Below are 72,089 nucleotides of genomic sequence, written 5' to 3' on the forward strand. Positions count from 1 at the left end.
ACAGTGAGAAATGGCACCGCTTGTCTTGGTGTTTACTTTCTAAAGAGATGGCTTCTTGGCCTCCAAGAATGATATTCCTGAGAGGCAAAACTGCAAGAGGCTTATTTAACTTTGAAAAAGAAGTATGTACATTTGAAAGATGCAGAACTAGCATTCATAATGTTAAATTTTCTGAAGGAAATGCTAAAAGAAAAGGGGGAGGGAAATTCTCGACATTTTTGCACTAGGGAAATTTTTAAATGAATTTTTAAAGATTTTTATTTACCCTTATGCTGGCAAAGAAAAGTCAAGGTCACAGCCCTAGAGGGCCTATGCTACATAATGTATTACTTGGATAGGGACTCACAGACAGGATGAAGAAAAGGCCTTTGTAACTGGATCTAGAGTATGAGGTGAGCACTGGCTCTCAGGTGTTAAAAATAGGACAACCGAATGGAGTCACTTATGCTAAGCTTCATGTCGCCAAACCAAGACTTAACTTAGTTACAGTCTTGGCTCTCCCAGAAATGGAAACTTAAACTAGCCAATTGCGAATAGCCTTATCAGCACTAGTTGTTAGATAGAACCCTGCCATCTCTTAAAAGAAAATAATCTTGCAATAGTCAGTGTTTTTGCCCAGTATAACTTCCTTGTTCCTCTTCCCTTCTGTCTCAGTTTTTAAAGCTCCTTGGAGCTTCTTTCTATCTGCTAGATTGGATGCTGTCCTATTTGAGCTGATTTTTACTCAAACGAACTGTTAAAATTTTAAATATGTCTCATTTTATCTTTTAACACAACGAAGAGGCAGTGCCCATTATAACAAGGGCTTAAGTTCAGGGTTGGAGTAGCAAAAGTGATTTGATACTGGGTTTGACAGATTTGGTCTAGAGCTGCTTAAATACTTCTGGTTTGTATAGTTTCTAGAATCTAGGGCAGAGCTAGGCTAGGCAGGCAGATAGTTTGAGTCACAGAGCTTCAGCTATAATAAAGATACAAGAACATTAAAAGTTACAGAGAGATTTGTGTACAAAGGCCTTTTTATTTTTTACAACCATATTGAAATTTACTCCTTTTACCAAGGTTAACAAAATATATGACAAGAAAAACTAAGCATTGAGTTTAACTAAAACACTTTTGAAAGTAGGACACAACTTTTTTTTAGTAAATAATATTATAAATGGTCACATCTGGTTTAATTTACCACACTAGAGGAACAAAAACAATAGGGGATAGCTATGCTCAACGGAGCCACTTATTTGCACTAAAGCTACTTGAAATCATTCCCAAGATTAAGGTTTAAAATCATTTTAAGAGGCAATATTTTATGTGTTTTATAGCCACCCTTGCAAGAGGTGCTTTTCTTCTCCCAGAGGTCAAAACTTAATTAGAAGGGTGACAATACTTACTTTTGTTCCCCCTCATCATACCTCATGTTCGAAATACTGTTATCATTGGTAATATGGTTTATATTTTGTCTGATTTGGATGATAGAGTCTAAGAAGTGAGGTTTGAGAAGTAAACCCTACATTCATGAAGGAAAGGATGGCTCTCTGGATATAGGCCACATACCATGACTCACTTCTCATTATAAAAGGAAGGCTCATAGTTCCTTGATCTTCAGTGAATTGGGGTAAGTAGTGAGAATTACAATGGTGAGAGGATGTGTATTTACAGGTGAACTACCCTGTTGAGATGGGGCAGGTTCTGAAGGAGGATATTTCATATAAGGTGGCATCTGAGTAATAATATGTCTACAGAGAAAGTGGTGGAATAGAAGTTATTGGTGGACCCGAGGCTTGTCTATGACTCAAGTGAGAAGCACCTCTAGCCTGGAAAGAATATGGTATTTGATGGCTTATTGGCAGTGGAGGGGGTACTGTGGAACAGCATGTTGCTGTGGAGATATGCTGAGCGTTCAGTACTGCTGGTTGATATTCATGGTGATGGTAATCAGGTGCAGAGGCAGGAGGTGGTTGTTCTTACCTGAATTTGAGTCATTTTGAATAGGAATAGCTATTAAATTGCTGTTTTCTTGTTCAAATATGAAGGTTTCCTGACTCACAGAAGAAGGTAGAGGTGAAACTAAGAACAATTAATTCTGCTGGAGAAGCATGACTATCTTCTTGTGGCTGAATATATGGCTTCTGCTGCACATCTTGCAAAGGAGGTGGTGGTATTATAATGTACTGCTTTGGTGGAATAGTTCATATGATGCTTGTCAGTCAGAATTATAAAACTATCAGAGATTTAAATCGGTGGTGGGGCCATATGCAGGAGGAATGTTTTCAAGTTAAGTATAGACAACAAGGTTTTCACCTCTCTTGTGGTGATTGTTATGAGCCTCTAAGACTCTTTGAGATAAACATGTTCTCTTGCATTCTTGAACACTGCTACACACATGAAATGAGTTCCTGTGCATGCTTCTCAATTCATTTCACAGGATTACGACAGCCTAGACACACCTTATCACCTTCTTTTCCATGTAAAATAGCACAGGCATAGCAAAAAGCTTACATGGAATAATCTGCATAAAGATTTTAATTGGTAATTCGCACTTTTCACAGAAATAAACTGGGGTATCACCCTTTTTACCTAAGATGTTTATCGGAAAGTCTCCCCCCAAAACATCTTCAGTAGAGCTTTGCTCATATGTAAACAATTTGCCCCCAATAGAGTCATACAGCTCTTCCTCACTGTAATGAAGTCCTTCAAAGTGCTCTTTGATTTGGCTTACAGGGCATAACAGGAGTGGAACTGAAACTTGCTGGCAGAAGGAGCCCCATGGGTCCTACCCTAACAAGCCCAGGAAGCAGAAGTGCGATCCTGTTGCCCCAGCTTTAATGTCTTCTTACCTACTTGCATTCCAGTGAGTACATCAGGCAGAAGGAAAAAAACAAGGAAATGAAGAGTTTCAGTGTTGAGATTACTTAGGCTTCTCTTCTGAAGGCTCCAAGAAAAAGTAGCCTTTAACTGAAAAGAAATGAATCTGGAATGGGGGAGGGAGAGAAGAGAGAGCATGCAGGTACAATAGCAGCTAAAGGCATAAACTCTAGGCAGGTAAGACAGTCATTCTGCCCTTGAAGGTTTTTTGAATAATGTGGTACTTTGCTTTTTTGAGGAGAAAGCCTACCCCTTATATGAAATGTTCATATAGAGACTGGATAGAGTGTTGTCAGAGATGCTGTAGATTTCAAACTTTTCTGCCAAAGTATCTCAATGGTAGAGAAGCGTGAACTTCACTATCACTGTGAGGTGGAGGGGGAAAATGTTCTTAGTACTTCTGAAAGCAGGATATTTCTTTGAATAGTTGTCCTTTACTTTAAAATTGTATCAATAAACTTCTTGCTTCAGAACATTAATTTTTACAAAAAGTATTGTTTTTAATTACTTAGTTAAATTACTTGAATCTCTGCCTGCCTCTAAAAATCTTTGAGTAACTGTGAAACCCCAGGAAGCTATGCCAGGATATGTGCCAAATCCTATAGCACACTGCTGTATCTTTCCTCAGTGTTGGTATAATGGTTTGTGATGCACTGCATAGAGTATCTCCTTCACTTAGTACAATGTCATTCAGTAGGACTTGGAAATACTTTTTATATAGAATCTTTTGTAATGGTATTTGGCTATAAGGGTTCTTATCTGTGAATAAACGTTTTAAGTTCAAAGTCTCAACAAATTAGGGAGGAGACTAGTCAAATTATGGAATATTTTCCCATATTCCCAAATTTCTCATTTTGATTTTTTAAATATTATATTTTCTTGGTATATTTGGTGTATGTTTATAGAGCTTTAATAACTTGGAGGAAAGATCTAAGTAAAATAAAAATTAAAGGTCAAACAATCAGTTATGATCACTCAAAGATGAATATGAAACATATTAAAAATTATCATATTCATTTATGGAAAGATAAAGCTAGATTTACAGAAATATATTTGTACCCACCTTTTGGTAGCCTCTTGTCTACCATTAAGTGAGGCTCACTTTTTCTCTAATAGCTTTATTCCTCACTGTTCAGAATAAGTGCTCTTATTCTCATTGACAAAGCAACTTTGCAAAGGAACTGATGAACTACCATGACCAAATGTGCCAAATATATGATTAAAAAATAATTAAAGGATTGGTCAGAGCAAGAAATTGCCCTTATTAAGCAGATTATCCATCTCTGCTGAAATGCAAAGGCACAGTCAAAGCTGACCTTTGCCAAACAAAAAGACAAAGTCAGCAGGGATGTTGTCCCAGATTGAAAATGCTACGGAGAAAAGAAAAATAAATGAAAAGACATAAAAAAACCAGTTTTTAAATAATGTTTTCCATTTTTATCCTGGAATTGCTGAAGCATATAGCTAGATCAGAATATTTTTGCAATAATACTCCATGATTGATGCTGGGGATTTGGAGAGACTCCGAAATAATGAGTTGATAAAATTTCACATTTGTTGATATGCATTATAAAAGAAATATATATATATATCAAAATGAGACATTTTATCAGAATGAGTGAGCAGCAAAGGTAGAGTTTAAAAGAATAAGATGTTGGAAATGATTATGAAGCGTTACAGGTGTTGAAAGAGGGAACCAAGAGTAGAGGCTTAAAGAAAAATTACTTCTTTTCATCCATTTTATTGTCGATGAGTTTTTGAAAAGTTGCATGTAAGTAGATACCAATTTTCTCATCCTGACCTATAATATTATTTCATAACTATTTTGTCTTTGTTTTGAATTTGTCATCTGTGGGCAATGGCTACTGGTCCTTACACTTTTGAATTCTTTGACCTTTTGCTAAATAGCTAATGCCATACTAATGTATAAGTGTACAAGGGAACCTTTTGACTCACTGTGCATCCTTTGTTCTGCAAAATAATCCTGCTTGAAATGAAGTGGTTTTCAAATCTTCTTTATATTCAGAAGGGTGTAGCTGCTCTGAATGAAGTCTGAGTGGGGGAGCCCAGAGTCTTACCTACCCAACACTTTCACAGCTCTGGCACCACTTTCACTCCTTCCTACAGTGGTCTTTTAGGCAGCTCAGTGGATCACAGTTTGAATACAACTCCTTAAATATAAATTTTTGAAGCTGATGTATAAAATGTTTACAATGAACTATGTCATATATCCAAAATAATAATAGATGAGGACCTACATATATTCCATGTATCCACCACTCATATATGTAACAGCTTAAAAATTAAGAGCATTATCATTTCATTTGAATACTCATTATCACCATCACTAGAGAAAAGCATAATACTAAATTGTGTGTTCATCATCGTCTAGCAGTTTTCAGTTTTAAAAATCACATATGAATATATCTTTATGCCAAATATTAGTGACTTTTGCATGTTTTTCACTATATTTTTGGGGGGGACATGGCAATGATATTTATTTATTTTCCAATTAGAGTTGGCATTCAATATTATCTTATATTAGTTTCAGGTGTACAGCATAGTGGTTAGACATTTATAATATATAAAGTGATACCCCCTGATTATTCTAGTACCCATCTGGCACGATACATAGTTATTACAATAATTATTGACTATATTCCCAATGCTATATTTCACATCCCCATGACTATTTTGTAACTAACAATTTGTATTTCCTAATCCCTTCCCCCTTTTTACCCAGCCTCTCAAACCTTCCTGCCATCTGGCATTCACCAGTTTGTTCTTTAAATCTATGAATCTGTTCTGTTTTGTTTGTTCACTTTGTTCCTTAAATTCCACATATAAATGAAATCACATGGTATTTGTCGTTCCCTGTCTGAATTATTTTACTTAGCATAATACCCTCTAGGTCCATCCACATCATCGAAAATGGTAAGACTTCATTTTTCATATCTGAGTAATATTCCATTGTATATATATATAGACTACCTCTTCTTTATTCAATCATGTATTGATGGGCACATAGGTTACTTTCATATCTTGGCTATTGTAAATGACACCACAATGAACATAGAGGTGCATATATCTTTTTGCATTGTGTTTTAGATTTGTCCAGATAAATTACCAGAAGTGGAATTGCTGAGTTATAACATAGTTACATTTTTAATTTTTTTGAGGAAGCTCCAAACTGTTTTCAGTAGTGGCAGTACCAATTTGCATTCCCACCGACAATATATGAGGGTTCTCATTCTCCACATCCTTGCCAACACTTGTTGGTTGATTTACTGATGATAGCCATATCTCATTGTGGTTTTAATTCACATTTCTCTGACGATTACTGACACTGAACATCACTTTATATGACTATTGACCATCTATATGTCCTCTTTGGAGAAATGTCTATTCAGCTCCTTTACCCATTTTATAACTGGATTGTTACTTTTTTTCATGTTGAGTTGCATGAGTTCTTTACAAATTTTGGATATTAACTATTTATCAGATGTACCATTAGTGAATATCTTCTCCCATTTGGCATGTCGTCTTTTTGTTTTGTTGATAGCTTCCTTTGCTGTTCAAACACTGTTTAGTTTGTTGTAGTCCCATTTGTTTACTATTTATTTATTTATTTATTTATTTATTTATGCTCAAAGGCATATATCAGAAACAAAATGACTAACATCAAAGTCAGAGAGTTTACTGTATATGTTTTCTTCTAAGATTTAGGTTTGGATTTTACATTTAAATCTAATTCATTTTGAGTTTTTTCTTGTACGTGGTGTAAAAAGGTAGTTCAGTTTCATATTTCTTGTATATATATACCAGTTTTCCCAATACAACTTATTGAACAGACTGTCTTTACCTCACTGTATATTCTTGTCTCCTTTGTCATAGATTATTTGACTATATAGATGTGAGTTCATTTCCAGGTTCTGTATTCTGTTCCCTTGATCTATGTGTCTGTGTGTGTTTTTTTATGCTAGTACTATGCTGTTTTGATAACTATGAGCTTGTAGTAGTTCGATATCAGTTAGTGTGACAACTCCACTTTGTTTTTCTTTCTCAAGATGGTTGTGACTATTCTGAATCTTTTGTTGTTTCAGGTAAATTTTAAGATTATTTATTCTAGTTCTCTGAAAAATGCCATTGGTATTTTGATAGGGATTACATTGAATCTATAAATTGCTTTGAAAACTATGGACATTTTATGATGTTAATTCTTTCTATCAATGAGGACGGTATATGCATCCAGTTATTTGTGTCTTCTTCAGTTTCTTTTTAATATCTTTTTATTTTCTGAGTACATGTCTTTTACCTCCTTGGTTAAATTTATTCCTAGGTATTTTTTTAAATGTAATTATAAATGTTCTCTTAATTGTTCTCTTAATTTCTCTTTCTGATAATTTGCTATTGGTATATAAAAATGCAACTGATTTCTGAATATTAATTTTGTATCCTACTACTTTACTGAATTCATTTATCAGTTCTAACAGTTTGTTGGTGGAATGTTGAGGGTTCTCTATTATTAGTATTATGTCATCTACAAATAATGACAGTTTTACATCTTCCTTTCGAATTTGGATGCCTTTTATTTCTCTTTCTTGTATGATTGCTCTGACTAGGACTTACCATACTATGTTGAATAAAAGTGATAAAAGTGGAATGCTTGCCTTATTCCTGATCTTCATGAAAAAGCATTTAGCTTTTCACTGTGTGTATAATGATAGCTGTAAGTTTGTTATATATGGGCTTTATTATGTTGGTTTATATTCCCTTTATTCCTGCTCTGCTGAGAGATTTTATCATAGATGGATGCCATATTTTGTAATGTCTTTTCTGCATCTATTGACATGATCATATAATTAAAAAATTGTTATACTTACATATTTTCAATTATAGTTGACATATACTATTATATTACTTTCACATTTACAACACAGTGATTAGATATTTATATAACTTAGGAAATGATCATCCCGGTAAATACAGTACCCCTCTTTCATTATATATAGTTATTACAATACTACTGACTGTATTTCCAATTCTATACTCTATATCCCTATGACTACTTTGTAACTACCAATTTGTACCTCTTAATTCCCTCTACCCTTCATCTATCCCCCATCCCCAATCTGACAACCATTAAAATGTTCTCTGTATCTATGAGCTTATTTCAATTATTCATTTATTTATTCTGTTGTCTAGATTCCAAATATAGCATTTGTCTTTATCTGACTTTACCACTCAGCATAATAACCTCTATTTCCATCATAATTTTTTTCATCTCTTTACTTTCAGTCTGTATGTGTCTTTTAATCTGAAGTGAGTCTCTTGTAGGCAGTCCATGTAAGGATCTTGTTTTCTTATCCATTCAGCCACTCTATCTTTTGATTGGAGCATTTAATTCTTTTTTACTTGAATTGCTTGTTAATAGATATGTAGTTATTGCCATTATTCATATTTTGGGTCCATATATTTTTCTTCCTGAAAAATGTCCCTCGAACATTTCCTATAATACTGACTTGGTGGTGATAAATTCCTTTAGCTTTTTCTTGTCTGAAAAACTCTTCATCTCTCCTGTGATTCTAAATGATAGCTTTTCTGGGTAAAGTAATCTTGGTTGCAGATCCTTGCTTTTCATTACCAAATATATTTTGCCAAGCCATTCTGTCCTGCAAGGTTTACATTGAGAAATTGGCTGACAGTTTCATGGGAGCTCCTATGTAGGTAACTAACCGCTTTTCCCTTGCTGCTTTTAAGATTCTCTCTTTGTATTTAACCTTTGGCATTTTAATTACGACATGTCTTGGTGTGAGCCTCTTTGGATTCTCATCTGGTTTGTGACTCTCTGAACTACCTGGGGTTGTATGTCTATTTCCTTCACTAGGTTAAAGAAATTTTCTGACATTATGTCTTGAAATAGGTTTTCAACTTCTTGCTCTCTCTCTTCTCCTTCTGGTACCACTATAATGTGAATGTTGTTGCACTTGATATCCTAGAGGCTCCATAAACTATTTTCATTTGGGGGAGTCATTTTATCTTGTTGTTTTGATGGGCTGTCCTCTGCTACCCCATCCTCTAAATTTGATTCTCCACTTCATCCACTCTGTAGATTTCCTCTAATGTACACTTCATCTCAGATGTTGTATTCTTCATTTACGACTAGTTTCCTTTTTGTTTTCCATCTCCATTTATATGTTTTCTATCTCTTTGTTGAAGTTCTCACTGAGTTCATCTACTCTTCCCCAAGTTCATGGAGCATCCTTATAACCAGTGTTTTGAACTCTGCATCTGCTAGATTGCCTGTCTCCATTTTGTTTAGTTATTTTTCTGGATCTTTCTTCTTTTCTTTCATTTGAGACATGTTTCTTTGTCTCTCCATTTTGGCTGCTTCTCTGTGTCTATTTCTATGTAGGGCTCCTACGTCTCCTAGTCTTAGTAAAGTGACTTTATATAATAGATGCCCTGTGGGGCCCAGTGGAAGTCTTCTTTAGTCCCCTGAGCAAGGTGCTCAATATGTATCCCTTGCATGGGTTGTGTATGCCTTCCTGTTATATAATTTGAGTGTTAGTTGCTGTTTGCATGCTGATGGGAATGATTAATCCTCAGGCTGATTGGTTGTGATGACTGGCCATGACAAGTGGAGGAGCTGTTGTGCAAGGGCTGACCCTATAGCACAAGTTTTGCTTTAATAGGGCTCTGGTGCTTGTCCAGTCTGTCTGCTGTGTGTGTCATCCTCAGATATGCCCCTGGGTTGTGCTCTGGCTCAGATCAAGGCTGGCCACTGGACATGCAGGCTGGGGCCTCCTGAGGGGTCCTGCTACAGGCCAAATTCAGCAACAGTCTGTGCCTTGTCCAGGGCTGCCTGGCATGAGCCACTAAGCAATTCACAGATGGCTGCCACCCACGTTGGGCTTGGATGTGGCTTGAAAGGCTAAGCCCCAAACTGAGGCTGGCTGCCGCTAATGCCAGGTTTGGAGATGCTCAGCAAGAAGTACAGGACACACTGAGGCCAGATACTGCTTGTTTAGATTTTGTGAACCTTTGCAAGATTTTAGGAAAATCTTGAGCCAATGGGCCATTTGTATGGAAAATCATCTGTAAGCAGATTGGGTAGGCCCACTTGTTTGGAGGGGTGCTGTCTGAGGAAATCACCAGGGTTTGGCAACCAGTATTAGTTACATTAATGGAGACTCAGATATGGTACATGCCTGGGTCTGCAAGCTGGATGGTTGGGGCTAAACAAAGGAACAATACCCTCTGCCAGTATTCTGTCTGAGACAATGTTCCCCTCCAGGCCTCCCCTTGAAGCCAGACAACTCGGTTCCTCCTGATATGTTCCTGATACCTTTTGAACTGCTGCCTTAGATCTGGAGCTCAGAGCAAGTGAGTTCATCACTGAGTAAGTCCGCAGAGAGTCCCATAAGAACAATGTCTGCAACTCCCTCAGCCCTCTGTCTCACTCAGCCACAATCTCTGCTCATTTTCACAACCAGAAGTGGTGAGGATTTCTCTTCCCAGAACTGGAACCCTGGACTGGGAGCCTGGTGTGAGGCTAGGACCCCTCACTCTTCCAGGGGAGCATCTGCAGCTGAGATGTTTCTACTGATTTTAAACCACCACGCATGGGTGTAGGACCAGCCTGTTTTGTGTCTCTGCTCCTCCTACTAGTGTTGAGGTGGCCTCTTCTGTGTGTCCCCAGTTTTAGGACTTCTGTTTAGCTAGACATAGGTGACTCTCAATGATAGCGGTTCTGTAGCTTAGTTTTAATTTTGGTGAGGCAAGCGCAGCATTACCTACTCCACCATCTGGACTAGAAGCTCAATCATATGATATTTTTCCTTTATTTTGTTTATGTGGTATATCTCATTAATTTGTGGATATTGAATAAATCTTGCATTCTAGGACTAAATCCCACTTGTTAATGGTATATGATCTTTTCTAAATTACTGCTGAATTTTGTTGAGGATTTTTGCTTCTATGTTTCTCAGGGATATTGGCCCATGATTTTCTTTTTTTGTAATGCTTTTGTCTGGTTTTAAAATCAGGATAATGTTGGTCTGGTAAATAATCTTGGGAGCCTTCCATCCTCTTGAATTTCTTGGAATAGTTTGAAAATGATAGATGTTAATTCTTCTTTGAATGTTTATAAAATTTACCTGTAAAGCCATCTGGTCCAGACATGTTTTTAATTTGTATGAATTGGATAAATACTGTGATTTTTTTTTATTTCCTTAAGATTATATCTCTAACCAACTTTTATGTTAATGCATATATTTTATTCATTTTCAATACTGTATTCCATTTTATGTATATATATAATAATTTAAATTCTTCTGTTGATGAATATTTGGTTTGTTTCAGGTTTTGAAATTACAAGTGCTATTATGAAACATTCTTGGACATATTTCTTGTGCATGTTCCAGAATTTCTCTAGAAGATGTATGTAGGTGTAGTAGTACTGGATCACAGAGAATGAGCATATTCAACTTTCTCAAGTGTTCATACTAATTTATCAACAGAGCATAAAAGTTTTTGTTGCTACTCATCTTTGCCAACATTTATTAACAGACTCTTAATTTATTACATGTTTGGTGGTTGTAAAACTCATATCATTATGTTTTTATTTTTTATTTTTCAGACTGTGAGGTTGAGCAGCCTTTTATGTTTTATAGGCCATTTATTATTTGTTTTATGAAATAACTATTCATATCTTTGGATTATTTTTTTTGTTGTTGAACAACTTGTAATTTCTTATTGATTTGTAGGAGTTCTTTATATATCCCTGATGCTATTTTTTTGCCAGTTGTATGGCTTGCTACTGTCTTCTCTAAGGTTATAAGTTGCCTTTTAATTTATTTATGGTGCCTTGTGATAAACAGAAGTTCTAAATTTTGATAGATCAGCTTTATCAATCTGTTTGTCACTGTTGCTTTTCTGATATGCTAAAAATGTTTTCCCTAACCTGAGACCATAAAGGATATTATCCTTTACATTTTTTTTAAATGGAGTCATTTTTAATTGATCTGCAACTGATTTTATGTGGTATAATGCAAGAATACCATTTTTCTTTCATATAAAGTCATTATCCCAGAACCATTTGTTAAATAACACGTTCTGATCTTCAGTGACTACCTCTGTCATATATCGGGCTTTTATATATGAACGTGTATGTTTCCAGATTCTCTGTTTAATTATGTTGGTTAATTGTCCTATCCCACATTAATTACTGTGGCTTTATAAAGATTTAAGATCTTGGAATGTGAAGCAAGTTTTCCTAACATATTTTTCAGGATCATATTGGTTCTTCTTTACCATTTGCTTTGTCAAGATATTTTAGGTTGGTAGGAAATTGGAGATAGAGATGAAGGAATTATGAGTAAAAATAAGGGGAGAGAAGAAGATTTAGAAATATACATTTGCTCACATTAAAGTTATTCTAGAAGTCAATAGTGCTTTTGAAGTCAGGCATTTTTAAAGATCAGAAAAGCTGCCTGCTTATATTTACTGTCATATTGTCTTTACTCTGTGAGATGAGGCACAGAGTTAACATAATTTTTGTTTCCTTTACTTTCAAAACTAATTCTTTGGAATCTTACCTTCTACTGTGATAGGCAGTGTAGCATTGTTATGAAAAGTGTGGTGGAGGGAAAATTTTCCAGTTTTTCCTCTTTTAGTTCTTCTGACTGGTCTAATAATCAAATTGACATGAGACAGATCAACAGAAGAACATAACTAAACTTATTACATATGTACATGTTAGGTCCTATAAGAATATGGGGCCTGAGGATAAATTGGGCAGTTGAGGCTTATATGCCATCTTGAGCTAAGAAGTGTGTGTGTGAGGGGGTAGTGGTTTATACTTCAAATGGAAGGTAGGCAGTTTACCGGAACAGACATATGGTAAATAAATTCTTGCCAGTCTATCAAGACACTGAGGAGAGTCTATAAAACAGATTTTTATAGACTATAAAACAGATTCTTCCTTGTTTGCCAGACTTCAATTATATTATGATGCTAATTATATTATGATCCCCCTTCCTGGATCAGGTTTTTCTACCTGAATTCTTTTAGGCTGGTAAAGTGGAGGTAAAGGGATTTTTGAGTTTTTTCTTCTTAAAAATAACCAGATTAAAATAATAAATATCCCCAAATGACATATTTTAGGGTGGCAAAATATTTTCCCCCTCAAAAAGTGTAGCTTCTGCTGTCAGGCATACTTATGTTTAAATTTATGCTTTGCTACTTATTACCTGTGTGACCTTAGGCATCCTACTTAATATTCTGAAACTTATTTTCTTTTTAGTTTGTAAATTGTGATAATAATAATAATATTAAATGATAATAATTATTATTTGCCTACTGTGTTAGTTTTCTGTTGCTACCTCAATGAATTTCCACAAATGAAGTGCCTTAAAACAACACAAATTTATCATCTTACAGTTCTGTAGATCATAAGTTAGACAAGGGTCTCACTAGACTAAAATCAAGTTTTCAGCAGGGCTGCATTCCTTTCTGGATGCTCTAGTGGAGATTCCAATTTCTTGCTTATTCAGAGTGTTGGCAGAATCCGAGTCCTTACAGCTATAAGCCTAAAATCCCCCTTTCATTGTTGGCTATTGTCTGAGGGCCAATCCCTGCTTATATAGGTCACTTGCATTCCTTTGCTCCTTCCTCCATCTTCAAAGCCAACAATGGTGGGTTGAGTCCCCCTCACCCTTCAAATATTTCTTGCATCTTTTTCTATCATATTACTCTGTGTCTGTCTGTCACTCTGTCTCCCTCTCTTCTCTCTTACTCCAGCTTGGAAAAGTTCACCACTTTTAAGGGTTCATGTGATTAGATTAGGCCCACTCATATAATCTAGAATAATCTCCCCATTTTAAGGCCCACAACTTTAATCCCATATGTATGTGGTCCTTTGCTATGTAAACTAACATATTCATAGGTTTTGGGGATTCACATATAGACAACTTTTGGGTTGGAGGGAAGATTGCATTATTATTCTATTCTCTCTACCACACCTGCCTTATATGACTGTTGTGAGGAATGCATGAGCTAATGTATATAAAATGTTCAGTATAGATTTGACATGTAGGAAACACTCTATATGGGTTCATTAATATTTGTACTATTTATGACTGGCAAGATGTGGATGTTCCTCTCTGTTTTTTAAAAAATTATTTATTTAAATTAGTTTCAAATACACAGTATATTGGTTAGACCTCTATATAGTTCATAAAACAATCCCTCCAATTGTTCCTTCCCTCCATTGACCATCCACCCAGCCAACGTATTAATGCTAACTGCCTTCCTTATGTTGTGTTCCTCATCCCTGTGATCATCCATAAGCTGCTAATTTGTACTTCTTTAACCCTTCACCACATTCCACAGCCCCCAAATGCCCCTACCCTCTGTCAACAAATTGTTCACTGTTTTTGATTAATTTGTTCTTTTTATTCCTTAGATTCCATATATGAGTGAAATCATATAGTGTTTAGCTTTCTCTGTCTGACTTAAATACCTTCTAGATTCATCAAAGCAATATCTTTTTCCATCTCTTCCCTTTTAGTCTCTGTGTGTCTTTTAACCTGAAGTGAGTCTCCTGTAGGCAGCATATGTAGTCTTATTTTCTTATCCTTTCAACCACCCTATCTTTTAGTTGGAACACCTAATTCTTTTCCCTTTGAGATAAATGTTGATATGCTATTATTACTATACATTATTTATGTTTTTGATACATGGTTTTTCTTCTTAAAGAAGTCCCTCTAACATTTTCTGTAATACTGGCTTGGTGGTGATAAATTCCTTTAGCTTATTTTTGTTGGGGAAGCTCTTTATCTGTCCTTCAACTATAAATGATAGCTTTGCTAGATAAAGTATCCTTGGTTGTAGATCCTGGGTCTTCATCAAGTCGAGTATTTTTTGCCAAGCCCTTCCGTCCTGAATAATTTCTTTTAAGAAAACAGCTGCCAGTTTTATGGGTGCTCCCTTATAGATAACTCTGTTTTTCTCTTGCTGCATTTAATAGTCCTTTTCATTTAACCTTTGTCATTTTAATTATGATGTGTCTCGGTATGGACCTCTTTGGATCCTTGTATTGTGGGATTCTCTGAGCTTCCTGGGGTTTTATGTCCATTTCCTTCACCAGGTTAAGGAAGTTTTCTATCATTATTTCTTCAAATAGCTGTTCAACATCTTGATTTTCTTTGGTTACACCAATCAGATAGATAGTTGAACTCTTAATAGAGTCCCATATGCTCTTTAAATTATTTTTATAATCTTGGCATCTTATTTATAGCCATTCTGATTGAGTGTCCTTGACTTTCCCATCGTTTAGACAGGGCATTTGATCCTCTTCTTTATTTACTTTGTTTATTCTTTTGTTTATTCCATTTAATATATTTTTCATCTCAGATAATGTGTTCTTCATTTTGGACTGGTTCTCTTTTATATTTTCTATTTCCATCTTTATGTTTTTTTTATATGTTTGTGGAAGTTCTCACTGAATTTATCTACACTTCCCCAAAATTTATTGAGCATCTTTAAAACCAGTGTTTTGAACTCTGCATCTGATAGATTACCTGATTCCATTATATCTGGATCTCTGTTCTATTCTCTCCTATGGTTTCTGCTTCTTTGTATTCCCACTTTGGCTGCCTTTCCATGTCTGTTTCTATGTACTAAGCAAATCTCCTATGTCTCCCAGTCTTATTAGTGTGGATTTGTGAAGCAGGTATTTTGTGGCACAGTCCTGAGAGGAGTCTAGCTGTAGTCCAAATTTAGCCCAAGCCTCTGCCCCTACAGGGCCACCTGTTAAGATTCAGCAAGCAATCCACAGACACTGTGCTCATAGTTGCCTCAAAAGGCCACACCAGAAACTGAGGCCAGCTGTCTCTAGTGTGAGTCTAGGCGTTGCTCAGCAAGGAGCCCCTGACTTGCTGAGGCTATACTTGGATGTGGCTTGGGTGGGGGTGCGAGTTGGGGGAGGCAAGGTTTCAGGGAATCCTCTGGGCGGAGTGGCCTCTGTTATCCAGTCTATGACATTGCTGCGTCTGCCCACTGGGAGCGGGGAGGGCTCTACAGGGAACATTGGATTCTGCCAGCACTTCTGTACCAAGCAAGTCTTGCGTTGGCCCTCATTACAACAATGTCTCCCTGGGGCTCCCTAAATGCAGCCGAACCAGCACTGGTGCTCAAAGCAAGCAGGTCCATCACCACAAAAATCCACTTGTGGATGCGGCCGCTTTAAAAAGTTTCTGCCACTGTTGCCGGCTCTGTCTTATTCAGCAGTTTGAGACTGGGCAGCCCTGCATGTTTTCCCTGTCCTACCTTCTGCCATTGCAGGGTGATTTCTTGGATTTCTCCTTAGTTGTATGGCTTGTTCATCTAGATCCTGGGAGATTTTTCTTTACTGCTGGCTCCTTATTTCCTTCATAATTTTGATTTGGTCACCAGAAGGATGAACAGAGCCTCTATCATCTATGCCATTTTTTTTCTTTCTTTCCTTTGTTTTTTTGGGGGCATATTTATGTGACCTAATTTTATCTTCTACTTATATAAGTCCCCTTTTTAAAATTTTAAACTATGAAATGTTTCAAACATACAGACTTATATAATTTTTGAGAAAACTAGTGCCCTACATAGTTGTAGTGGGTTGAATTGTGTTCCCACCAAAAAAGACCAAGTCCTAACCCGTGGTACCTCTGACTGTAACCTTATTTGGAATAGGGTCTTAACAGATATGACACTGTTAAGATGAGATCATACTGAGTTAGATTAGGTCCTAAATCCAATGACAGTTATCTTTATGAGAGAAAAGAGAGGGATATTTGAAACAGAGACACAGAAGAAAAACACAGGGAAACTGTAAAAAAGCTTTGTGATGATAGAGGCAGAGAGTGGAATTATGAATCCAATAATGCAAAGGACTGCAGGCAACCACCAGAAGCTAGAAAGAAGCAGGGAAAGATTCTTTCCTAAAGCATTCAGAAGGAGCATGGCCCTGCCGACACCTTGATTTGGGGCATCTAGCCTCCAGAACTATGAGATTAAATTTCTGTCGTCTAAGCACCTAGTTTGTGGTATTTTGTTATAGCAGCTTCAGAAATGATTACAACAGATTACTATGTTTTCCCAAATTGTTTTTTTTGAAGTAGCATATTAAAATGGTTTTGTTAATTTCCAGCATATAAGACACCTACATTAAAATATGTTCTAAGATATGGGTAATACCCTAAGAAAGACTTGTTTAGTGTAGCCCCGAACAATAGAATTGAGATTTATTAGTAAGGGTAAAGGGGATCAAATATATGGTGAAGGAAGGAGATTTGACTTTAGGTGGCGAACACACAATGCAATTGAAATGGTGTACTATTAAATTGTAACTTGAAACATATATATATATATATATGTGTGTGTGTATATATATATATATATATATATATGTAATCGTTTTAACCAAAATCACCCAATAAATTTAATAAAAAGATTGATGAGCAAAAGTTATAAAGACACTGATTTTAGTTCAATATGTAAAATAGAGCTTTCAAACAATCACAATAGTATATGGCAGTAAGAGCTACTCTAATAGACCCTAGGCCTTTGTTTGAGGTAGTGGAACTAATTTTTCATGAATGTTTTGGATAAAAATTCATTTAAAAGAGAATTAGATATTATCATGGTAAACCAGAAAGAATACTTTTTTACATTGTAACATAAAAGTCTAAACTGGGCTTGCCTACTTAGATGTTTGTAAGAAAAATACAGAAAATTTTCGGTATTGGTTGATCGAAAACAAAATTTAGTTAAATGATTATCTAGCCAATATCATAAGGCTATATCTAAATCACTTGGTAGATTTTTTTGAAAGTAATAATCATCCAGTGTTTATCGAGTGTTCCCTGTATGATATAAGAGATGTATATGATGCTATCACTTCCCTAGTGGATTTTACTATATTCTTGCTGGACAGCGTATTGGACATTTTCTGAGCACTTTTCTGGGATCCATTCTCTTCCTAACAATATTTAGATTTTCCTTCTGGTATCTACTCCTTTCCTTTACTGTCCACTTGCTGCAGGCTTCCTAATCAGGGGATAGTTTTAGTGCTGTTGTTTGTATGCTGATAAGAAGTTCTGGGTGTCCCTCTGGATATTAATAAGAAAAAATGCAGTCCTGATTGTAGCTGGCAGCTATATTATTTTCAGGAGAGGAACCAGTTTAGGATAAAGTTGACATTGAGGAAAGCAGAGCAGAAAGATGTAAAGAAATTGAATCCTTGAAGATATCATTGAATTACTTGATAAGCCAATATCTGGATGATCCAGTTGAGTGAGAAAATACTCTTTTCGTTTGCCAGTTTTCACTGGGTTTTGTGTTCTTTTCAGCATAAATTTTATCTGATATGTTCATAAGTCAACCAAAGAACAAAAAACAACAATATATAATCAAACTTTAGCTTGCATCAGAATCCCCTGATTCAAGACCTAACCCAGACTTCCTGACTCAAAAACTCTGCTGATGGGGCCCAGTAGTCTTTGTAAGGCTGGTGGGACCCAAAGTCAGGGGATTCTGATGTGCAATAGAATTTGAAAACTACTACCCTATATAAGTGAAATCATATGGTATTTATCTTTTTCTGTCTGACTTATTTCACTTGGCATAGTACTCTCTAGGTTCATCTATGTTGTCACAAGGAGTAAGATTTCATTTCATTCTATTTTATAGCTGACTAATGGTCCATTGCATATTTGTACCACCTTTTATTATCCAATTATCTATTGATGAACACTTAGGTTACTTCCACATTTTGGCTATTATAAACAATACTGCAATGAACATAAGGGTGAATATATCTTTTCAAATTAGTGTTTTGTATTTCTTTGGATAAATGCCAAAAGTGGGATAGCTGGGACATATAGTAGTTTTATTTTTAATTTTTGAGGAAGCACCATATTATTTTCTGTAGTGTCTGCACCAATTTGCTATCCCACCAGCAGTGCATGAGGGTTGTCTTGTATGCACATCCTCACCAACACTTGTTGATTTATTGATTGCAGCTGTTCTGACAGGTGTGTTATAATCTCACATGTGGAATCTAAAAAACAAAATAAATGAACAGAACAGTTTTTATATGGGTATTGATTAGCTGGGTGAAAAATGTGAAGGGATTAATAAGTACAAATTGGCAGTTACAAATTAGTTATGGGGATGTGAAGTACAACATAGAAAATATAGTCAATAATATTGTAATAACTATGTGTTTTTCTAGGTGAGTACCAGACTTATTGGGAGAACCACTTCATAAATTATGTAACTATCTAACTACTATGCTGTATACCTGAAACTAATATAATATTGAATGTGAACTATAATTAAAAAATAATAAATAAGAAATAATAAAAACAAAGCAAAACAAAAAGTCCCCCCAAAACTTCTACTCCAGAAGTTCAGGAAAGGAAGACTTCATGGAAAAGATGAGGTGAACTAAATATGGGAGCAAGATGAATTTCTGGAAAAAAAGGTTTAGGAAGTAGAATGACAGAGGTAGGAAAGAATGTTACTTATTGTATTAAAGTCACTATTAGCCAGATAATGCTAATAGTGACTTTAATACAATAGTGAAGGATTAAAATTGCATGAATAGTAGGTAGCAGAGAGTTGGTGACTGAGATTTAGTTTTTATCTTTCTGTATGGTTGTTTCACCTGAACTTATGGAAAAGCTGAACAATAGAATGCAATATTGGTATTCTCTATTGTGAGCAATATATGTTGAAATCAGCCTCTTTGGACTATACCCATAGAATATTAAGAGTATCAAGTCATAGAAGGTGAATGGCCTAGTTTTACTGGTGTATTGGCATCATGTAGACAGAAAATTCTCCTTCCTGGACTTTGAAAATTTGTTTTCAAGGAGTTACTTTTATCTTGCTGTCAAAATCTGAGGCTAGTAGGGTGACCATCAGCAGTGAGAATTTAACCTGCCTTGGCATTATGAAATATTGGGCATAATTTCTTGTTTTCTTCCTTCTTCTTTTACAAATTTTATGGGAGAAGTATCCATTTTACATACCGATGTCTTATCCAAGGTTGTATATTACCTACTCACAGTGCCTGCTCTATTTGCTAGTGTGTGCATGGATGGAACTGTTTACATTTTACCCTTTTCCACAAAGTGCTATAAGCCATGTGTAATGATACAGCCTGTGGAATTACGGAGTGGAGCTGACTTTGGCTCAGAGAGAATGCTGGAAAATGAGAGACAAGCATTTTAAAGCGAAAATGCTAATGGATGCAAAACAAACGAACAAAAAAGCACTAGACTTTAAAGTCTTACTCTTTTCCAAACTTGTCTAGACCTAGGTTTATGGTGGTGGTAGGTGGGTATATAAGTAACAGTGGGGTTTAGGGAGGATAAGAAGGATTTTAACATGATGATCCAAATAATATTTCCTATTGACAACTAGCTTTTTGCTAAGGAGTGCCAGAATAGTAAATAAACATTTCTAAAGCAAAGGTACTGTTTAGCGTATTTACTCATTATTTAATTAGTTTTGATAATAGAGCCTCATTTTAGAATTCAATTTAATGGTCTTGATATTGAATGACCTTAGCATGGCAAAGATGCTTGTCTCTGTGTGTATGTGTGTGTATGAAATACAAATAATGATAGTGGCTTTGGAGTTGGGCCAGAAAATTCTCAGCACCAAGCTAAGGTTACTTTAAATCTGCTTGCTTTACAGGTCAGATTGAAGGAGACCTGAGACAAGCAATAAATTATTCTCCTCTGCCACTTTGAGAGGACAAATCAGCCAATGAATCATCTTTTTTTTTAGATAGACTTACCCATCATTTGATTTCTTTTGAGGGTCTAAAGTTTATTTTTTTTCCTTTCTTTGGGGATAAGGGAGTGACTGTAAGAAGAAAATATTCAAATCATGGGACACTAGTGAGTTGTAGGTCTAGAGAAGTCATTTTGACTTTACACTTTACTTAGAGGAGCAACTTTGAGATATTCTAGCTTGTTTTCTGGTGGGACAATTTCTGCAGGCATAATGGTTTCCATGGGTGCAGTCTGGATTTCTAATGCTTTCTTCGAAAAGGTGGTGATTTGATAACCTTAACACAGGACTGATAATTACTGCACATTATCCTATAATCTCTAATCAGTTTTTGCTAGCTCTTGGCTGTGAGGCTTTGGCCATTTGGGGAATTAATATGTGTGTTTCTTCTCTTCTTTACTGTGGAGGTTTCATGCTCTGGGATGTTTTTAGTAGACCCTGTTAGATGTTTCACTTCTAGGTTTATTTTTGACCATAAAATGTATCTCTGGCCTTCGGTGTGATTTGTTTGAAGCCAAAGGAAGATATATAGTCTGACAAACCCTGCGGTGTCTGTACTTAAGTATTTAACATGAGATAAGGCTCTGCTGCAGTCAACATGTCCCTGAGACAACTGACAGGTATACTTTGCACGTCTACTAAGTAATAGACACTGTGAGATAAAAGTAAAGCTACAAAGATGTTAAACATCTAGATTATGTCTGTATACAACTGGTTTACTGACTTTATCATGTTTCTTTTACGAATGTACTGGGTTTTTTTTGTTGTTGATTTATCTATTGGTGAACAAAAACTACTTTTATATTGCAGTTCTGCCTCAATACTTTCTGTACAATGTACCTTTGGATAAGTCTTACTCTCTCAATCTCAGTTTATTCAGCTGTAAGATAGAGATAACCCTTTATCGTCCTTTCTCATAGGGTTATCGTAAGTGTAGCTAATGGTCCTGTTTTGAGTCTAAGCTGGTATTACCCTACTAATGGACATGCCTGGGCTATATGTAAAGGCTATGAGGCAGGTTTGTCAGGAGTCAGTTATAAAGGACCACAGATTCCCTTGGAAGAGAACTCCTAAGCAAAAATGGATTCAGGCACATGAACTTTCTACAGGTATAATACTAGGAGGCCATATGAAAAGAAATAGTTTAGTCTTGTTAAAGATAATTAAAGTCCAAAGCAAGAAGATAGTTGGAGAATTTTAGTCTAAGCAACAGATCTGAATAGCCTATATTGGAGTTTTAGGGAAATGTAGGAATTGGAAGTCAACTTTGGGATGGATAAGCAAAGAGCTATGGCAAGAGAGGAAATGACAGGAACTGGAGGACTGAGTTTCAGGGTCAGAGGTAGTGTCCCTTATTTATTCTTGGATTATAGGATTTACCCACCGAATGGTATACTAGTTTCCAATTTTCTCTTAAAAGTGTAGATGGTAATTCAGATACCTAGATATAGGTAAGTTTTGGCCAAAACAAACAAACAAACAAACAAACCCCAACTGATAGATATGTACAAGTTCCTAAAGTAAATGGACTTTAAAGTCCATTGCTTTTCCAGAGGTTGTGTTCAGAGTGTAGAGACAGAATGGTGACTTGGCCAATAAGGGCTAAGCTGAACTCTGTGGTTATGGAGCAGAAAGAAGTGGAGACAATAGAGATTCCACCTATATTTAGCTATTCTCTGTACTTTGGTTTTCTAAAAGTATGCATATGACCAAGGAACTCACTGGCTTAATCCACAGGCTGTGACCTCAGTGTCCTGAATTAGATAGCCTCATCTTTTGTCCTTGAACCAGAATGACCTATAAGAAGGTGGTGATTTTACTTTAGTCTTATTAGTGTCGTGGGGCTGGGAACTGGAGCTAATCAGCTAGGAGTCTTGAGTGTGGCATATGGAATATGGGCAGGATCTTCTCTGTAGGAAAGAAGTTATCTTTTACTCTTAGGATAGCTGAGGTACCTGGGGACAGGTTATTGTTTCATAGACTAGGATAAATGTGAGGAGGCAGGTAGGTATGAACCTGTAGTTCTGGTGTAATCATTAAGGACATCTCTTTTCACTCCTCATATTCTCCTGGTTTGGATGGTAATTTATATGGCAAGGGGCTTGGGTAAGATTTTTGTTTTTTTGAATTCCCATGCTGCTCTGCTGGTTGACCCTTCAGATGGCAATCACTTCACTTTGTCTCAGGCACCCAGAGATCTTCCATACTCCCCTTCTGTTAGGTCCCTCTTATTCCATCTGCTTCTTTATCCTCTTCCCTTTTCCCATCTGAGGCTCTTGAGAAATTATTTGTTTGTGGCTCTTTTATCAACATGAGGATTGTGTAACCTGAGTTTGGCTTTGTACCAAGCCGCAATGGCCCTGATGCTTGATTTATTTTTGTCCTTTTGCCATTTTTGCATTTGATGCCCAAATGCACAAATAAGAGGAATTACCACTCTGTTCTATTGCAGAGTCATCCGCCCTATACATCAGTTACATAATGTCCATAGAGCCAAGGCTTTGCAAAATTTAGTACTGTCCACCTGCTAGGATGGTCCTGGTCTGAGGGATGGTTAACCTTCACTACAGCAAATATTGATAGCAGTTTTCCCCAAAACAATGTGTACCACTGTACCTGAAGAAAATGTAAGAAAATAAAAATAGAAAATAAAAGTTCTTTGGTGATCAACAGGAAAGCCCAATCATCTTATATGAACTTCTGCTGATAGAGCCCAATCAGCTAATGTCAGGTTTTGGCCCACCCACACTTCCAGCATAAGACATTAAAACCAATAATCTTATGAAAGCTATAGATTTCCTATTTATCTTGATATCATTCAGTTTTTATACTTCTAAGGTGTGAAGATAGTTAAACACAAGAGCAATTTTCTAGGTTTATTAGGACACTGATGTCATTTGGTGGTAGCATACTTCACTTACAAATCATATATGAAAAACAGAATCAGACATAAATCACAAAGAAATGAAGTTAATATTTTATGAGTTCATAAATCTGGGGCTGTGACTAACACTGGGACCTCAAAGGAAACCCCAAGCTTTATAATTCAGCAGCTCTAAGGATTAATTTTATCACACAGAGTTTGGGCTGGGAGCTAAACTACATTTACATGTACAACCAGACCATGGAGAATACATGAAAACATTTCTTCATGGAGACTTATGAATGTGTATGGGTGAAATAATCATATAAGGGGCCTTTGAGTTGTTTTTTGCTAGTTGTGCACACAATTTGCAGTATCCAGGAAAGTAAACCTTCTGTTTAAATCAATCCTCAGAGTTTAATTATAAGAGAACTAGTGCTATAAAATTTTACTGTGATTGACAGCCATTATCATTATGATCATATAAACTTGTCTTTTTATTTTATAGATGAGAACATTGAGAGTAAGCCACATTAAATAAATTGCTCAAGGTCGTGTTCCCATGAAGTTGCAGAATTGAGCTTTCTGACTCTATGGCTAATTCTCTTCCTATAACATCACACTGTCTATAACAAGAATCCAGTAAAACTCACCCACTTTTGTTCTTGCAAGCATAGGGGCTTCATGGATTGTAACATTCACACCAGGTAAGATACAGGAATGAGAATGGTTGTGAGAGGAGGTCCCCATGTAATACATGTCACATAGAATTTTCTTTAAAATTTTTTTCCAATTGGAGTTGACATTCTATATTATTTTATCTTAGTTTCAAATGTACAGTGTAGTAGACATTTATTTAATTTACAAAGTGATCCCCCTGATTTGTCTAGTATACACTTGCACTAACATAGTTATTATGATACTGTTGACTATATTCCCTATGCTGTACTTCACATCCCCATGACTATTTTGTAACAACCAATTTGTACTTTTTAATCCCTTCATCTTTTTACCAAGGCCCCCAACCCTTCTTATCTGACAATCAATAGTATGTTCTCTTTATCTATGAGTTTGTATTTGTTTTGTTTGTTTGTTTTATTTTGTTCATTAGATTCTGCCCATAAGTGAAACAACTATATGGTATTTACCTTTTTCTTTCTGACTTATTTCACTTAGCATAATACTTCCTAGATCCATCCATGTCATTGCAAATAGCGAGATTTCATTGTTTTAATGGCTGAGTAATATTCTATTGTATATATGTACTATAACTTCTTTATCCAATCACCTATTGATGGACACTAAGGTTGCTTCCATATCTTTGTAATGCGAATAGCACTGCAGTGAACATAAAGGTACATATATATTTTTCCATTAGTGTTTTGGTTTTCTTCAGCTAGATATTCAGAAGTGCAATTGCTGGGTCATTTTTTTTTTTTAATTTTTAACTTTTTGAGGAACCTCCAAACCGTTTTTCACAGTGGCCATACCAGTGTGCAATCCCACCGACAGTGCATGAGGGTTCCCTTTTCTTGACATTCACACCAAAACTTGTTATTTCTTGATTTATTGATGATAGTCATTCTGACAGGTGTGAGAAGATATCTCATTGTGGTTTTAATTTTCATTTCTCTGATGATTAATGACATTGAACATCAGTTGACCATCTGTATGTCATCTATGGGGAAATATCTATTCAGGGCCTCTGCCTATTTTTCAATTGAATTGTGTTTTTTTTGGGGGGGAGGGGATTCAAACTGTATGAGTTTTTTATAAATATTGGATATTAACCTTTTATCAGAAATTCAAATTAAAATCACAATGAGATAGCATCTCACACCTGTTAAAATAGCTATTATCAACAGGACAAGTAATAAATGTTGGAGAGAATGCAGAGAAAAAAGAACCCTCGTACACTGCTGGTGGGACTGCAAATTGGTACAGCCACTATGGAAAACAGGATGGAGGTTCCTCACAAAACTAAGAATTTATCTCCCATATGATCCAGCAATCTGTCTACTGGGTATTTACCCCAAAGTCTCGAAAACCCATATCCAAAAAGATGTTTGCACACCGATGTTCATAGCAGCATTATTCACAGTGGCCAGGACATGGAAGCAACCGAAATGTCCTATGACAGATGATTGGCTAAGGAAGCTGTGGCACATATATACAATGGAATATTATTCAGCCGTAAAAAGAGTTGAAATATTGTCATTTGTGACAACATGGATGGACTTCGAGATAATCATGCTAAGCGAAATAAGCCAGACTGAAAAAGTAGAAAATCACATGATATCACTTATGTGTGGGTTATAAACCTAAAAGAAACAAATGAATAGGACAAACAGAGACTCAGGGACATGGACAATGGAATAAGAAGGTAGGCGTTGAGGGAGGAGGGGAGAGGTAGTAGGGGTAATGGGGTTCAAATATAGAGGTGTACGGGGAGGGCGAAGTGGGTAAAGGGGATCAAATATATGGAAGCTGAAGGAAAATGGACTTTGAGAATAATCACCCAATAGAATATATAGATGTCAAATTATAATGTACACCTGAAAATTATATAATTGTATTAACCAATGTTACTGCAATAAAATTAATTTTAAAAACCCTTATCTGATGTGTCATTGGCAAATATCTTCTATTCAGTAGGTGATCTTTTCATTTTGCTGATAGGAAAAAGGAAAAACTTTTTAGTTTGATGTAGTCCTATTTATTTATTTTGTTTTCCTTGCCCAAGGAGATATATCAGAAAAATATTACTAAGTGCAGTGTAAGAGAGATTATCACTTATGTTTTCTTCTAGGAGATTTATGGTTTTGTGTCTTATATTTAAGTCTTTAATTCATTTTGAGTTTATTCTTGTATATGATTTAAGGATGTGGTTCGGTTTCATTTTTTTGCAAATATCTGTCCAGTTTTTCCAACACCATTTCTTGAAGAGACTTTATTTACCCCTACTGTATATGCTTGCCTCTTTTGTCATAGATTAAATGACCATATAGGCAAAGATTTGTTTCTGGGCTCTCTAACTGTTCCATTGATCTCTGTGTCTATTTTTATGTCAGTACCATGCTGTTTTGATTACTATAGCCTTGTAGCATAGTTTGACACCAGGAAGTGTAATAACCCCAAATGTGTTGTTCATTCTCAATTAGCCATGGCTATTCAGGGACTTTTATGGTTTTATATAAATTTTAGGATTATTTGTTCAAATTCTCTGAAAAATTCCATTGGTATCTTGATAGGGATTGCATCAAATCTACAGATTGCTTTTGGTACTATGGACATTTTAACAATGTTTTTCCTATCCATGAGCACAGTATATGCTTCTCTTTCTGATAATTAGCTATTGGTGAATAAAGATACAAAAGACTCATTTTGTATCTTGCTACTTTACTGCATTTATTTATCAGTTCTAACAGATTTTTAGTGGTATCTTTAGGGTTCTTTATTTATAGTATCATGTCATCTGCAAAGTGACAGTTTTACTTCTTCCTTTTCAATTCGTATGTATGATTGCTGTGGCTAGGACTTCCAACACTATGTTGAATAAAAGCGATGAAAGTGGATATCCTTTTCTTGTTCCCGATCTTAAGAAAAATGCTTTAGGCTTTTCCCTATTGAATATGATGTTAGCTGTGAATCTGTCATATATGGCTCTTATTGTGTTGAGGTATATTCTCTCTATTGCCACTTTGCTGAGAGTTTTTATTATAAATAGATGCTGGATTTTATCAAACACTTTTTTTCTGCATTTATTTATATGATCATATGATTTTTTATGTTTCAAATTGTTAATATGGTATATCACATTAACTGACTTGCAGATATCAAACCAAACTTGCATCCTAGGAATAAATCCCACTCAATCACAGTTTATGATATTTTTAATGAATTGCAAAATTCGGTTTGCTATTATTTTGTTGAAGATTTTGCATCAATGTTTATCAGGGATATGGGCCTATAATTATTTTTTCTAATGTCTTTGTCTGATTTGGGAATCAGTCATGGCTACTTCGTGAAATGAGCCTGGGTGTCTTCCCTTCACTTGAATTTTTTTGCGATAGTTTGAGAAGAATAGGTATTAATTTTTTAAAAAAATATTTGGTAAAATTTACGTATGAAGCTATCCAGTCTAGGACTTTTGTTTGTTAGGAGTTATTTGATAGTTGCTTCATTTTTATTAGTAGTAATCAGTCAGTTCAGATTTTCTGTTTCTTCTTGACTCAGTCTTGGGAGATTGTATGTTTTTAGAAATTTATCCATTTCTTCCAGATTGTACAATTATTGGCATAAAGTTGCTCATAGTATTTTCTTATAATCCTTTGTATTTCTGTGGAATCTGTTGTCACTTCATCTTCATTTCTGATTTTAATTATTTGGGTCTCTCCTCCTTTTTTTAATGAGTCTGATTTAAGTTTTATAATTGTGTTTATCCTTGCAAAGAACAAGCTCTTTGTTTCACTGATTTTTTTTCGTATTGTTTTTAGACTCTATTTCATTTGTAATGATTATTATTCCCTTTCTTCTACTTACATTGAACTTTGTTTGCTGTTTTTTATCCTAGTTCTTGTAAGTGTAAGGTTAGATTGTTTATTTAAGATTATTATTTTTTCTTTTTGTTTGCAGTAGGCCTGTATTGTTATGAACTTCCCTTCTAGGACTGCATTTGTTGTGTCCCATAGATTTTTGGTCATTGTGTTTTCCTTAAAATTTTAAAAAATTTTAAATTATTTTTAAGTTGAATGGAGTAACATTGGTTGATACAATTATATAATTTTCAGATGTACATTATAATTTGACATCTATATATTCTATTGTGTGTTTACCACCCAGAGTCCAGTTTCCTTCAGCAACCATATATTTGATCCCCTTTACCCACTTCACCCTCCTCCAACTCTCTTACATTTGACCTCCTTTACTCTGTCTAAGTCTTCCCTCCACCCCCAACCTCTACCCTCTGGTAAACAGTAGTCCATTGTCCATGTCCCTTAGTCTCTGTTTGTCCTGTTAATTTGTTGCTTTTAGGTTTATATCCCACATATATGTGGTATCATGTGATTTTCAACTTTTTCTGTCTTGCTTACTTCGCTAGGCATGATTATCTCGAGGTCCGTCCATGTCATCGCAAATGGCAATATTTCATCTCTTCTTGCTGAGTAATATTCCATTGTATGTATGTACCACAGCTTCTTTAGTCAATCATCTAACGTGGGATGCTTTGGTTGCTTGCATGTCCTGACCTCTGTGAATAATGCTGCTATGAACATCGATGTGCAAATATTTCTTCGGATATGAGTTTTCAGTTCTTTGGGGTAAATACCCAGTAGACAGATTGCTGGATCATATGGGAGATAAATTCTTAGTTTTGTGAGGAACCTCCATCCTGTTTTCCATAGTGGCTGTACCAATTTGCAGTCCCACCAGCAGTGTATGAAGGTTCCTTTTTCTCCACGTCCTCTCCAACATTTATTACTTGTCCTGTTGATAATAGCTATTTTAACAGGTGTGAGATGCTATCTCATTGTGTTTTCGATTTGCATTTGCCTAATAGCTAGTGATGTTGAGCATCTGTTCATATATTTGTTGCTCATTCGTGTGTCCTCTAGGGTGAAGTGTCCTTTCAGGTCCTCTGCCAATTTTTTGATTGGATCATTTGTTGTTGTTGTTGTTGTTGTTGTTGTTGTTGTTGTTGTTTGGCCATATCGGTTCTTTCTATATTTTGGATATTAGGCCCTTATCAGAAGTGTTGCTTTCAAATGTATCTTCCTATTTGGATAGTTGTCTCTTTACCTTGTTGAAAATTTCTTTTGCTGAGCAGAAGCTTTTAGTTTCATTTATTTTTGATTTTACTTTCCTTGCCTTTGAGATCGAATTAATAAAATCCTCTTTAAGTCCAAGGTCCTTGAGTTTAGTTCCTATTTTTTCTACTATGCATTTTATTGATTCTGGTCCTATATTCAGTTCCTTAATCCATTTTGATTAATTTTGGTGTATGGTGATAGACAACAGTCTAGTTTCATTCTTTTGCAGGTAGCCTACCAATTTTCTCAGAAACATTTATTGAAGAGGCTTTACGTTCTCCACTGTATGTTTTTGGATTTTTTGTTGAAAATTATTTTCCATATAAATATGAGTTTACTTCTGGACCATGTGTCTGTTTTTCTTCCACTGGTCCATGTGTCTGTTTTTCTGCCAATGCCATGCTATTATGTAGAATATTTGAAGTCAGGAAGAGTGTGCCTCCAGCCTCATTCTTTTTTCTCAGGATGGCTTTGGCAATTCAGGTTCTTTTGTGCTTCCATACAAATCTGAAGATTTTTTGTTCTATTTCTTTAAAACATGCCAATGGGATTCTGATGGGGATTGTATTAAATCTGTATAATACTTTAGGTAATATGGTCATTTTAACTATGTTGATTCTTCTAATCCAAGAACATGGAATATCTTTCCATTTCTTTGTTATCTCCTTCGGGTTCTTTTAATTATAGTTTTCATTATGTAGGTCTTTCGCTTGTTTCATTAAATTTATTCCTAGGTATTTTATTCTTTTTGTAGCAATTGCAAAAGAAATTACTTTTTCCACTTCTTTTCTGATACTTCATAATTAGAGTATAGGAACGCTTTGGTTTTTTGATCATTGATTTTGTATCCGGAGACTTTACCGTATTTGCTTATTGTGTCTAGTAGTGTTCTTGTGGAGTCTTTAGGGGTTTCTATATAGAGAATCATGTCATCCACAAATAGTGACAGTTTGACTTCTTCGTTTTCTATTTGGATGCCTTTTATATCTTTCTCTAGCCTAATTGCACTTGCTAGGACCTCCAATATTATATTGAATAACAATGATGATAGTGGAAAGCCTTGCCTTGTTCCTGATCTTAGAGGGAAGGTTTTTAGTATTTCACCATTAAGTATAATGTTGGCTGAGGGTTTGTCATATATGGCCTTTATTATGCTAAGGTACTTTCTTTCTATACTGATTTTGTGAAGTTTTTTTTTTTATCATAAACAGATGCAGTATCTTGTCTAAGGCTTTTTCTGCATCTATTGATAGGATCATATGATTCTTATTTTTTAATTTGTTTATGTAGTGTACACATTCATTGATTTGCATATGTTGAACCATCCTTGTGCCCCTGGGATGAAGCGCATTTAATTGTGGCGTATAATCTTTTTAAATATGTTCCTGTATTTGGTTTGCTAATATCTTATTTAGGATTTTTGCATCTGCATTCATGATAGAAATTGGTCCGTAGTTTTATTTTTTGTGTTATCTTTACCAGGTTTTGGTATCAGAGTAATATTAGCCTCATAAATGAATTGGGAAATGTTGTCTCCTCTTTGATTATTTGGAAGAGTTTGAGAAGAATAGGTATTAAATCTTCCTTGAGTGTTTTTTGGACTTCACTGGTGAAGTCATCTGGTCCTGGACTTTAACTTTTTGGAAGGTTTTGATAATTGTTTCAATTTTGATACTGCTGATTGTTCTATTTAGATTGTCCAGGTCTTCTTGATTCAGTCCAGGAAGATTGTATTTTTCTAAGTACTGGTCCATTTCTTGTAGATTATAAAATTTGTTATTATATACTTTTTCATAGTATTGCATGATCCTTTGTATTCCTGCAATGTCAGTCATAATTTTCCTTCTTTCATCCCTGATTTTGTTTATTTGTATCCTTCCTCTTTTTTTTGTAGTGGGTCTAGCCAGGGGTTTGTCAATTTTATCTATCTTCTCAAAGAACCAGCTTTCTTTGTATTATTTTTCCTATTTATTTATTTTTTTAATTTCATTTTTTTCTGCTCTAATTTTGATGATTTCTTTCCCTCTGCTTACTTAGGACTTCTTTTGTCTTTTTTTCCCTAGTTTTTTTTTTTTAAGATGAAGCATAAAGTTGTTTATTTGGGCTAATTCTTCTTTTTGGAGACAGTCTTGTAATGATATGAATTTTCCTCTTATGACTGCTTTTGCCATGTCCTAAAAATTTTGATATGTTGTACTATCATCATCATTTGTTTCTATATATCTCTTGACATCTTTTTTAAATTTCTTCTGTGACCCAGCTATTCTTCAATAACACGTCGTTTAATCTCCATGTATTTGTGGTTCTTTCTGCTTTCTTTTTACAGTTGATCTCTAGTTTCAACCTTATGATCAGAGAATATGGTTGGTATGATTTCTTCCCGCTTATATTTGTTGAGGCTGTCTCTGTGTCCCAGGATGTGGTTGGTTCTTGAGAATGTTCCTTGTGCACTAGAGAAGAATGTATAAGCAGCTGTTTTGGGATGAAAGGCTCTGTAAATGTCAATTTTGTCCAGTTGGTCTAATGTGTCATTTAAGGATGTTATTTACTTAGTGATTTTCTATTTGAATGATCCATCTATATCCAACAGTGGGGTATTTACATCCCCTAATATGATAGTGTTTTGGTCTGTTTCACCCTTTAGTTCTATTAGTAATTGCTTTACATATTTCAGGGCTCCCTGATTGGGAGCATAGATAGTAATAAGTGTTATGTCTTCTTGATATGGTACCCTTTATCATTATGAAGTGTCTCTCAATATCATTCTTTACCTTTTTTTATTTTGAAGTTTGTTTCATCTGATATTAGTACTGCTACTTCCGCTTTTCTTTGAATGTCATTTGCTGGAATATCATTTTCTACCCTTTCACTCTGAGTCTATGTTTGTCTTTGGAGCTGGGATGTGTCTCCTGCATGCAGCATATGGTTGGGTTTTGTTTTTTGATCCATTCCACAACTCTGTGCCTTTTTCTTGTTGATTTCAGTCCATTTACATTTAGGATGATTTTTGAAATATGAGGTCTTCTTATGGCTATTTTTCTTTTGCTCTCTTTTAGCTCACTGCTTCCATTGCTTCTTTGTCCTTGTGTTTCTGTTTTCTTTTTTTGGTTGGCTTCTGTGGGTTTTCCCTCTGGTTTTTCTTGTTTTATGTTACATACTTTAGTTCTGAATCTTTGGTGTGTGGTTACAATTATGAATATGAAAAGGATAGTTATATTTATATATATTATATATACACATATATACACAGATGTATACAGTCATCCATTTTCTTCTGCATGTGGCTTATCTCCTTTATCCTCTGCATATTTGGACCTTTGAATCCTCCCCTTTTCAGTCATTGTTATCTCAATTTGTCCCTATGTATGCTGAACATTCATTACTATCTTGCTATAGCAATTCTCTTTCTATTATTTAAGCTTATAATGCCCTGTTCTTAGTAAGGGTTGCACTCCTATTCCTCTATTTGCCTGATAGTCACTTTACTCCTAATTATCTGTTTTTGTTTTGTTTTGTTATTTTGTTTTAGAAGAGCTGACACCTTTTAGTATTTCTTGTAGTGTGGGCCTCACATTGGAGAATTCCATCAATTTTTGTATGTCTGGAAAGGTCTTAATTTCTCTTTCATGTCTAAAGGGGAGCTTAGATTGAGACATTATTCTAGGCCTGTAATTCTTTTCACTTAATAGTTTAAACATTTGAATCCATTCCTTTCTGGCTGTAAGGTTTGGGCTGAGAAGTTTGGTGATAATCTAATGGGTTTTCCTCTTTTAGTTACCATCTTCTTTTCCCTGGCTACCCTGAGGATTCTGTTTTTGTCGTTGATTTTTTATAACTTTAATACAACGTGTCTTGGTCAAGGTCTTTTTGGGTTGAGATAATTGCAAATTCTGTTGACTTCTTGAATTCCAAACTCTAGCTCATTCCTTAGATTTGGGAAATTCTCGTCAACTATTTGTCTAAAAATGCTTTCTAGTCTCTGCTCCATATCCTCATCTTCAGCAGTGCCCATTATTCTTATGTTTCCTCTCCTGAGGGTATCAGTTAGTTCTTGTACTTCTCTTTCATCATTTTTCATTCTTTGGTTTCTCTCTTCTTCCTTCCGATTTATTTTTAGATTTTTGTCTTTCATATCACTGATCATTTCCTGCATTTGGTGGACTCTATTTCCCAAGGGTGCTATTTCATTTTTCATCTCCTGCAGTGTGTTCTTCATCCCCAGCAGTTCTATTTGTTTATTTTTGAGAGTTTCAATCTCCGTGCCCTGCTCATTTAGGTGTTTTATCAATTCCTGAAATTGTCGATTTGAGTTGTTTTGGATCTCATTCAGTTTTTTCAGAAGTACCATTCTAAATTCTCTGTCATTTATGTTGTATATTTCTATGTCTGTAAGCATATTTTCTGGAGATTTTTCTCTTTCTTTCTGAGATGCCTTGTCACCTTCGTTTTTCATGGTGTTTAATGGACTATTTCTCCACGTGGGCATTAGTGGACGTATATTCTGTTGTTTTTCCAGAAAGAAGATTTATTATATTAAGGTCTCTCTTTAGGCTGCTACAAAGAAGGCGCTTTTCTTTCGGTTTCCATTAGGTGGCATCTAAGCCTCTTGATCCTTGTTTTATATAAAGCCTAAATGTTTTATTTTTTATTTTCTTGTAGATATTTAATTTCACTTGCTACTCTTAGTTTCAGTCCTTGTCAGTGTCAGCGACAGTCTCGACAGTCTCCAGAGCATTTTCTGAGATCCCCCTGGGGCTCCTTAGTGTTCAATTTCTGAGGGCATGGGGGGAGGGGCCCTCTGGGTTGAGAGTCGGGGGCTGCATCTCAGCCTCGATTTTGCACCTGGGGCTGGTAAAAATCACCTACTGTTTCTCTACGGTCTAGTCAGTCCTGCTTCTCTGCTTTCTGCCTTGATAACTGGGCCCTGCTGCCAGCTCCTAGAAGTTCCAGCACTTCCAGGCAGGCTGATCAGGGAAGTCACTGCACCATCCCCCTCCTCCTGCAGGAAGCTCCAGAGGCTGCTTGAGGTAGCTTCATTCTCTGCAGCTTTTGCTCAGTTTTCCCTGGGGCTCAGTAGTGTTCAGTCTCGGTAGGTTTAGGGGGAGGGTGCCTCTGAGTTGTTGGCTAGGGGCTGTACCTCAGCCTCAATTTGGGAACCGGGGCCGGTAAAAATTAACTGTTGTTTCTCTGCTGTCCCGTTTCGCCTCTCTGCTTTCTGCCCTGATGACTTGGCCCTGCTGCCATCTGCGTGGAACTCTCAACTCTCCCATGCTGGGCTGTTCATGGAACTCACCGCACTTTCACCCCTCTTCCTCCTCCTGTAAGGAGCTCTGACAGCTGGCAGCTTCTTTATTTCTCCTTGCCCACTGCCTGACACCCTGGGTTCTGACCTGTGGTAGCTCTTACGTGCAGATCCTACACTCAAATGTGCTGGTATGCAGTTTGGGTGTTTTTTTTTTTTCGAGTTTTCGATGTTCAGCTTATTGTCGTTTCAAGGGGAGCGATCTGAGGACATCTCTCGCTCTGCCATGTTTCCCTGATTGCCAAAATCAGGTCATTATGTTTTTATTTTCATTTGTCCTTAGGTATCTTTTAATTTCTTCCTTGATCTCATTGTTAAACCATTAACTCTTCAGTAATATGTTATTTAAACTCCACGTGTTTGAGTATTTTTTTTAGTTTTTTTTAAAATTGATTTCTAGTGTTATACTATTGTGGCCAGAGAAGAGATTTGACATGATTTCAATCTTCTTAAATTTATTTAGACTTATTTTGTGGCCTAACATTGAAAATGTTAGGTCTATCTTGGAAAATATTTTATGCGAACTTGAGAAGAATGTATATTCTGATTTGGGGTGAGATGCTCTAAAAATATCAATTAAGTACATCTGGTTTAGTATACCATTTAAGACTGCTATTTTCTTGTTGATTTTCTGTCTGAAAGACCTGTCCATTGGTGTCAATGGGGTGTTAAAACCTTTTGTTATGACCATATTACTATTGATCTCTCCTTTTATTTTTGTTAGTATTTGCTTTTTACATTAGGTACTGCTATGTTGGGTGCATAAATGTTTACTAAGGTTATGTCCTCTTGTTGGATTGCTTCCTATATCACTATGTAATATCCTTCTTTGTCTCTTATTCTAGCCTTTCTTTTAAAGATGATTTTGTCTGATATGTTTATCGCTAATCCATTTTCCCCCTATTTTCATTTGCACAAACTATCTTTTTCTATCCCTTTACTTTCAGTCTGTGTCTTGATTTGAAATGGGTCTCTTGTAGACAATATATGTATGAGTCTTGTTTTCTTAACCATTCGGCTACCCCATGTCTTTTGATTGGAGCACTTAATCCATTTACATTTAGAGCAATTATTGATAGGAGTATAGTTACTGCTATTTTATTATTCATATTTATGTGTTTCCCTTTGTGCTTCTTAAGGAAATCTTTTTAACATTTCTTGTGGTACTGGCTTGTTTGTGATGGATTCCTTTAGCTTTTTTTTCTGTTTGGAAAGCTCTTCATCTCACCTTCAAATTTAATTGGTAGCCTTACTGTGCAGGATAGTCTTGATTGTAGGTCTTTGCTTTTCATCCCTTTTAATATTTAGTGCCAATCTTGTCAGGTTTGCATAGTTTCTGTTGCAAAATTGGCTGACAGTCTTATAGGATCTTTCTTGTAGGTAACTAGCTGCCTTTCTCTTGCTGCTTTTATGTATGATTCTCTCTTTATCTTTAACCTTTGCCATTTTTATTATTATGTGTCTGTATATAGGCTTGTTTGGGTTTATCTTGTTTGGGACTCTGTACTTCCTTGACTTGTATGTCTATTTCCTTCACCAGGTTAGTGAAGCTTTTAGTAATTATTAATTCAAATACATTTTCAATTTCTTGTTCTCTCTTCTCCTCTGGTACCTTTATGATGTGAATGTTTGTACAGTTGATATTGTTCCAGAGATCCCTTAAAACTTTCTAATTTTTCAATTCTTTTTTTTTCTTGTTTCAATTGGGTGTTTCTGTTATCTTGTTTTCAACATCTCTGATTTGATCCTATGCTTCATGTCAATTTATCTCCTGTTGATTTCTTCTACTGTATTCTTCATTTCAGTTATTCTATTCATTTCTGACTGTTTGTTTTTCATAGTTTATATGTCTTTTTTATGTTTACTACTCTTTGTTAAAGTTCTCACTGAGATCATCTATTCTTCCCCTAAGTTCATTTAGCATCCTTATAACCAGTGTTTTGAATTCTGTATCTGGTAGGTTGTTTGCTTGCATTTCATTTAATTCTTTTTCTGATGTTTTCTATAGTTTTTTCATTTGGAATATGTTTTTTTTCTCATGTTGGCTGCCTCTTTGTGTTTGTATCTATGTATTGAGTTGGTCTCCTATGTCCCTCAGTGTTTGCTGGGTTGTCTTATATAGGAGGTATCTTGATTGGCCCAGTGGCACAGTTTCCCTTATCACCTGCACTGTGGGCTCCAGGAGTGTCCCTTGATTGGGTTTTGTCTGTCCACCTGTTCTAGTTAAGACTTGATTACTTTTGACATGTGACTCTCAGGTTGATTTACTGTGAGGATTAGACAGAACTTTGGGGTTTTAGCTGCTGTCTTGGGGCCTACCCCATGAAAGGGATTCACACCAGTGGACTTGGGTGACTGTTGAGACTACCTTTTGGGTGTGCCATGTCTGGGGCTAATCAGGTATTGATTGCTCTGTTGTATTCTCATACCAGCCTCCAATGTGATGATTCTGGGGCCCCTTGAGATGGGCACTGTGCTGGCCAAGGTAAGCTTCTGCCTTTGTCTGGCCAAGGCTCCCTTGTAAGAACTACAAAGCAATATATGGTTGGTTGCTGTCTGTGCTGGACCTGGAGGCATATGGAAGAAGCCATGTGGTAAGCCAAGGCTGGCTGCCACTAGTACCAGGCCTAGAGCAGCTTAGCAAAATGTCCAGGACATCTTAAGTCCTGAACCTGCCTGTCGGCCGCCCATACACTCAACAGTGAAAGGAGTCTTGGGTGGTACATGAGCTGCGAAAAGCAAGGTCCCAGGCTGTCATCAGGATGGAGCAAGTTGTGTTCCCCAGGTTAGTGCGCATTCAGATATGGTGCCAATTCTGAAACTGTGACCATTCACAAAAGCCTCAGATTACACCGAGGCTAGCCACTGCTTGAGATTTGTTCAAGAAATATTGTAGCTCAGGTTAGAGCTAGTTTCATGACACTCGAATTTTCTTGAGAATTGTGAGATCTGAGACCTGTTGATTGATGTTAATGAAGCCTCCTGCTGAGAGGGCTGTATGGGGCTGGTTTCTCAGCCATGAATATACCTCTAGCATCTCATGAATTGAGTGGATGGGGTCCCAGGGAATTACTTGGTTGGAGCCAGCAGATTTCACCAGGACAATGCAGATTAGGATTTAGCCATGTTAAGGGCAGGCTCAATACAGACAAGATGGCACTGGCCCGTAGTCTGGACAGGAAGAAGGCTCAAAACAGAGACAATAGTGGCTGTTTCTTTAGCCCATTCCTTGAAATCACACAACTCAGTCTTTCTCTGTATGTCTCTGGCACCTCTTGAGCTGCCAACCCTCTGCTGGAGACCAGGGTGAATGCCTGTGAGCAAATAAGTTTGTGCATGGGACCTTTCAGGAGATATATGGGTTTCCGGCAGCCTTTCATCTCACCCAGAAAGTCAGAATGCTCACTGATTTTTATAGCCAGATTTTGTGGTGACTCCTCTTTCTGGCACTGCAACCTTGGCTGGGGAGCTGTGGTATGGGGCTGGGCCCTTTGCTCCTGCAGAGATATCTGCATGGTTGAGGTATTCCTTCCAATGCTCAGCCACCACACACAGGTGCAGGTCAGGCTCGTTTTTCATTTCCACACCTCCTAACAGTTTTGATGTGGCCTGTTTTTTATATCCTTAGTTATAGGAGTTATGTTCACCCAGTCCTCAGATGGTTTTCTAGGTTGATTAGTCTATAATGTCAAGAGCTGGAACTTCTTGTCAACTACACATTGATCCTAAGGGAAAAATTTAGGCCCCTGCTTTCCATCTAATGGTCTATTTTGTACAACCATAGTGTATTTCTGTCAGCTAAGGCTCAACTTACATGAAAGTAATGTTGATAACCTTTATTCTGATTTGATTTAAAGGGACTGAGTAGCCTGTATTGCCATCAACACTAGTATACATGTGTTCTTAATTTAATTTATTTCTACAAAGATATATTTTTTAACTTTTTATTTTGAAATAATTATAGACCGCAGGGAGTTATAAAAATAGTACATACAGAGAGTCTCATGCACTTTTCAGTCAGCTTTGTCTAATGTTAATATTGTAGTGGAGTGGAAAATTTTCCTTCTTTTCCCTCTTAGTTATAGCTGGTCTAATAATCAAATTGATAAGAAAAAGATTAATAAGAGAAAATAACCAAATTTATTACATTGCACATACATAGGTTACATAAGAATATGGAGTCTCAGGACAAATCAGGGATTTAAGGCTTATATGCCATCTTGAGCTAAGGAAAAATGGGAGTAGTGGTTTAGACTTCAATGGGAAGGTAGGTGATTCACAGGTATAGGTTCCTCCCTGTCTGCCACACTTAGTTCATATTATGCTAATGTGATAGCTCTGTTCCTTTAAACAGGTTTTTCTATCTGGATTCCTTTAAGCATCTAAGGGGGAAGTAAAAGGCTTTTCTTGAGTCTTTTGCTTCTTAAAAATAACCAGCTTAAAATAATCAATATCACCCAAAAGTCATATTTTAGAATGGCAAAGCTCTGTTCCCACCTAATCTTCCATGTATTTTAGTACAATATCAAAATCAGGAATTTGACATTGGTGTAATACTGTTGACTAGACTACAAATCTTATTCAAATGTCACTAGTTTTTACATGCACTTCGTGTGTGTGTGTGTGTGTGTGTGTGTGTGTAGTTCTATGTAATTTTCTCTCTAGGTTTGTTCTCAGTTGTTTATGTTTCTGATTCTTTCCTGATAAGAACAGGTTTTAACAGAAGGAGGTGAGGGATGTATGAAAGCTTTTTGAGTAGGGCCACCAGTGAAAGATTTCACTGATTTTGCCATTTTGCCTAGCATCAATCCTGTTCCAGGTGGTTTGTGGGTTGTTCCTGCATAACATAAATATTTATAATGTTCCTACCTCTATACTTCTGCTTGTCACAAATTAATAATCTAAAATATTTAATCATACTCATCACTTAATTTCTGTCTTATCTAGAAATTCTACTTTTACCATACTTACCATACATTTAGAATCATTGAGCTTAGGGAAAGTCAGAGGATCGATAGTATAAAGTCATACTTTACTATAGATTTGACTATTAAACAAATTGAGACCAAAGGATGTGAAAGCTAGCCTGGAAATATAATAAGGGTGTTTCTATTGCTTTTTTCATGATGGAGAGGATGACCACAAGAATGGAGAGACCTCTAAAACTGAGAGCCTGATTTTTTTATATGAAAGGGGAAGAAGGATACCACTAATTTATTCATACTTAAGGTTTTTTTCTTTATTTATATTTTATATTAAATTTATTGGAGTGACATTGGTTAGTAAAATTATATAGGTTTATTATTATTTTTTAAAAGTCAGGTTTGTTGACCTCTTCAAAGAACTGGCTTTTGGTTTTGTTAATTCAATTCTTTTGTTTTTCATTTTTCATTGACATTGTATTTCTTTATTATTTCCTTCCTTATGCTTACATTGGATTTAATTTCTTTTTATAATCTTAAATTATAAGTTTATATCATTGATTTAAGACTTTTCTTCTTCTCTAATTACAATCATTCAATACTGCAAATTCCATCCTAAATACTGCTTTATCTACATCTCACAAATTTTGTTAGATGTGTTTTTATTCTATGAGGTATTCAGAAGTTTATTGTTTTATTTTCAAATATTTGGGGATTTCCATGATTTTTTTTGTGTGTGTTATTGGTTCTACTTTAGGACCTTTTCAGTAAAAAAAATGCTGTAAATGTTTTCAGGTTTTTTTTAAAAATTGAGAATTACTGTTTGATCAAGAATATAGCCTATCTTGATGAATGTTCCATCTGCACTTTCATGTTCGTTGAATGGAGTGTTTTATACATTAAGTCAAGTTAGTGGATAGTATTGTTAAGGTCTTCTATAGCCTTATATATCTTCTATCTACTGTTTAATGAATTATTAAAAGAAGAATATTGAAATATCCAACTATAATTGTGGATCTGCCCATTTCTCTTTGCAATTTTATCAGATAAGGGCTGGGTATTCTTTCTTTCTTTTTTTTCCCTTTTTTCCCCCATTTTTAAAAATGTTACTCCTTCACCTGTGGCTTTCAGGCTTCCCTGGGTACCTGAACCTCAAAGGGTATCTCCTCCCATGTTATTGCCTGCCACATCAAGAGCAGACTGCTATTGCTACTTGGTGCTTGGTAGTCTGATGCTGTGGCCAGGTAGGTTCTGTGTTGTCTGGTTTCATTTCTAGGCTTGTGTGTCTGGGCCTTATAGGTTGGAGCTTTGTAAGTTCCTTTACCCTTTTCAGCCAAACTCTTCCATGTATCTTTAGCAGATCTTGTGCAAAAGAATTTTTTTGCTACTCCCACAATAATATTAGTATAGTATAAAATTAGTATAGACCACTAGTAGTATTAGTACAGAGCCACAAATTGTTTCCTGTTTTTTCTCCTAGTGGTAGAATTGTTTTCTTTTATACTCTTTCTGCCATAATGGATATTCACCTGTGTCCTAGAAGTGACAAGGTTGTTGCTCTTCCCTCAATGGCTTAAGACTTTTGTCCTTTAAGGGAGAAGGGACTGGTAGGGGTTTGTGCCTTTCCTATCATGGCAACCTCTCCCTTCCATGTCTGTGTCTCTGAGAGAAGCTCTTTGTATTCTCCCACTCAGTCATTCTAGTGGGCATTTGGTAGAGGTCTGTGGAGAAAAGTCTGAATATTTGCGAGTTCCCCTTGAATCTGAGGCTCCTGGGGTTTCTATAATCTCATGCTAGCCAAATCTAACAATTCATTAAAATTGTAGCTAAATTCTTCTTACCCAGTTGAATAGTACTTAGTGTCTCTTCTTCCTGTGCTCTACCACAGGTGAGCCAGTGTTTGTGACTCTCTGCTTTGGGAGGTGCCTGTCTTTTCTTGGGTCTCACGCTAGTTGTTTTCCCTGCTGTCAGCTCTCTAATGGCAGCAGAAAAAAGCGTGATTTCATTGTTTACCTGGCTTTTTCTTGCTAAGGTGGTAATGGTGCTCTTTCCAGTTTGGCAATGGTACTCTTTCCAGTTTTTTTAAATCCAATATGAAAACGTGAAAAGTTTATTTGAGCTATTTTTTTTTATTTATAAAAGTAATACATGAACAGGATAAAAATTCAAATGGGTCTAAAGGATTAGGTAAAATCTCCACAAGCTCCACTACCTAGAGGCAACAACTATTAACAAACTTTCTGCTTTTAGTTATTATGTTAATTTCCATTTTCTATGGTACCTGGAACAGGACCGTTATGAGAATCTATCACTAATTTGTCAGGAATTTTGTAAGATAATTGGTGTCATACAGGTACTTGACATTGGCTATAGTGAGAATATTTATGCCATGGAAATTGACAAATGCTACAAATCAGAGCTTGGCTTCCCTCCCAGTAGCCAACTGGGAAACACTTACCGTCATACCACTGATTATAACAGTAAGTACCATACTCACACCCCTATTTCTTGATTTATTTTCTTTAAATAGTAACTATGGACTCCCCAAAATGTAATATAAAAAAATATATTATCAAACATCCTTCACTCCTAAGTTCTTATTTTTAGGTCTTCTATTCTTTGTCTTTATCATATTAAATAAAAAACAAATGTTCTCGCATCTATTCATCACTCCTAGTCTTAGTCCCATAGTAGCTACTTTAAACAATTTCTTTCTTTATGCCTTTTTGGTTATTACCATAATTCTAAAAATGTTTACCTCTGTTACTTGTTCTAACGTTAAACAGTATATTGAATCCTTTGATATGACGCATGTCTATATTTCTTAATTTGTTCCTTTTCACAGTTTTAATACCATTATTATTTTTACATTGTTCAGAATTTTTAAACTTTTATAATCTGTTATGCACCTATAAATAATTTTTCTGTGTTTTATCTATACATTAATTCTAAAACCATGTTGACAATCACAAGACCACATTTGTAAGTATAAAATTATGAAAATATTATTCACTGTGGAAGCTTATACAGGGATTTTATCTAAGGGAAAAAGGTTATTAAACCCTTGCCTCTGGCAGAAAATCAGAAGTGTCAGGGTGTATCGTATACTCTCATTTCAGGTTTCTTTACTTCCTCTGTATTATACTCAATCTGCCATTGTTCATTGTATTCCATGACTCCCTCATTTTTGGATTTAACTTTTATTTAGCTCAACATATTATTTTCAAGTTTCATCCATGTAGTAGCATGTATCAGAATTTTATTCCTTTTTATGGCTGAATAATATTTCATTGTATGTATATACCAGATTATGTTTATTCATCTGTTTATGGACACAGGTTGTTTTCAATTTTTGGAAATTGTGAATACTGTTGCTATGAACATTGGTGTATAAGAATTATCTGTGTGAATTCTTGTTTTTCATTCTTTTGAATATGTACCTAATGCAGAATTGCTAGGTCATATGATGATTTTTAAAATTTTATTTATTTTAATTCATTTCAAGTATACAGTACATTGGTTAGACATCTATATAGTTCATGAAACGATCCCCTCAATTGCTCCCTCCATCCCCTGACCCTCTACCTAGCCAACATATTAACGCTAACTGCATTCTCTATGCCATGTTCCCCAACCCCATGACCATCTATAAGCTACTAATTTGTACTTCTGTAACCCTTCACCCCATTCTTCCAGCCCTTAAACTCACCTTCCCCTCCGTCTGTCACCAAATCATCCACTATTTTTGTGAGTCTGTTTTTCATTAGTTTGTTCTTTTTATTCCTTAGATTCTACATATAAGTGAAATCATATGGCATTTATCTTTCTCTGTCTGACTTAGGTCCTTCAAGGCAATATCTTTTTCCATTCCTTCCCTTTTAGTCTATGTGTGTCTTTTAATCTGAAATAAGTCTCTTGTATGCAGCATGTAAGGGTATTGTTTTCTTATCCATTCATCCATTCTATCTTTTAGTTGGAGGACTTAATTCATGTCCATTTGAGGTGCTTACTGATAGGAATGTAGTTGTTACCATTCTTTTTTGATACATGTTTTTTCTTCTTAAAGAAGTCCCTCCAACATTTTCTGTAATACTACCTTGGTGGTGATGAATTCCTTTAGCCTATTTTTGTCTGGGAAAATCTTTATGTGTCCTTCAACTCTAAATGATATCTCTGTTGGATAAATAAGTCTTGGTTGTAGATCCCAATTCTTCATCATGTGAAATATTTTGTTATAAGACCTTCTATCCTGCATAGTTTCTTTTAAGAAATCAGCTGCCAGTCTTATGGGAGCTCCCTTTTAGGTAACTATATGCTTTTCTCTTGGTGCTTTTGATATTCTTTCATTGTATTTAACCTTTGGCATTTTAATTATGATGTGTCTTGGTGTGGGCCTCTTTGAATTCCTGGTTTATGGGATTCTCTGAGTTTCCTGGGGTTTTATGCTCATTTCCTTCACCAGGTTAGGGAAGTTTTCTATCATTATTTCTTCAAAAGCTGTTCAGCATCTTGTTTTCCTTCTGGTACACTGAGGAGATGGATATTTTCACCTTTAATAGTGTCCCATAAGCTCCTTAAATTATTTTCAAAGTCTTGGCTTCTTTTTCTTGCCATTCTGATGTAGTGTCCTTGGCTCTCCTGTCCTCTATATAGGTCATTTGATCCTCTTCTTTATTCACTTTGTTTGTTCCTTTGTTTATTCCATTTAATATATTTTTCATCTCAGATAATATGTTCTTCATTTCAGACTGGTTCCCTTTTATAATTTCCATTTCCATCTTTATTATATATATATATATATATATATATATATATATATATATATATATATCTTTCTTGAAGTTCTTGCTGAATTTATCTACACTTCCCCAAAATTTATTGAGCATCTTTATAACCAGTGTTTTGAACTCTGCATCTGATAGCTTACTTGATTCCATTATATCTGGATCTCTGTTCTATTCTCTCCTATGGTTTCTGCTTCTTCGTCTTCCCATTTTAGCTGCCTTTCCATGTCTGTTTCTATGTACTAAGCAAATCTCCTATGTCTCCCAGTCTTATTAGTGTGGATTTGTGAAGCAGGTGTTTTGTGGCACAGTCCTGAGAGGGGTCCAGTTGTAGGCCAAATTTAGCCCAAGCCTCTGCCCCTACAGGGCCACCTGTTAAGATTCAGCAAGCAATCCACAGACACTATGCTCATAGTTGCCTCAAAAAGCCACACCAGAAACTGAGGCCAGCTGTCTCTAGTGTGAGTCTAGGCGTTGCTCAGCAAGGAGCCCCTGATTTGCTGAGGCTATACCTGGATGTGGCTCGGGTGGGGCTGCGAGTTGGGGGAGGCAAAGTTTCAGGGAATCCTCTGGGCAAGGTGACCTCCGTTATCTAGTTTGATGACATCTCACCTATGGCAGTGCTGCATCAGCTCATTGGAAGGGGGGAGGGATCAATAGAGGAACAATGGATACTGCTGGCACTTCTGTACAGGGCAAGTTTTGCCTTGGCCCTCACTCCGACAATGTCTCCCTGTAAGTCCCTGGTGCCCCCTGAACACAGCCGAATTGGCACTGGTGCTCGGAGAGTGCAGGTCCGTCACTACAAAAATCCACTCTCAGATGCAGCCCCTGCCACTGCTGCAGCTTCCATCTCTCTCAGCTGCTGGGACTGGACAGCCTTGCATCCTTCCTCTGTCCTACCTTATGCCATTCCAGGGCAATGTCTTGGATTTCTCTCTAGTTGTATGGCTTGTTATCTACCCTAGGCGATTTTTCCTTGCTGTTTGTTCCTTATTTCCATCACAACTTTGATTTGGTTGCCAGAGGGATTAACAGAGCCTCTATTATCTATTCCATTTTTTTTTGCTTTTCATGTGGTAATTTTTTTTAACAATTTGAGTAACTGCCAAGCTGTTTTCCACAGTGGCTACATAATTTTACATTTCACATTTTCACTAGCAATGTGCAATGTTCAGTTTCTCCATATCTTTGACAACACTTGACATTTTCAGTTTTAAAAAATTATACCTGTCCTATTTAGAAGTAGTACATTATTGTGGTTTTGAATTATATGTTTTAATGATTAGTGGTATTGAATATTTTTATATGCTTATTTATTGTCCATTTGTATCACTTTATTGAGTAATACCTATTCAAGTCCTTTGTCCATTTTTGATAGAGTTATTTATTTTCTTGCTGTTTATGTTGAATTATAGTAGTTCTTTATATATCTTAGATATTAATCTTTTATCAGACATAAGATCTGCAAATATTTTCTCCTGTTCGTTATTTCACTCTCACAATAATTTTTTTAAAGCACAAATGATTTTAATTTTGATGAAATCTAATTTACTTATTTTTTCTTTTGTTATCTGTCATATCCTAGAAATCGATGCCAAACCCAATCTCATGATTTTCTTCTATATTTTCTTTGTGGAAATACATTTCTGCATTATTTTAGCTCTTAAGGTTTTTGAACCATTTTGAGTTAATTTTTTGTATATGGCATAAGGTAAGAGTCCAATTTCATTCTTTTGCATGTAGATATTTAGTTTCCACAGCCTCATTTGTTGAAAGACTCACCTTTTGTCATCAAATGGTCTTGGCACCTTTGTAAAAAAGCAGTTGATCATATATGTGATGGTTTATATGTAGGCCCTCTAATCTAGTCTATTTGTGAGTGTGTGCACATATATGTGTGTGTGTGTATGTATGTGTGTGTATATATTATATATATATGTATGTATGTGTGTGTGTATATATATATATATATATATATATATATATATATATATATATATCTTCCCTTATGCCAATGCCACACTGTTTTGATTACTGTAGCAATGTGAAGGAAATTGTGAAATCAGAAAGTGTGAGTTCTCCAATGTTGTTCTTTTACAAGATTGTTTTGGCTGTTCTGGCTCCTTGAAATTCCATATATATTTTAAAGAAAGCTTTTTCTATTTCTGCCAAAAACATCATTAAGGTATTGGTAGAGATTGAATTCCATCTGTACAGCACTTTTGAGTAGAAGTATCACCTTAACAATTTGAGTCTTTTAATCCATGAACATGGAATGTCTTTTTGTTTATTATGCCTTCCTTAATTTCTTTCAGCAGTGTTTTGTAGTTTTCAGTGTATAAGTCTCTTGCTTCCTCAGTTAAAATTTATTCCTAAGAGTATTATTCTTTCTGATGCTATTATAAATGCAATTGTTTCTTTAATTTTTAATGGATAGTTCATTGGTAGTATACAGAAATGTAACTGGTTTTTGCATGTTGATTTTGTATTCAGCAACTTTGGTGAATTTATTTATTGGCTATAACTTTTTTAATTTTTATTTTTCAATTAGAGTTGATATTCGATATTGTTTTCTATTAGTTTCAGGTGTACAGCATAGTAGTTAGACATTTATATATCTTAAAAAATGATCACCTCGATTAGTCTAGTACCTACCTGGCACTATACATAGTTATTACAATATTTTTGACTATATTCTCTTGGCTGTACATAACATCCTTGTTACTATTTTATAACTACCAATTTGCACTTAATCCCTTCACCTTTTTCACTCATCCCCCAATACCCCTCCCCTCTGGCAATCATCAGTTTGTTCTCTGTATCTATGGGTCTGTTTTCATTTTGTTTGTTTTGTTTTGTTTTTTAGATTTTGTCTTTCTCCATCTGACTTATTTCGCTTAGCATAATACCCTCTAGATCCATTCATATTGTCCTGAATGGTAAGATTTCATTCATTTTTATGTCCAAGTAATATTCCCTTGTGCATATGTACCACTTCTTCTTTATCCAGTCATCTATTGTTGAATACTTAGATTGCTTCCATGTCTTGGCTATTGTTAATAGTGCTGTATTGAACATAAGGGAGCATATATCTTTTTGAATTAGTGTCTTGGATTTCTTCGGATAAATAGAAAGAAGTGGAATTTCTGGGTCATAAGGTAGTTCTGTTTTTAATTTTTTGAGGAAGCTCCAACCTGTTTTCTGTAGTTGCTTTACCAATTTGTAATCCCACCAGCAGTGCATGAGGCTTCTATTTTCTTCGCATCCTTGCCAACACTTATTTTTTGATTTATTGATAATAACCATTCTGAGAACGGTGAGGTGATATCTTTTTGTGGTTTTAATTTTCATTTATCTAATGGTTAGTGATGTTGAATATCTTTTCATATGTTTTCTTTGGAAAAATGTCTACTCAGGTACTCTGCCCATTATTTAATTGGATTAGTTGAGGGTTTTTTCTGTTGTTGTTGAATTGTATGAGTTCTTTATAAATCTTGGATATTTACACCTTATCAGATGTATCATTGGTGAATATCTTCTCCCATTCGGAAGGTTGGCGTTTTACGTTGATGATTGTTTTCCTTGCTGTGCAAAAACTTTATTTTTTCTTCTTTTCCTTCCTCAAGGAGATATATCAGAAAAAAAGTATAACTAAGAGCAATGCCAGAGAGCTCGCTGCCTATGGTTTCTTCTAGGAGTTTTATGGTTTCAGGTCTTACATTTAAATCTTTAATTCATTTGAATTTATTTTTGTATATAAGAAGGTGGTCTAGTCTCATTTTTATTTATTTATTTTTTGCATATATCTGGTCAGTTTTCCCATCACCACTTATTGAATACACTGTCTTTACCCCATGTATCTTCTTGCCTCATTTGTTATAGATTAAATGATCGTATAGGGTTGTGTTTATTTCTGGGCTCTCTATTCTCTTTCATTAATTGATGTGTCTGCTTTTATGCCAGTACCATGCTATTTTGATTACTATATGCTTATAGTATGATTTGATATCAGGTAGTATGATTTTTCCACTTTGTTTTTCTTTCTCAAGATTGCTGTGGCTATTTGGGATCTTTTGTGTTTCCATATAGGATTATTTGTTCTAGTTCTGTGAAAAATGCCATTGGTATTTTAATGGGGGTGGCATTGATCTATAGATTGCTTTTGGTAGCATGGACATTTTGTTAATTTTTCCTCTCCATGAGCAGTGGAACTCATTTTAAATACCTATACTTGTTGGATAGCCTTAATTTATCCTTAATTCTTTTCTAATAATTTCCATATTTCTCTCTCTTATGTTTTTGGAAATTTCCTTGACTTTATTTTTCAGATTGTTATTATTCATACAATGGAATATTACTCATCCATAAAAAAGATGAAACACTGCCACTTTGTGATCACAGAGATGGATCTTAAGATTCTCATGCTAAGTGAAATAAGTCAGATAGAAAAAGTTGATAACCATATGATTTCATTTATATATGGGATATCAAACTGAAAGCAACAAATGAGCAAGACAAACAAAAACTCATAGACACAGACAAAAGTTTAGTGATTACCAGAGGGAAAGTGTAGTGAGGGGGAGGCAGATAAGCATAAAGGGGTCAAATATATGGTGACAGAAAATTTGACTTTGGTTGGTGAACACAATACAATATACATATGACATATTATTAAATTGTACACTTGGAACCTATATAATTTTATTAACCAATGTCACTCCAATAAATTTAATAATAAAAAAGAAAAACTGCACTTACTTTTGCTATGATTAGATGAAGTTTCATCCGCTCTAGCTATCCACCAATTAGGTATTACTGGCTTTTTACTATTCAGGAATTCCTTAAGGATAGTCTACGGTGCCTTTTTTTTTTGGTTTATAGTCTTGAATTTTTATTCTTCAAAAAAATTCTTTCAGTTATTTCAATCAGACTTTGATGGTGGGAGTTGGTTGAATATTGTATTTCTTTCTTGTTAAAATGCCTTTCACGTTAAATCCTTTACAACTAAAGGTCCTTGAGAAATAAAATTGGCTTTCTGACTGCTTTTATTTGTTTTGCAGAATTGCGTGAATTCATAGCTGTAGGTAATTATTGAACATTAGAACTGTAGAGTAAATAATTGGAGCATTGGGTTCAACTTTAGAAATTATCTAGTCCAATTATACCCAAATTACATAGGAGGAATCCAAGAGTTAGAAAGGGGAGTAGCTTGTCCTAGTTCCGACAGAAAGTTATTTCAGAGCTGAGGCTAAAACTTAGAATGGAAAGTGATTCTGTTTCTGGAGGGAATGCAGAAGAAAGAGAAGCAGAACAATTTTTTGGCCTGAACAGAGTTAATCCAAAGATTACTCCATTTTTAAATTTTATTTCTTGGAATAGCATATCTTTTATATTTACAGTGATCCAGCTTTCAGAAAATTGGGCTGGTAAAAGTCACAGAGGAAATTAGTAGCTGGTATAATAAAAAGCAAAAGGGTTGTTGCCAGACTTCATAAATCTTAGCATATTTGAGAGAATGTCCCAATATGCTGCATATAATTATTTATGTGTGTAAACCTTTGGCTATAGTGCTTTGTCAATATAAATATGTTTCACATTATAAGTTGGTTCAAGTGCTGAATTGCATGTTTATTAGTTCTTACAAACCCCAGTAACTTCTTTTCCTCTGTTAACTCTCTTTATTTCACTAAAACTACTCTTCTTCTCTTCTCATTTCCTCTCTGCACAAAGCAGCAGAGAAGGGGTTGACAAGATCAGAGCTATCAAGAAGTTCATTCTGGTTCTTTTCCCAAACCCTGTTGGTCCCTTCTAGCCTTAGTGACAACCAACTTTTGATTTCCATGTAATCCAGAGGTTTAAAATCAAATCATATCAGTCATGTTTCAGCAGAGTGGAAAAATATGTACTATTTAAAGAAGTGGGTCACTAGCAAAAAAATGGGTAGAGGATCAAAATGATGGAGTAACACAACCACTCTTAAAGTTGAATAGATAAAGACTCTTATCCTATGAAACAGTCAGTAAATTGAAATACATGTCCTGAAATAGTAATGTACAAGCACAGAGACATCATCAGTCAGATTGATTTCTTCACTCAGGTTTTAGGACAACCAACTTCTCAGAGAAATTGTGAGAGGAAAATAACAAAAGTTATGTTTACTCTGTCAGTGGACTCATTATAGAGGTTTTTGTTCTGGGTTATAGTCATATCCTAAGTAATGTAAATCATGAGGCATGTGATGGGGAGGGAAAGTTTTCCTTCTACCCTTATAATTTCTTTGACTTGAATCAAATTAACATAAGACAGATTAATAGGAGAAAATAGATTTAATTACATATGTGTGGGGGCCCCATAAGAATATGAGACCCAGAGGCAGGCAGGCAATTGAGTTTACATGCCATCCTAAGGTAAGAAAGGGCAGGTAATCTCAGACTTCAAAGGGGAGAAAGACAATTAACAGGAAAATGGAAGAGAAAATGTTTAGTAACAAATGTTTGTCATGCCATGCAGGGACAATGGGACAAAGGAATTTGACCTCTAGGCCCTGCCAAGTTTCTAGCCCCCAGATTAACACAGCTGGCCCATATTCTTTTTAGTTATCTGGTGATAGTTTTCTTTCTGGATCAGGAACTTCTGGAAAAGCTCGCTTGCCCAAAATCTAGTTAACAGCCTCCTTAAGATTCCTTGTCAAGGACACATACAAATCTTAAAAGTCTACAATTAATAAAAAGCATCAGCCATCTGAACAGATAAACTTAACTTATTCCAACTGTTATTTATAAACTGGCAAGTTTTATATTATACCTTGTTAATGGCTAAAAATTTTAAATAAAATCTATAAGATCTGTTCTTGTCTATATGTATGTTTATGTATTTCTATGTATGTTATAAATGTGGTATTTTTCTACCTCCAGATGGTATTGCCAAAATTAATTTGTAAAGAGCACATTAACCCAATCAAAGTTTGTCTCAACAGATGCCAGTCTTGTAAGAACCATGAACTTATGAGGCTGTGAGGCTGGCTTGAACAGCAGGTTTACAAGGCCTATGCCAGCATTCTGCCCTGTAGTTTCCCTCCTTATAACAAGCAACACAACAAAAAGAATCAAAAACAGTTACCATCTCTGGGTAGGAAAGGATCAATAAAAACCAAGAGTACTCACATCAAATCTTTACCAGTGTCACTATACCCAAGGAACTAGTCCCACAAATATTTTCTCCTCTTAATCTAAATTTAGAAAATGAAAAAAAAAGAAAAACAACAACACCTCACTACTCTCCTTTCCATTGGACCCTGCAGGCAGAGCTCCAGGAACCTGGAATGATAAGAATTCTTACCTTCTGCCAATGCTTGTCAGAGGTCCGAGGATCTCTTAGATGCAGCAGCCATGGAAAGAGCAGTGTCCAGCCAGTGAAGTTTATTTTATCCTGCTGACTTCACAGCAGTTGGGGAGAAAAAAAAATTCCTTCTCCCACTGTAGTTTCTTTGACTTGAGTCAAATTAGCATAAGACAGATTAAGAGGAGAAAAACAAATTTAATTACATATGTATGTGTGTCTCATAGGAATATGAAACCCACAAACAGGCAGGCAATTGACACTTATATGCCAGACTAAGCTAAGGGGCCAGGAAATCTCGGACTTCAGAGAAGAGGAAGACAATTTGTATGAAGATAGGAAGAGAAAATGGCAAATAAGTGTTTGCCATGCCAAGCAGAGACAATGGGACAAAGGAATTTGATCTCCAATCCCTGCTGAGTTTTACAGCTTACCACACTTGGCCCATATTCTTTTTAGTTACCTCTGGTGATAGTTATTTTCCTGGACCAAGCCCTGTATCTAAATGCTTTTAGGCAGTTACGGGAGAGACAAACATTTTTATTGAATCTGCTGGATCTTGATTGCCATCAACTCAAAATAGTCCACATGACACATTTTGGGGAAGCTCTTTATGAACTCCTTCATATGATGAAAGAGCAAAAACAAATTAATGAGGAAAGGGAAGAGAGCTAGGATTTAAGGGCCATAGTAAGATCCTGACATATGTGCTCTATTAGCCTATGAACAATAAGTAAATTAGCATATGAAATATTAATTATTAATCATTATTTTGATATGAGCAGTAGTTTCCAAACATATTTATAAGCAGATGAACTGTTTGATTTGTCAAATGCAATATTATATGAAATACCACTATAAAATAAAGGAAATAAAAAAGATGAAAGCAAAGCTACTCCGGTTGAAGTAGCTTCACAAGACACAATTTGAGAAACTCTGGATTAAGGCATAAGACTTCATTGAAATGCAGTAATATTACCTGGGAGGTGGAAGATATTAGACTATTTTTCAATAATAGTTTTATTTTTGTATTCTTTAAATTTTTATAGTATTATTTTTTCAATTATAGTTGATATACGATATTATATTAGTTTAGGTGTAAAACATAGTGACTAGACATTTATATAACTTATAAAGCGATCACTCTGATAAATTCAGTACCGATCTGACAACATACATAGTTGTTACAAAACTACTAACTATATTATCCATACTATATATCCCCATGACTATTTTATAACTACTGACTTTTACCTTTTAATCTCCTCCCCCTTCACCTATCCCTCACTTCCCACCTAACACCCCGCAACTGAACAACCATTAAAATGTTCTCTATCTGCGAGCTAGTTTCTCTTGTTTAATCATGTTCTCTAGACTCCACATATGACATTTGCCTTTCTCTGTCTTACTCTACTCAGCACAACACCCTGTAGATTCATGCATGTTGTTACAGATGGCAAGACTTCATTTTCTTTTCAGGGTGAGTAATATTCCATTGAATATATATACCACCTCTTTTTCATCCATTTATCTATTAATGTATACACAGGATGCCTCCATATCTTGGCTAATATAAGTAATGCTGCAGTGAACATATGGATTCACATGTCTCTTTAGTGTTTTGGGTTTCTTCAGATAAATATCTAGAAGTGGTCCTTATTTGTCTGTTTATTTTAAATTCTATTTTGTCTGGTATAAGTATTGCTACCCCAGCTTTTTTGTTCGTTTCCATGATCAAAAAACATCTTTTATCATCCCTTTACTTTAAGTATGTGTGTGTCTTTTGATCTGAAGTGAGTCTCTTGTAGGTAGCATATGTAAGGGTCTTGTATTCTTATCTATTCAGCCACTCTATCTTTTGATTGGAATATTTAATCCTTTTACATTTGAAGTAGTTATTGCTATTTTATTATTCATATTTTTATCTTAAAAAATTTTCCTTCTTCTTCTTAAAGAAGTCCTTCTAACATATCCTATAATACTGGCTTGGCAATGATGGATTCCTTTAGCTTTAGCTTTTTCTTGTCTGAAAAGCTCTTTATCTGCTTGTCAATTCTAAATGATAGCTTTTCTAGGTAGAATAATATTGGTTGTCAGTCCTTGCTTTATATCACTTTGAATATTTCCTACCAATCTCTTCTGAGCTATAAAGTTTCTGTTGAGAAATCAGCTTCCAGTCTTATGGGTGCTCCCCTGTAGATAACTAACTGCTTTTCTCTTGCTTCTTTTAAGATTCTCTCCTTGTCTTTAATCTTTGGCATATTAATTATGACATGTCTTGGTGTGGGCCTGTTTTGGTTCATCTTTTCTGGGACTCTTTGTGCTTCCTCGGCTTGTATGTCTATTTCCTTCAAGTTAAGGAAGTTTTAAGTCATTATTTCATGAAATGTTTTAAATGTCTTGCTGTCTCTCTTCTTTTTCTGGCACCCTTATGATGTGAATATTTGTACACTTGATGTTGTCCCAGAGGCTCCTTAAAATATCTTCATTCTTTTGGATTCTTTCTTCTTGTTGCTGTTCTAATTGAGTGTTTTCTGCTACCTTGTCTTCAGAATTTCTGATTTCATCCTGATTCATCTAATCTACTGTTAATTCCTCCTAAGGTATTCTCCATTTCAGTTATTGTGTTTTCATTTCTGACTGGTTTTTTTTATGTTTTCTATTTCCACTTTTATGTTTTCTATCTTTTTCTTAAAGTTCTCACTGAATCCATCTACTCTTCCCCTAAGTTCATGGAGCATCCCTATAAGCAGTGTTTTGAACTCTGCATCTGGTAGATTTCTTGTTTTGATTTTGTTTAGTTCTTTTTCTGAAACTTTATTCTGTTCTTTCATTTGGGTCATATTTCTTTGTCTCCCCATTTTGGCTTCCTCCCTGCATCTATTTCTATGTTTAGGTAGGGCTTCCAAGTCTCCTGATCTTAGTAGAATGGTCTTAAGTAGTAGGTACACTTTGGTTCCAGTGGCGCAGTCTTTCCTGGTTACCTGAGCTGAGTGCTTCAAGTATTTCCCTTGTATGGATTGTGCGTGCCCTCCTGTTATAGTTGAGCCCTGGTTGCTATTTGCTCATCAGTGGGAGGGTTTGAACCTTGGGCTGATTGATTGTGATGAGTGGCCATGACCAGTAGAGGAGCTGTTGTGCAGGAGCTCACCATACAGAGCAGGATTTGCTTTTAGCAGGGCTCTGGTGCCTGCCCTGTCTGCCCTTTGTGTGTGTCATCCTCAGATGTGACCCCGGGTGGTTCTCTGTAGCAGACTGAAACAGTCAGTAAGCATGCAGACGGGGGCTTCCTGGGAGGGGCCTTGACACAGGCCAAGTTCAGCTGCAGCCTGCACCCTGCCTGAGGCCACCTGGCATGGGGCATTGAGCAACCCATAGATATCCACCATCCATGCTTGGCTTGGAAGTGGCTTGAGAGGCCAAGCCTCAAACAGAGGCTAGCTGCCTTTTTTTTTTAACAAACCCTTTTCCTTTTTTATTAGAGATAAAAACAGCAAAGTCCTGCATACCACACCTTGTAGGAGATGAGATGAGTGGAGGAGTGTTGACTATTTACAGGAGCTGTGGTGAAAGGCTCAGGGCTCGTGGGGATGCTGCCCCTGCGGAGGCAGGGTCTCCTTCGCGGGGCGAAGGGTGCGGCGGGTGGTGGCAGTTCAGTGGCAAAGGGCAATGGTTTCCATATTAAGAAAGTGGATGTGCATCTTGGTCTCTATGTCTATCCCCTGCCAGATCTTCAGGAAGTCATCGAAGGTGATGCTCTCGTACACCTGATCAGGCTCCATCTGCCGCATGCAGTTTGGGGCTTGGCCTTTCAAGGCACTTCCAAGTGCCCAGCTTGGATCTGCTCAGCAAGAGCAATGGGACATGCTGAACGCAGATTGTGTTTGTTTGTTTTTGTGAACCTTTGCAAGACTTTTGAAAAGTCTGTAACATGAGCCAAGAAAGGCTGTTTGTGTGGAAAATTCTTTGGAAGTGACTTGGGTGGGCCCACATTTTGGGAATGGTAGAGTCCCAGAGACTCACCAGGGCAGGGTGATCAGTATTAGCTATGTTGATGGAGACTCAGGTATGGCGCCTGCCTGGTTCTGCAAGCTGGATGGGGGAGAGCTCAACAAAGGAACATGTCCTCTGCTAGCACTTCCATCTGGGAGAAAGCTACCCTTCCAGCCTTTGCCCAGGTCCAGAAAACTCAGTTTTTCCATGAATATTCTTGAAGTCCCCTAAGCTGCTGCCCTAGAACTGGTACTCAGAGCAAGTGAGTCACTCAGTGATTAAGTCCGCTTTAAGAGGAATGCCTCGTACTACAGCTACCTTCTGTCTCGCTCAACCGCAATCTCCACTGGTTTTCACACCAGAAGTTGTGTGGACTTCTCTTCTTAGCACTGGAACCCTGATCTGGGGACCTATGTGTGGGGCATAGAGTTCTTGCTCCACAGCTGAGATATCCCTCCTGATTTTTAACTGCCACATGTGGATGTCGGACCAGTCTCTTCCATGTCTCTTCCCCTCCTAACAGTCTTGAAGTGGCTTCTTCTTTATGTACTTAGTTGTAGGACTTTCATTCAGCCAGACTTCAGGTGATTCTTCATGATGTTTGTTCTGTTTGTAGTTTAGATATGGTTGTGAGAGGAGGCAAGCACAGCATTTACCTGCTCTGCCATCTTGACCAGAATTCTTTGCAGTCTATTTAGTGCCATGGTTTTAACATTATTTTTTGCCTTTTTTGGGATGATTTTTCTGTTTAAAGTTTCTCCTAAGCATAGTATTAAAAGTGCTGTCTAGTGTCTCTAGGAAAAAAAATGTCTATGATGTTTCTTATAAAGGAAATGCATGTATTGGATTAGCTTCGTTCAAGTATGAAGTATAGTGCTGTTGGCTCTGAGTTCATTGTTAATGAATCAACAATAGATATATTAAGAAACACACACAAAACAAGGTTATGTATTGATCAAATTATGAAAATTTGGTGACTAGAGGCATAGCAAACTAACCCTGAATTTCGTCTAGGGACAATGGTTCAGGATTTGCTAATTCAATGTTTACAGCAACTGTATAATAATCACAACTAAAAAAAATAAATTATACCATAGTTTGCTTACACATTCATTTTTTGGTAGACACATGGATTGTTTCTACCTTGTAACTATTATAAATAGTGCTGCTATGAACATTGGTGTATAAGTGTCTGAGTCCATGTTTTAAACTTTTTTGGTTATATACCTAGAAGTCATGAAAATTCTTCACGAATTTTAACTTTTTGAGGAATTACTCAATTGTTTTCTACAATAGCTGAACCATTTTACATTTTCACTAGCAATGTTTTAGGTTTCCAATTACCCCCTATCTTCACCAATACATATTTTCCTTATTTTAAAATTTATAGCAATGTCAGTAAATGTGACGTGATTTCCGGTGAGTTAGTTTTGACTTGAATTTTCCTAATGACTAATGATATTAAGTATCTTTCATATACTTACTTAATAGGTATATAGCTTTTGAAGAATGCCTACTAATATCCTTTGTCCATTAATTTTTTTGTGTGTCTTTTTGTTGTTTTAAGAGTTCTTTGTATATTCTGGATATTAAACCCTTATTAGCTATATAATTTACAAATTTATTTTTCCTTTCCGTGGATTGCTTTTTCACTCTCTTGATACTGCCCTCTGCACAAAAGTCTTAATTTTAATGAAAACTTTCTATTTTTTTTCTTTTGTGCCTGTGCTTTTGGTATCATATTTAAGGAACTATTATCAAATTTAAGGTCATACATACTTTCTTGTATGTTTTATTCTAAGGGCTTTATGGTTTTAGCTCTTAAATTTAAGGCTTTTTATATTTATGTTAATTTTTATATATGGTATTATGTAAAGTTTTAACTTTATTCTTTTGGATATAGATATCTAGTCTTCCCACCAGTATTCACCAAAGAGATTATTCTTTCCCTATTGAAGAGTCTTACCCCTCTTATTTAAATAAAATGATCATTGCGAGGGTTTATTTCCAGGCTCTTGATTTAATTCTATTGGAACATATGCCTATCATTATGCCAGTACCACACTGTCTTGATGGCTATAGCTTCATAGTAGGGTTTCTTTGCTTTATTGAAATATAACAAACAATTGGGTGCTCATATTTACATTGTACAATTCAGTGAGTTTTAAAATTATAGTTACCATATAATAATATATTAGTTTCAGTCATACAACATAATGACCAGAGATCTATGTACCTCACAAAGTTATTACCCCATTAAATCTAGTACCCCATTTCCCCTAACATATTTATTACTACATTGCTGACTGTTTTCCATACGATATACTTTATATTTCCATGACTATTTTATCATTATTCATTTGTACTTCTTAATTATTTTACTTTTTTTCATGTTTCACCTCCATGTACTAGCTCTCAAAATATTTTCTGCACAAAGGATATTTTTTGTTATCTTTTGTTGTTGTTTATTTTTTAATTTAAATTCCACAAATGTGTGAAATTATGTGGTATTTGTCTTTCTCTATATGACTTACTTCATTCAGTGCAATACCCTCTAGGTTCATCAAGGTAATATCTTTTTCCATCCCCCTCCTTTTTAGTCTCTGTGTCTATTAATTTGAAGTGAGTCTCTTGTAGGCAGCATCTGTAGGGGTCTTATTTTCTTATCAATTCAGCATCTCTGTCTTGTGGTTGGAGTACTTAATTATTTTCCATTTGAGGTATTTGTTGATAGGAATGCAGTTATTACCATTCTTCATTCATGTTTGTTTATTATGGTGATGTTAGTTAATGAAATTGAGTTTCAGGTGTACAATTTAGCAGTGAGGCATATAAATATATATTGCATTGTGTGTTCGATGCCCATAGTTAAATTTCTTTCTGTCACCAAATATTTGAACCCCTTAACCCCATCTACCTCCTTCTAACCTCTCACACAAAACCCTCTAATAACGACTAATTTATTGTCATGTTCATGAGTCTCTGATTATTTGTACTGCTTGTTTGTTGCATTCATGTTTACATTCCACATATAAGTGATATCATGTGATTTTCAACTTTTTCTGTCTGGCTTATTTTGCTTAGCATGATTATCTTGAGGTCCATCCATATTGTCACAAATAGCAGTATTTCATCTCTTCTTATGGCTGAGTAATATCCCATTGTATATGTGTACCACAGCTTTTTTAGCCAATCACTTCAGTTGTTTCCATATCCCGGTGACCATGAATAATGCTATGAACTTCGGTATGCAAATATATTTTCAGATATGTGTTTTCAAGACTTCGGGGTAAATACCCTGTGGAAGGATTGCTGGATCATATTGTACATCAATTCTTGTTTTTTTTTGAGGAACCTCCACACTGTTTCTATAGTGGCTATACCAATTCGCAGTACCAATAGCAGTGTATGAGGGTTCTTTTTTCTCCACATCTTCTCTGACACTTGTTATTAATTGTCCTGAGGACAACATGAATTCTGACAAGTGTGAAATAGTATCTCATTGTGGTTATGATTTGCATTTCCCTAAGCTAGAGATGTCGAGCATCTTTTCATACATTTGTTAGCCATTCGTATGTCTTTTTGAGAGAAGTGTCTGTTCAGGTCCTCTGCTCATTTTTTAATTGGATCATTTATTTTTTGTTGTTATTGAGTTGTATGAGTTCTTTGTATACTTTAGATATTAGGCCCATATTGGAGGCGTTACTTTCAAATATATTTTCCCATTAAAATGGTTGTCTCTTTACCTTGTTGACAGTTTCTTTTGCTGAGCAGAAGCTTTTTAGTTTGATTTAGTGCCATTTATTTATTTTAGCCTTTACTTCCTTTGCCTTTGAGGTCAAATTAATTAAAATCCTCTCTAAATCTAAGCCCATGAATTTAGTTCCTGTATTTTTTTCTATGCAGTTTATTGTTTCAGGCCTTATATTTAAATCTTTAATCAATTTTGAGTTAATTTTGGTGCGTGGTGATACACAACAGTCCTGTTCACTTTTTTTGCAGATGACTTCCCAGTTTTCCCAGTACCTTTTATTGAAGAGGATTTCTTTTCTCCATAGTATGTTCTTGGCTTTATTGTCAAAAATTATTTGCTTTTATAAACATGGGTTTATTTCTGGACTCTCAATTCTGTTCCACTGGACTGTGTGTCTGTTTTACTGTCAATACCATGCCAGTTTGATTGTTGTCGTATAATTTGAAGTTGGGCAAAGTGATGCCTCCATCCTCGTTTTTTTTCTCAGGATGGCTTTGGCAATATGGAGTCTTTTGTGCTTCCATACAAATGTGATGATTTTACGTTCTATTTTTTTAAAAAATGCTGATGAGCTTTTGATGAGGATTGCATTAAATCTGTATAATGCTTTAGGTAATATGGTCATTTTAACTATATTGACTCTTCCAATCCAAGAACACAGAATATTTTTCCATTTCTTTGTATCTTCTTAAATTGCTTTTAATAGGGTCTTATAGTATTCATCATATAGGTCCTTCATATGTTTTGTTAAATTGATTCTGAGGTATTTTATTCTTTTAATTGCAATCGCAAAAGGAATTATTTTTCTCACCTCTTTTTCAACATTTCAATATTAGAGCGAAGGAATGGTATGGATTATTAGACATTAATTTTGTATCCAGAGACTTTACTGTATTTGATTATTATTTCTAGTAGTGTTCTTGTGGAGTCTTTAGGGTTTTCAATATAGAATATAGAGAATCATGTCATCCATATGTAGTGAGAGTTTGAATTTTTCATTTCCTGCTTCTATGCATTTTATCTTTTTCTTGCCTGATCGCACTTGCTAGGACTTCCAATGTTACATTGAATAGCAGCGGCAATAGCGCACATCCTTGTTTTGTTCCTGATCTTAAAGGAAATGTTATTAGATTTTCAACATTAAATATAATGTTAGCTGAGGGCTTGTCATATATAGCCTTTATTATGTTAGGGTACCTTCCTTCTATACTGATTTTCTTAACAGTTTTTATCATAAATGGATACCGTATTTGTTCGAAGGCTTTTTTCTGTATCTATTAATGTGATCATATAATTCTTATTTTTTAAATTTGTTTCCGTGATATACCATATTAATCAATTCACATATGTTGAACCATCCTTGTGTCCCTGGGAGGAAGCCCACATGATCATGGTGTATAACCTTCTTAATATGTTGCTGCATTCAGTTTGCTAGTATCTTATTTAGGATGTTTGCATCTGTGTTCATGAGAGATATTGATCTGCAGTTTTCCTTTTTTGTGTGTTACCTATACCACGTTTTGGTATCAGAGTAATATTGGTCATGTAAAAATTTCTTTGAAATTTTTGGAAGAATTTGAGGAGAATAGGTATTAAATCTTCTGTGAATATTTGGTAGAATTCACAGGTGAAGCCGTCTGGTCCTGGTCTTTTACTTTTTGGTAGATTTTTGATGATTTTTTCAATTTCCATACTCTTGATTCATCTATTTAGATTTTCCAGTTTTTCTCGATTCAATCTATGAAGAATTATGTTTCTAAGTACTGGTGTATTTCTTCTAGGTTATTAAATTTAGGGTTATATACTTTTTCATAATATTCTTCTTCGTTCCTTTGTATTTCTGCAGAGTCTGTCATAATTTCTACTATTTCATTCCTGATTTTGTTTATTTACGTTTTATCTTTTTTCTTTGGTGAGTCTAGCCAGTGGTTTGTCAATTTTATTAACCTTATCAATTAACCAGATCTTTGTTGCATTTATTTTTTTCTATTATTTTCAATTTAATTTATTTCTGCTCTAATTTTGATTATTTCTTTCATTCTTCTGACTTTACCTTCCTTTGTTTTTCCTTTTCTAGTTTTTTAAAATGAAGCATTAGGTAGTTTATTTGGGTTCATTCTTGTTTTTAGAGATAGACCAGTAATAATATGAATTTTTCTCTAGTTACCGCTTTTGCCATATCCCCAAAATTTTGATATGTTGTACTATCCTTATCATTCATTTATTTGTATCCCTTGATCTCTTTTTTTATTTCTTCTCTGACCTAGTCAGTCTTCACTGGTATGTCGTTTAATCTCCATGTATTTGTGGTTATTCCCGCTTTCTTTTTACAGTTGATCTCCAGATCATGCAATCAGAAAAACAATAAGGAAACAGCATCCTTACATGACACCTTAGACTAAATGGATATAATTGACATTTATGGAACCTTCCAACCCAAAACAGGTGCTTATACATTGTTCTCTAGTGCACAGAGAGCATTCTCAAGAATTGACCACAAACTTTGACATAGAGAAATCCTCAACAAATATAAGAGGATTGAAATTATATTAACCATAGTCTCTGATCATAATGCTTTGAAGGTAGAGTTCAACTTTAAAAAAAGAATGACGAGGTTAGAAAAGAAATAAAAAGAGAGATCAAGACATACATAGAAATGAATAGTATGGATATTGCAACATATCAAAACTTTTGGGGCATGGCAAAAATGGTAATAAGAGGAAAATTCATATCATTAAAGGTCTATCTAAAAAAAGAACAAGCACAAATAAACAACCTAATGCTTCATCTTAAAAAAAAAACTAGAAAAGGAAGAAAAAATTAAGCCTAAAGTCAGCAGAAGGAAAGAAATAATCAAAATTAGAGCAGAAATAAATTAAATTGAAAACAGACAAAAAAATAGAAAAAAATAACTGCAATGAAGGTGTGGTTCTTTGAAAAGGATAATATAATTGACAAATGCCTGATTAGGCTCACTAAAGAAAAATGAGAAAGGACACAAATAAACAAAATCAGGGATGAAAGAGGGGAAATTACGACTGCCATTGCAGAATACAAAGGATCATAAAAGAATACTATGAAAAATTATATAACACCAAATTTAATAACCTAGAAGAAATGGGCCAGTACTTAGAAAAATACAACTTTCCTAGACTGAATCAAGAAGAATTGGAAAATCTAAATAGACCTATCAGTAGTATGGAAATTGAAACAATCATCAAAAACCTACAAAAAATAAAAGTCCAGGACCAGATGGCTTCACCAGTGAGTTCTACCAAACATTCAAAGATGATTTAATACCTATTCTCCTCAAACTCTCCAAAAAATTGAAGAAGAGGCAATACTTCTCAACACGTTTGATGAGGTCAATATCACTTTAATACCAAAACCTGGAAAAGGTAACACAAAAAAAGAAAACTACAGATCAATATCTCTCATGAACACAGATGCAAACATCCTAAATAAGATACTGGCAAACCAAATACAGTAACGTAGTAAAAATATTATACATGACAATCAAGTGGGCTTGATCTCACAGATACAGGGATGGTTCAATATATGCAAATCGATTAATGTGATACACCACATGAACAAATTTAAAAAATAAGAATCATATGATCATATCAACAGATGCAGAAAAAAAGCCTTTGACAAGATAAGGCATACATGTGTGATCAAAACACTTAATAAAATCAGTATAAAAGTAAAATACCTTAACATAACAAAGGCCATCTATGACAAGCCCTCAGCCAACATTATACTTAATGGTGAAAAACTAAAAAACTTTATTCTAAAATCAGGAAAAATGCATGGCTATCCACTATCACCACTGTTTTCAATATAACATTGGAGGTCCTAGCAAGTGCAGTCACACAAAAGAAAGATATAAAAGGCATGTAAATAGAAAATGAAGAAGTCAAACTGTCACTATTTGAAGATGACATGATTCTCTATATAGAAAACCCTAAAGAATCCACAAGAACACTACTAGAAACAATAAACAAATACAGTAAAGTTTCTGGATACAAAATCGATGTTCAAAAATCCATAGCATTCCTATACTCTAATAACAAAGTGTCAGAAAAAGAAGTGGAAAAAATAATTCCTCTTTCAATTGCAACAAAAAGAATAAAATACCTAGGAGTAAATCTAACAAAACATGCGAAGAACCTGAATAATGAAAACTATTAGACCTTGTTAAAAGAAATCAAAGAAAATACAAAGAAATGGAAAGATATTCCATGTCTTGGATTGTAAGAATCAACATCGTTAAAATGATCACGTTACCTAAAGCATTATGCAGATTTAATGCAATCCTCATCAGAATCCCATTGACATTTTTTAAAGAAATGGAACAAAAAATCATATTTGTATGGAAGCACAAAAGACCCCGAATTGTCAAAGCCATCCTGAGAAAAAAGAATAAGTTTGGAGGCATCACTCAGCCTGAGTTCAAATTATAGTACAAAGCAACAGTAATTAATACAGCATGATTTTGGCAGCAAAATAGACACAAGGACCAGAGGAACAGAATCTAGAGTCCAAAAGTAAACCCATATTTATATAGGCAAATAATTTTCAATAAAAAAGCCAAACACGTACATTGGAGAAAGGAAAGCCTTTTCAATAAATGGTGCTGGGAAAACTGGAAAGCCACCTGCAAAACAATGAATCTGGAGGATTCCTATTTCTCCACATCCTCTCCAGCATTTATTACTTGTCTTGTTGATTATAGCTATTCTAACAGCTGTGAGATAGTATCTCATTGTGTTTTTGATTTGCATTTCCCTAATAGCTAGCAATATTGAGAATCTTTATATATATTTGTTGGACATTTGTATATCCTCTAGGAAGAAGTGTCTGTTCAGGTCCTCTGCCCATTTTTTGATTAGACCATTATTATATTTTTGTTATTCAGTCATATGAGTTCTTTGTATATTTTGGATATTAGGCCCTTATTGGAGGCATTGCTTGCAAACATATTTTCCTATTCAGATGGTTATCTCTTTACCTTGTTGATGGTTTCTTCTGCTGAGCAGAAGCTTTTTAGTTTGATGTAGTCCCATTCATTTATGTTAGCTTTTATTTCCCTTGCCTTTGATGTTAAATTCATAAAATCCTCTTTAAGTTCAAGGAGCTGAAGTTTAGTTCCTATGTTTTCTTCTATGCATTTTATTGTTTCAGGTCTTCTCTCAGGTCCTTAATCCATTTTGAGTTAAGTTTGTTGTGTGGTGATTGACAACTGTCTAGTTTCATTCTTTTGCAGGTGTCTTTCCAGTTTTCCCAGCACCATTTATGGAAGAAGCTTTCCATTCTTCATTGTATGTTTTTGGCTTTTTTTACTGAAAATTATTTGTCCATATAAATATGGGTTTACCAGATTCTGTTCCACTGGTCCATGTGTGTTTTGCTTCTAATACCATGCCATTTGGATTATTGTCACTTTGTAGTATAACTCGAAGTCGGGCAGCATGAGGCCTCCAGCCTTGTTCTTTTTTCTCAGGAACACTTTGGCAATTGGGGTCTTTGGTGCTTCCATAAAAATCTGATGATTTTTTTTTGTTCTATTCCTTTAAAAAATGCCAATGGGCTTGTCAGCTTACAATTCCTTATTTTTTAATTTTTTACACCTACAGCACCTGGTCTTCCTAGGCGGTCTCCCATCGAAGTACAAACCAGGACCAACCCTGCTTAGCTTCTGAGATCAGATGGAATCAGGCTTGTTCAGGCTGGCATGGGCATAGACGCTGATGGGGATTTCATTAAATGTGTGTAATACTTTAGGTAATATGATAATTTCAATTGTGTTGATTCTTACAAGCCAAGAACATGTAATATCTTTTCATTTCTTTGTATCTTCTTTGATTTCTTTTAGTAGGGTCTTGTAGTTTTCATTATATAGGTCCATCACTTGTTTCATTAAATTTATTTTTAGGTATTTTATATTTTCTGTTGCAATTGCAAAAGGAATTATTTTTCCGCTCCTTTCTCTGACACTTCATTATTAGAGTATAGGAATGCTATGGATTTTTGAACATTGATTTCTATCCAGAGACTTTACTGTATTTGCTTATTGTTTCTAGTAACGTTCTTGTGGAGTTCTTAGGGTTTTATATATAATTATATCATTCTCAAATAGCGATAGTTTGAATTCTTCATTTCGTATTTGGATGCCTTTTATATCTTTCTCTTATCTAATTGCACTCACTAGGACTTCCAATGTTATATTGAATAGCAGTGGTTATATTGAACAGGCTTGCCTTTTTCCTGATCTTAGAGGGAAGGTTTTTAGTTTTTCACCATTAAGTATAATGTTGGCTGAAGGTTTGTCATAGGTGACCTTTATTATGTTAAGATACTTTTCTTCTATATCGATTTTATTAAGTGTTTTGACCATAAATGGATGCTGTATCTTTTCTAAGGCTTTTTCTGTATCAATTGATATGATTGTATGATTCTTATTTTTAATTTGTTCATGTGGTGTAACAAATTACTTTATTTGCATATGTTGAACTATACCTGTGCCCCTGGGATGAAGCCCACTTGATCGTGGAGTATAATCTTTTTAATATGTTGCTGTGTTCGGTTGTAACTTATTTAGGAGTATCTTAAATAAGATAGTGCCATTAGTATCTTATTTAGGATTTTTGCATCTGTGTTCATGAGTGATATTGGTCTGTAGGTTTCTTTTTTGTGTTATCTTTTCCTGGTTGGCATCAGGATAATACTGGCCTCATAAAATGTGTTGGGAAGTATTGCCTCTTCTTTGATTATTTGGAAGAGTTTGAGGATAATAGATATTAAATCTTCTTTGAATGTTTGGTAGAATTCACTGTTTAAGCCATCTGGTCCAGTACTTTTACTTTTTGGTAGTTTTTTTATGATTGTTTTAATTTTCATACTGCTGATTGGTCTAATTAGATCTTCCAGTTCTTGATTCAGTCTACGACAGTTGTATTTTTCTAGGTACCAGTCCATTTCTTCTAGATGATTAAATTTGTTATTATATACTTTTTCATAGTATTCTTGTATGATCCTTTGTATTTATGCAGCGTCTGTCACAATTTCCCTTGTTTCATCCCTGATTTTGTTTATTTTGTTTCCTCTTTTTTCTTTAGTGAGTCTAGCTAGGGGTTTGTCGATTTTATTAACCTTCTCAAAGAACCAGCTCTTTGTTGCATTTATTTTTTCTATATTTTCTTTTTGTTTTCAGTTTTCTTTATTTCTGCTCTAGGTTTGATTGTTTCTTTTCTTCTGCTGACTTTAGGCTTCATTTGTTCTTCCTTTTCCAGTTCTGTTCTGTTTTGTTTTGTTTTGTTTTAAGATAAAGTGTTAGGTTGTTTATTTGGATTTCTTCTTGTTTTTGGAGACAGGCCTGTAATGACATGAACTTGCCTCTTATGACTGCTTTTGCCACGTCCCGAAAGTTTTGATATGTTGTTCTATCATTATCATTCATTTTGTTATGTATCTCTTGATCTCTCCTTTTATTTCTTCTTTGACCCAATTATTCTTCTGTAGAATATTGTTTAATCTCCATGTATTTGTGTTTGTTCCTGATTTCTTTCAGTGGTTGATCTCTATTTTCAAAGCATTATGATCAGAGAATATGGTTGGTATGATTTCAACCCTCTTATATTTGATGAGGCTATCTCTATGTCCCAATATGTGTTTGATTCTTGAGACTGTTCCATGTTTTCTAGAGAATAATGTATAAGGAGCTGTTTTGGGATGGAATGCTTTGTAAATATCAATTATGTCCAGCTGGTCTGGGTCATTTAAGGATGTTATTACCTTATTGATTTTCTGTTTAGATGATCTGTCCATGTCTGATAGCGGGGTATTTAGGTCCCCTACAGTGATAATGTTTTGACCTGTTTCCCACTTTAGTTCTGCTCCTAATTGCTTCATGGATTTCGGGGCTCCCTGATTGGGAGCATAGATAGTAATAAGTGTTATGTCTTCTTAATGCATGATTCCCTTTATTATTATGAAGAGTCCCTCAGTATATTTTTTGTCTTTTTTTTAATTCTGAATTCTATTTCATTTGATATTAGTATTGCTACTCCCGCTTTTCTCTGAATGCCATTTGTTTGAAATATCATTTTTGCACCCTTTTTCTTGGAGTCTTATTTGTCTTTGATACTGAGATGTCTCCTGGAGGCAGCATATGGTTGGGTTTTGTTTTTTGATCCATTTTGCAACTCCATGCCTTTTTATTGGTGATTTCAGTCCATTTGCATTTAGGGCGATTATTGAAATATGAGGTCTCTTATAGCCATTTTATCTTTTTCTTTCTAGTAGCTCGGTGTTTCTATTGTTCCCTTGTCCTTGTGTTTCTGTTTTCTTTATTATATTTGGCTTTTGTGGGTTTTCTCTCTGGTCCTTCTTGTTCATGTTATATACTTCAGTTATGAATCTTTGTTGTATGGTTACCATTACAAATATGTATAGGATAGCAATATATGTATATATTTGTCCATTTTCTTCTTTGCGCGCCTTATTGTCATTCCCCTTTACAAATTTGGATCTTTGAATCCTCCCCTTTTCAGTCATTGCTATCTCAATTCGTCCCTATGTATGCTGAATGTTCATTACTATCTTGCTATATCAATTCTCTTCTTATAATTTAAGCATATAATGCCCTGTTCTTAGTATAGATTGTACTCCTCTGCTTCTATTTGCCTGATAATAATTTTAATCCTAATTATGTATTTTTTATTTTGTCATTTTGTTTCAGGTGAGCTGACTCCTTTCAGCATTTCCTGTAATACAGGCCTCATAGTGGAGAATTTCCTCTATTTTTGTATGTCTGGAAACATCTTAATTTCTCCTTCATATCTAAAGGAGAGCTTAGAAGGATACATTATTATAGGCTGGTATTTACCTTCATTTAATAGTTTAAATGTTTCTTTTCTGCTTGTATGGTTTGCACTGAGAAATGCGATGATAGTCTAATGAGTTTTCTTTTATAAGTTATCATTTTCTCCTTCCTGGCTGCCCTGAGAATTTTATCTTTCTTGTTATTTTTTTTATAACTTTAATACAATGTATCTTGGTGAGCCTTTTTACATTGAGATAATTGAGTGTTATGTTGACCGTTTAAATTCCTATCTCTAGCTCATTCCTTATTTGGGAAATTCTCATCGACTATTTGTCTGAAAATGCTTTCTAGTCTCTGCTCCTTTTCCTTGCCTTCTATAATGCACATTAATCTTATGTTTCCTCTCACGATGGTATTGGCTAGTTCTTGTATTTCTCTATCATTATTTTTCATTCTTTGGCTTCCCACTTCTTCCTTCTGATTTATTTCTAGATTTCTGTCTTCAATACCACTGATCGTTTCCTGCATTTGGTCAACTCTATTTCTCAATCTTTCTATTTCATTTTTCGGCTCTTGCAGAGGGATTTATTTATTTATTTGTTTATTTTTGTTTGTTTGTTTGTTTTTTATCTTCGGAAGGTCCGTTTGGTTATTTTTGAGGTTTCAATCTGCTTGGTAAAGATATCATTCTGCTCATCTAGTTGTTTTTACAAATTCCTGAAATTATTGATATGATTAATTTTGGATCTCAGTGAGTTTTTTTCATAAGTACCATCCTGAATTCTCTGTCATTTAAGCGACATATTTCTATGTCTGTAAGCTTATTTTCTGGATATTTGTTCTCTTTCTGAGATGCCTTGTCATCTTGGTTGTTCATGGTGTTTAATGGACAATTTTCTGCCTGGGCATTAATGGAAGTATATTCTCTTGTTTTTCCAGAAAGATTTATTATATAAAGGCCTCTCTTTAGCCTGTTACAAAGAAGGCACTTTTCTTTTGGTTTTTAGTTGGTGGCATCTAAGCCTCTTAGATCCATGATTTATATAAATTGTAATAATACCTTTTTATTTTCTTGTAGATATTTAATTATGCTTGCTGCCCTCAGTTTCAGTCCCTGTCAGTTTCAGTCCCTGTCAGTTTAAGCAACAGTCTTGGCTGTATTTGCTCAGATTCCCCTGGGGCTCCACGGTGATTGATCTTGGAGGCTATAGGGGGAAGTGCCCTCTTCGTTTGGGAGTTCTGGGCTTTGGTTCAGCCTTTGTTTTGCAACAGTGGCTGGCAAAAATAAACTGTTTTTTTCTCTGCAGTCCTGCCCCACTTCTCTGTTCTCTGCCCTGATGACTGGGCCCTTCCTCTAGCTGCGTGGACTCACAGCACTCCCAAGCAGTGCTATTCAGGGAAATCACCACACCTTCTCCCCTCTCCCTCCTCCTGCAGGGAGCTCCAGCAGCTGCAAGAAGGAGCTTCTTTATTTCTCCCAGTCCACTGCCCAGCACCCAGGGTTCTGACCTGTGGTAGCTCCTATGCATAGATCACACACTCAGACATGCTGGTGTGTAGTTTGGGTGTTTTTTGTTGAGTTTTAGATGTTCAGCTTATTGTTGTTTCAAAGGGAGAGATCTGGGAACATCTCTCACTCCGCCATGTTTCTGCAAAGTCCTGGTGTTTACTCTTAAAAAGTAGACACTTATCTCATTACAGGGTCCACCCTCATCTAAACCTAGTTACCTCCTAAAGGCCCTACTTCCTAATACCATCACGTTGGAGTTTAGGCTTTATCATATGAATTCTGGGAGGACACATACATTCAGTCCACAGCAGAGGACCAAAGCAAAAAATATGCTAATTCTCATGCTGCTTGCTGTGCTATGAACAATAATGACCTTTGCCTCTGACCCAGGAGTCTTTCATCTCTCAGGATCCATGAAACCATATGTTTTATCTTTTTAGTTTGCAAATAGGATAAAATCCCAGACCCTTCACAGTTCTTGATGACCACTCTACTTGGGACTTTTCAATCTAGCTCATGGTAGCAGGCTTTTTACCTAGCCTTATCTGAGTGCTGGCTACTGTTCCCTCTAATCCTGTCTGGTGGTTCTTTTCTTACATTTTGCTAGCTTCCTCACATTCATGTTCTGATCAGTACTCTGCTGAATACTGTAAAGGGATACTTTGTCAAGCTCCAGGGTGGGATGTTTCGTCAAGCTCTAGGGTTCTCTCTTCTGCTCTCTCCTCTCTGATCATCTGTCCAGAAAACTTTATAACTTTATTCTCCTTGTTCTTCTTGTACTTTCAGTTTCTTCCTCTCTAACTCAGGGAATCATTAGGATTCGCCTCCATTTTCTCTCCCTGCACCCTGTATGTGTCCTGGAAACTCTTTTCCAGTAATAAACTGGTACAATTATTTGTTTCAGAGATCATTGTTCTTTGTTGTTTGGTGTCTTATGTCTTAAAAACTTTTCTTTCTTATTGTGACTGTTTTGGGAGTGTCAAATGAGAGGATAATCCAATCCCTGTTACCCTATCTTGGCCAGAAGTACAAATTGAATCTTTGTCTTTTGAAAGGAGATTTGTCATTTACAAATAGCCCAAAGAAAGGAGTCAAATGAATAACATTGACCATCTAACTGGCTAATTCTTCACAATCTCCTCCTCCAGAAAAGTGTGGTAATAAAGTAACCCACTTACTTTTTTCCTGTAGTTTTAGCATTTATATGGTTTAGAATTATTTTTATAAGAAGATTTTTAGTGGACGTCCTCTACTCTCCCCTCTCCTATTTTACTAGGCACTATAACCAATGGATGACTAAAAGTTCTGAGTAAAAAATATCATTAATTTTTTTAACCATCATTTACTCTTTTCCAACATCGCAATTAATTTAGTAGACATATGACATTTAAAAAAAATTAAGTTTATTGGTGTAACATTGTTTAATGCAATTATATAATTTTCATATGTGCATTATAATTTGACATCTGTATATTCTATTATCTTTATCACCTGAAGTCTGGTTTCCTTCAGCTACCATATATTTGATCCCCTTTATCCACTTCAGCCTACACCTACCCCCCTGTATTTGACCCCCTTACCCAGTCTACTTCCTCCATCCTCACCTACTCCCTACCCTCTGGTAACCACTAGTCTATAGTCCATGTCCATGAGTCTCTGTTCTGTTCTTTTGTTGCTTTTAGGTCTATAAACCACATATAAGTGATATTATGTGATTTTGAACTTTGTGTGTCTGGCTTATTTTGCTTAGCATGATTATCTCAAGGTCCATCCATGTTGTCACTAATGGCACTATTTCATCTCTTCTTGTGGCCGAGTATTATTCTGAGTATTATTCCATTATTCCAAGTGTCCATCTATCATAGGACACTGCAGTTGCTTCCATGAACTGGCCACTGTGAATAATACTGCTATGAACATTGGTCTACAGTTATCTTTATGGACATGAGTTTTCAAATCTGGGGTAAATACCCAGTAGAGAGATTGCCAGATCATATGGTAAATAAATTCTTCTTTTTTTGAAGAAGTTCCATACTATTTTCTATAGTGGCTGTACCAATTTGCAGTTCCACCAGCAGTGTATAAGGGTTTCTTTTTCTCCACATCCTCTCCAACATTCGTTATTACATGTCTTGTTGATTATAGCTACTCTAAGAGCTGTGAAGTGGTATCTCATTGTAGTTTTGATTTGCATTTCCCTAATAGCTAGCAATGTTGAGCATCTTTTCAAATATTTGTTGGCCATTTGTATGTCCTCTAGGGAGAAGTGTCTGTTCAGATCCT

The 72,089-nt window shown here is 35.5% G+C and overlaps 2 pseudogenes; both read right to left on the reverse strand.

Moving 5' to 3' along the window:
* Positions 1-954: 954 nt before the first annotated feature.
* Positions 955-16,074, reverse strand: LOC107504514 (annotated as a pseudogene).
* A 49,025-nt stretch (positions 16,075-65,099) lies between these two features.
* Positions 65,100-65,218, reverse strand: LOC118608413 (annotated as a pseudogene).
* Positions 65,219-72,089: the final 6,871 nt, after the last annotated feature.

Source organism: Rousettus aegyptiacus, unplaced genomic scaffold (assembly GCF_014176215.1).
Source record: "Rousettus aegyptiacus isolate mRouAeg1 unplaced genomic scaffold, mRouAeg1.p scaffold_m13_p_9, whole genome shotgun sequence".
Taxonomy (NCBI): Eukaryota; Metazoa; Chordata; class Mammalia; order Chiroptera; family Pteropodidae; genus Rousettus; species Rousettus aegyptiacus.